The sequence below is a fragment of the Salvelinus namaycush genome, chromosome 8 (assembly GCF_016432855.1).
Source record: "Salvelinus namaycush isolate Seneca chromosome 8, SaNama_1.0, whole genome shotgun sequence".
NCBI lineage: Eukaryota > Metazoa > Chordata > Actinopteri > Salmoniformes > Salmonidae > Salvelinus > Salvelinus namaycush.
Window position 1 is genome coordinate 1,371,561 of NC_052314.1, and position 61,495 is coordinate 1,433,055.

The 61,495-nt window shown below is 43.5% G+C and overlaps 3 protein-coding genes and 1 pseudogene across 6 annotated transcripts; all 4 read left to right on the top strand.

The window, feature by feature from the left end:
* Positions 1 to 3,000: 3,000 nt before the first annotated feature.
* LOC120052271 (hemogen-like) lies at positions 3,001 to 5,957 on the top strand. Of its 2 annotated transcripts, none has more exons than XM_038999088.1 (4): positions 3,001 to 3,133; positions 4,100 to 4,190; positions 4,777 to 5,255; positions 5,428 to 5,957. In XM_038999088.1, exons 1-4 carry the CDS (start codon positions 3,070 to 3,072, stop codon positions 5,541 to 5,543), a joined length of 750 nt encoding a protein of 249 aa, XP_038855016.1. In that variant the 5' UTR covers positions 3,001 to 3,069; the 3' UTR covers positions 5,544 to 5,957. The 2 variants fall into 2 exon arrangements, with proteins under 2 accessions (XP_038855016.1, XP_038855017.1); XM_038999089.1 differs by having other exon boundaries at positions 4,100 to 4,178.
* Positions 5,958 to 6,288: 331 nt separating this feature from the next.
* LOC120052266 (tRNA (adenine(37)-N6)-methyltransferase-like) lies at positions 6,289 to 11,884 on the top strand. 2 transcript variants are annotated; one of them, XM_038999082.1, is made up of 6 exons: positions 6,289 to 6,529; positions 6,646 to 6,817; positions 7,128 to 7,302; positions 7,576 to 7,733; positions 8,042 to 8,716; positions 10,412 to 11,884. In XM_038999082.1, exons 2-6 carry the CDS (start codon positions 6,712 to 6,714, stop codon positions 10,660 to 10,662), a joined length of 1,365 nt encoding a protein of 454 aa, XP_038855010.1. In that variant the 5' UTR covers positions 6,289 to 6,529; positions 6,646 to 6,711; the 3' UTR covers positions 10,663 to 11,884. The 2 variants fall into 2 exon arrangements, with proteins under 2 accessions (XP_038855010.1, XP_038855009.1); XM_038999081.1 differs by having other exon boundaries at positions 6,672 to 6,817; positions 10,412 to 11,883.
* Positions 11,885 to 20,192: 8,308 nt separating this feature from the next.
* LOC120052268 (acidic leucine-rich nuclear phosphoprotein 32 family member B-like) lies at positions 20,193 to 36,726 on the top strand. Of its 2 annotated transcripts, none has more exons than XM_038999083.1 (7): positions 20,193 to 20,618; positions 28,779 to 28,928; positions 33,916 to 34,038; positions 34,271 to 34,442; positions 36,157 to 36,230; positions 36,311 to 36,347; positions 36,450 to 36,726. In XM_038999083.1, exons 1-7 carry the CDS (start codon positions 20,223 to 20,225, stop codon positions 36,605 to 36,607), a joined length of 1,110 nt encoding a protein of 369 aa, XP_038855011.1. In that variant the 5' UTR covers positions 20,193 to 20,222; the 3' UTR covers positions 36,608 to 36,726. The 2 variants fall into 2 exon arrangements, with proteins under 2 accessions (XP_038855011.1, XP_038855012.1); XM_038999084.1 differs by having other exon boundaries at positions 36,453 to 36,726.
* Positions 36,727 to 42,824: 6,098 nt separating this feature from the next.
* LOC120052267 lies at positions 42,825 to 53,375 on the top strand (annotated as a pseudogene).
* Positions 53,376 to 61,495: the final 8,120 nt, after the last annotated feature.

Sequence of the window (61,495 nt, forward strand, 5' to 3'; positions counted from 1 at the left end):
TACGTATGCTCAATAAACATTACACCCTATTTAATGTGTGTACACTTATTTCATTTATCAATAATCAGCATCTCAAGCAATATGAAGATGCCCGACAATCTCATACAATTTGCCCTTTTATTAGAACCGGTAGGTAGAGTGCGTTTATTTGGTTTACAGTGAAGCGAGCATTGTATATGCACACCATGATGGGGTACTTCTCCCTTACGCTTCCTGCATAGAGACGCAAGATCCCTGAAGCAGAAGAACACACCAGTGTGCCTCCCGCTACCACCAAAGAGCACCTTCTCTCTGTCAGAACAAGAAACACTTACACCTATGGCAATTATGAACCAGCAACAAATTACCTTAGTGAAAATTGATATTCATCAACAAGCCAATTTATTTATTTACTTTTATTTTTCAATGAAAGAGTCTCTTGCATCTCTAAGTGCATCTTTACAAAAGCCTTTCGTAGGATCTAGTCAGGTCACCAACGTGTGTCCTATTCAAGACTAACGGTACCTATACAACTACTATGCTTGAGATAGCTATGTGTTTCTATTTTGGTGTGGATTTTAATTATTATGGTGGTAACATTTGTAAAATTGTAATCACAGCTTTTAAATCACAATATGTAAAACATGAAAACAGCAGTTTTGTATCTTGGATATGAATGCAACTATGGAAGTTGCTAAAATAAATACCATTACAGGCCCTACTGTACTATGCTGTATATTTCAACCATGTTTTGAACATGGTAATCGGTAATAGAAAGTATTTACCAGGAGAGGGCACTGCAATGTCTTTGTACAACCTCCTCAAACTGATGAGGTTATCATGCATTATGGGTGTGTGTGGGTGACTTCTCTCTTCTCTGACTGTATCTGCTTATCTAATCGATTGCTTAGAAATATGTGCAAGCCTTTAAAGGGGCAATCAGCAGTGGAAACAATAACAGAGTGTTTTTTCGCTGCCCCTGTTTTAGTAAACGGCTGAGGGAGAAATGTAACCACTCTCAATTCATAGACAGAGGTATGGATGCAAGGACTGACCAGCCATGAAATCAAAATTATAATTTTAAACATGTTTTGAGGCTACTTAGTTTACAAACATTGGAGTAAAAAAAGCTTATATTTTGGGTTCTGATGGGGTAGGATAGTTGAACTAAGCTCATGAGGCATTTATAAATTATATTCTTCAAGAATCAATGGGTACATATCATTAATTTATACATCCAAAAATGGATGTAGCAAGTGCAGATTGCCACTTAAAGAGACAGAAGGGGGTACATTATTGTGAACCGGCTGAGTATAATATCTATGGAATTGTTAGTGTGTTAGTTGCTTTGATTTTGACAGCAGGATCCCAGCAAACTGATTTTCCTCAACATGCATTTTTCAAGGTAGTTTTGTGTATGTGTGTGTGTCCTCATTTGTTGCACATTGAGTAACTTTTTTGGTTGATCTACTATTGCTTTGCATGTTCTGCATAAGTGTCATTGTCAAACTCCCCTCCAAAGCTGAAGATGAAAATAGAGGAGGTGTCACATATCTGGTAGTCCATAGATTATTTGTAGGGCAGTACTCTTTGTGGCCTTGCATTGGAAGTTGCTAGTCTCCCATAATTAACTGTTTAGGCTATGGTTTACTTAGTATTTTCAATGGCTAACAAAGTACTTGGCCGTCTACTAAGTTGATGTAAAATTATTGTTTGAGAAAAATTCTATTTGACACTAAGTACAGTAATCAAGTATAGGGCCTCTTAGTAGCACTGTGCCTGACTGAAGACTGATAGGCAGTTGAGTCTTATTTGCTCTTAGTGAAGCAGTGGCTTCCAGAGAGGCTCACTGGCTCAGACACAGCAAGCCGAGGCTTCAATGTGCAGGGAGAAGATTGAGAACACGCCCAGAGAAAGAGCAGCTCCCTTGCGATGAGATAAGATGGTTATGCCTCCACTCTACTGTAGAAGACCCTGAGGCGCAGGGTAGGGGTGCTACTTTTGCCGCCAGATTCAAAACAAAACATGTCGGTATTTCAAGGTTTTGTGTCTATGTTCTTCCTTTGTGAGAAAGAAAAAACAACAGCCATAAAGTTATCTTTTTGTCAGACTAGATAGTATTCAGTGAATGGATTGGAGGACATTGTGTTTACTTTCCAACTTATAGGAATGTATACTGTAGTTCCAGTGAATCTGGTATATAGGATACATTTTCTCCGCACTGTAGTTTTCGAAAGAGAAAAATACATGGCCTAAAGTATGTAGACTATGTATTCAGTGTTTGACTTGGGCAGGAGCTCCCCAGAGCTGAGTATCGGCACCTCAAATGTTCTACTGCTTGAGCTCCTGTTCCTCTTAAAGAATATTAGCTCAAAAGTATTGTGGAACTTCTGCACCTAAATATAAACAGTACCGTCACCCAAAGTGAGTACCGGCGGCACCTCTTTCAGTCCAAGTCAAACACTGTATCTATGTAGGGCCGGTGTGGAGCCTTCCGGAATGTGTGCATGTCTATGGCTATACCCTTCTAACGAGTTGCACACAGTCTATCCCAGAAGCGTTGACTCACAGCTAGCTAGCCTACCTACACTGTCTGCCTCAGTCCCTCTGGGCTTTATTTCCTCTTGTTGAACCCTACTGTGCTCCTTCTCATATCACTCACTGGATATTGCATAACACCGAGGGAGAAATTGCCTGAATTCAGTCATTCTCTCTCCGGAGCACCAGTGACACACTCCACACCTTTTATTTATACTGTGCTGCTCGCTATTCTCAGACACACACATCTGTATAGGTAGCCCCATGACAACTCTCTCTCTCTCTCGCACACACACACACACATATACACACACACACAGCCAGCAACATGGCCTGCTTTTTTATGCCCGTTTTGTGCCAACTCCTCCACCTTTACAAATACGATAAGAGCTGAGCCATAAGAACTCTTCCAGGGCTATGGTAATGGTTAACCAGATAATGATTTTTGGGGGGCGGGACTTGCAAACAGACATCATTTTTTCTCAACGTTTTTACCCCTCTCTGCTCGCTTGCCCCTCTCAACAAGTTACATTCATTTCTACAGGAGGCAAAATGGAGGGGACGTTCGATAAAGAGAAACCAGAGTTGGAATATAAAAATCCCAATGATCACCAAGGTAAATGACCTCTGAACATGGTCTCTATTCTGTGTTTTATATTGAAATATCCAATTATTTCTCAGATGTACCACTGTTCTCTGGAAAAGGTTACTATCTTAGTCCTAGTATTAGTATGTCATAGTGTCCTTTTATTTGTTAACATTGGCTCTATTCATGCATATTCCTGCCAATGTATTTTGCTGCAAACTGGGTCACAAAGGACTTACTGATGGTTGATCTGTCCAAACAGATGTACCACTAAGATGATTGCAACTCAATAGGAACATGTATTTGGAAGACAATTTTACTGTAGATGTTCTCTGTCTGTGTCCAGACATAAGTCTGTTTGTGTCTCATACTGTATGTTTGCAGTCCCAGACACCATGTACTAACATGTACTAATCATCCTATACAATACTGTTTTCAATTCAACTTTTTCTTTCAAAAGCAGCTCAAACAATGTAAAAATGAACTATAGCCATTGAATTCTACCGTGCAAATATAGAGTGAGTTATAGGGAAATCATGCATGCTCTAGAATGCCCTTCAAGCCAATCAGAATGGAGTATTCAACAATGCCATGGTATAATATGTACTATCATCCTATACTTTGGTATGCTGATGGTTTATACAACTGCTGCTACATAGCTGCATTGGTTTTGCAGTCAATTTCTGACACAAATCATACAACAGCATAAACTACTGGAGCATTCAAATATGGAGAGAGTTTTGTTACCACAGCATAAACCAATAATTGATCAAGTACAGAGAGGACAGTGAACAAAATCATAATGAAACAAAGTGCCTAAGTAACCCAATTTTTATTGAACCATTGTCAGTTTATTACGATATTTACTAAATGTGTCTTACACTCTGACTATTGATGTAATAGAATTCAAATGAGGAATGAGAGTGAAGTGTCCTGTCTGTTGTTGGTAGCTGACTGACTGACTGGCTGACTGGTGTATGTTGGTCGGTGTTACAGGTGGGATCCAGCGGCGGCTAAGAGACAGAGACCTTCTCAAGAAAAGAAAGGCAGAGGCCGAGGAGAAGGCGATTAACCAGTGGGTTTATGGGTAAATGTAGACATTAAGAAGAGGTGCAGAACTAGTAATGGAAGAGGAAGAGGCTTAGATTTGAACCACTAATGACGGTTTTGTGCTTCAGCCGACAAATGTGTTTAACTAGAAACTTGAGTGGACTATGTGGGCTTCAATACAGCTGCCAAGCCCTTTGTCCTTATTGGCTTACTCTAGTGCTTGCTTACGTGCTTAAATAAGTTTGGCTGAAAAGCCACTTAACATGACTTTATGTTTTTGTATGTTTAAAGAATGTAAGACCAGAAAATAGTAATAGATGTGTTGTACATGCATAAATAAAGTTGTGTACATGAAACAATATATTTGATAATGATCGTATTTGGCTGCCTATCGGTCTTCCAGCCCATATTGTCCAATATGAAGCAAGAGGAAACCGAAGGTTGCTTAGGCGTTTCCAACTATTGGCACCACACATTTAGATCAAGGACTTTGCACTATCAACAATGCATGAATGAATATCGCCAAGCTTATCAACGTAATCAGCTGCAAAGTGTAAACATTCCAGTTGCGGGGAAGTGTATAATGACGACCCACGACTACATTTCTATTTGTGTGACATCAGGGTAGAGAGCAGGAGGAAGAGAGCGAGGGGAAGAGAGGAGAAGAGTAGCTCGGGAAGACGGGGAAGGCCGAGGAAGACTGATCCAACACCGGAGCTCCCGGCTTCCCAGGAAGTGCCAGAACAGGAGGCTGTCATTGTAAAGGTGGTGTCCAAACCAGTGGAAGTCACCCCTGCCCCTACCTTGATCTCACTATCCCCATTCCTTCCGGTGGACCCTAGCCCGCCAGAATCACTACCGGCGTATGTTCCCCCCGTCCCAGCCCCTATCCCTATCCTTGCCCCTGCTCCTGTGCCTGTTGTTGCCCCTTCTCCAATGTATAACCCTGTTACTGCCCCTGCACCATCCCTGTTGGAGACCCTGTACACAGAAGGCAGTGACCAGGGTAGTGACACCCTGGACCAGGTGCTGATTGAGGACTTGGGTCCTGATGAGAAGGAAGACATCCCTCCATCTCAAAACAACCGGGGCACTGATCAAGGTACTAATGGCATCAATTAATTGATGTCTCTTTGCAGTCATGTACTTGACTTCTGAATATACTGAAGTGGCTGGCCAATGAGCTCATTGGGATGTTATCTAGCTGTGAGGGATATGATCTTGTCACATATAGTATAATCAGAAATGTTAAACTAACCACCTTTCTGTCATAGGTTCAAGTGAGGAGCCGTCTGTCAATGTGCCTGAACAGAATAGAGTGTTCTCTACGTTCCCCAGGTTCTACACTGGTGCTCCTTCACAAGATCATCCACCAAGAAACTTATTCTGAAATCCACTCAGATCTGGCCTCTGATAACACACAGAAAGATTACATGCATAGTAATCTATTCTGTCAACATGTGCATTTGAGAGGTGATGCAGTTTTGCCTTACTGGTTAACTCATAGAGTATGGATACGAAATGTTATGTACAACGAAATGCATGAATTCCAGCTTTAAACCTACCCATGGATTTATTTATTTTTGCTTCATGAATGGTGTCTAAATTTGTTATGTTGCAAGAACTGCACTGTCTGTATTTAATAAATGATTTGTACAAGCTAAATATGGCAGCATTTGAAAATACATTTGTATTTAATCATTTCTGGTAACTGTGTTTTCTAATTGTGATTTTTTTTTTTATACCAATGGTTTATTTGAGATAAGCGCTATGATAATAAAGGTGTGATGCTTTGTTGATAATATGACTGTCTCCTTGTTATGATCATCTACAAAACAAGAACAAGTCTCAGTTCCTCAATACTACCCTCTGCTGTCCTTTTACAGTAGTGAAACTCTCGAAGGAGTCATTATATATATTCAATATTACAGTACACATGTTGTTTTGACATTTCTCTAAACTGACAACCATGAAAAATAGTTATTTCTACGAGTTTCATCCATAACTCTCCAACAGGACAAGAGTTTGATGTTTTGCTTCACAATTTACATAATCATTTGCGCATGCTTGCTACAGCAGTCAGTCACCGCTTTCCATTAGTAAGTTGTTGGTTGGCCAGCTAGAAATGACGACACACATGTGCGGAAGCATTTCAGCAGAGATGTGTACTTTTGTTAGGCAGCATAAACAATCTCTGATATTTTACAACATTATCAGATGTTATTGTATGAATTCTGATTATTTAATCTAATCAATGACAAACTAGCAAAGCAATCAAGACACTATCAAAATGTCTGCCACTTGCAACTGTACCGAGCATGTCAACAAACTCAACCAGCAGATATCTGTCATGCGAAAAGAAATCAAGAATCTCAGGTATGAAATTAATGCATAATGTAAAGCATGGCATCTTGAAAAAAAAAACATCTAGCTAAGTCGTTATTCGTATTACATACTGACTATATGCTGCTGACCATAATGTGTCAACACGGGTATTAAAATGTTCCCCCCCACCCAGGCAATTGTTGGACAGTGCTGTTCGTTCTCATCGAAAACACATGACATCTCTCCAGTCTGCTTTGACACACATTGGCCAGAGTCGATCTCCAAAGAGTCAGCCGGGGTCACAGGCAGAACTAGAGACACAGAATTCACTTGAGAAAGGTAGCTGGCTAAGGCACTCGATTTCTCGCTTATATCCCTCTCATATCTTCCCCGCATAACTTGTCTTGATCATTGTTTAGCTTTATCTGACTGGCACTTAATTAGAACTTCTATTCAATATAGAATCAATATAGAAATATCGCACACAAAGGATCTTCCGCTTATCAGACTTGCTTCCAATGAGAATAATTTTCTATGAGAATGACATGATCTATAGCTTGCATTTCTATCTGAAATATGTTTGGTCTGGCACAAAGCTAGATAATGGACCTTTAATCATTGTTTGAAAATGCCAATTTCTCCTTCACAGGGACCATCCAGACAGTCCCCATAGGTTACATCAGCTCCTGTTTCTCAGTGAAGAATGGCACCCCCAGACAGCCAACCATATGTGGGCCCTCCAGGGCCACCCTTCAGATCCAGCAGAGTGTCTTCAACAACCCTGAACACTCACTGGTCGGCCTGGACAACTACTCTCATGTCTGGTACGTACTAGAGACTGGGATAGGGAGCCAAACTTAGTAGAGGGGGTAGCTAGCTAAACTTAAGGCTGTTTAAGAAGGTAGCAATGTCAGTACTACATAAAACAATCTGTATTTTTTGCAAAGACAGTTCTCTCATTAGCTAAACGTATCAAGGATGTCACAATCATTTTCTTAGTCATGAACTGTTTTGATCAACTTACATCCCAATATTCCCAATTTGTCTACACTTGTACAATAAATACATTAGCCTGCTTTCACTCATTCCATTTCCAGGGTCATCTTCCTGTTCCATAAGAACGGCCACCTGAGTTATAAGGCTAAGGTGAAGCCACCCAGACTGAACGGCCAGAGGGTTGGGGTGTACTCCACACGTAGCCCCCACCGGCCCAACGCCCTGGGTCTGACCCTGGCCAAGCTGGACAGAGTCACAGGTTAGTATCAGTTGCCAAAAACAGCTCGAATTGCTTTGCTTTTCTGCGCAGTGTGACGGTGCTCCGTCTAAAGGTGCGTCCCCAAATATATAATCCCCAGAATGTTGCAGAGTCTCATTTCAGATTGAGCAGTACATTGTGTGTGTGAGAGAGTGAGTTTGTGGGTGTGTCCGACATTATTGCAGGTATGCTTAGCCTTATTGTCCCCATAATTGCTAAGCCATAGGCACACTATTGTTCAGTGTCGAACTGCCTGCTATGTGGATTGGTGTATTTTATGAAATAAACAGTTCACTTTCTACTTTAAGGTGACACACTTCATCTGAGTGAGATAGACATGATCGCAGGCACCCCTGTCCTCGATATCAAACCCTACATCTCTGACTATGACTCCCCACACAGTAGACTGGACATTGACACGGATACTTATGACTCTGGCGTCCAACCTGAGAGCGCCAGTGTACCATCGGAAGAGGGGACCACCAGTGTACCATCAGAAGAGGGGACCACCAGTGTGGAGAAGCTGCATTCAGACTCAGTTGCTTCGTTCTCCTGTACTGTTGATCCCCAGTTGGACTTGGGGGTTGAGAGACGGGATAGTCATAGCGCAGACCCTAGAATACTCTACTCAAAAGACAAATCCAAAGTTCACATCCTCCATCCAGGCGATGCCTCCAGCTTTTCTGCTCCGAAAGCCTTGGGCAAAGACCTCACCACTGTGCTGGGGGAGCTCAACGCCTACATCAGCGAGGGACATGACCGCCTCACCCTGGGGAGCTCTGTAGGAAAGTCTCAGGCTTCAGATGGCCCTAAAGCCAAGCCATTGGAGCCAGTGGAGGATAGTGCTAGGCCCTGCTATGGGGAAGAGGCCTACAGCACCATCGCTGGCTGGATCAGGGAGCCTCCTGTGACCAGTCTGGAGGTGCGCTTCACCCCCCATGCAGAGAGAGAGCTGGAGGAGTTCCTTGCGCCCATCAATACAGGTAAGCCTATGCATTGGGAAAGTATTCAGACCCCTTGACTTTTTCCATATTTTGTTACATTACAGCCTTATTCTAAAATGGATTACATTTTACATTTTTTTAAATCCTCAAACTACCCCATAATGACAAAGCGAAAACAGGTATATTTTTTTTGCAAATGTATATATATTTTTTTAAATGGCTTATTTCCATAAATATTCAGACTTTGCTATGAGACTCGAAATTGAGCTCAGGTGCATCCTGTTTCCATTTATCATCCTTGAGATGTTTCTACAACTTGATTGGAGTCCACCTGTGGTAAATTCAATTGATTGGACATGATTTGGAAAGGCACACACCTTTCTATATAAGGTCCCACAGTTGACAATGCATGTCAGGGCTTGTCCGTAGAGCTCCGACACATGATTGTGTCGAGGCACGGACCTGGGGAAGGGTACCAAAACATTTCTGCAGCATTGAAGGTCTCCAAGAACACAGTGGCCTCAATCATTCTTAAATGGAAGAAGTTTGGAACCACCAAGACTTCCTAGATCTGGCCGCTCGGCAAAACTGAGCAATCGGGGGAGAAGAACCTTGGTCAGGTGGGTGACCAAGAACCCGATGGCCACTCTGACAGACTTCCAGAGTTCCTCTGTGGAGATGGGAGAACCTTCCAGAAGGACAACCATCTCTGCAGCACTCCACCAATTAGGCCTTTATGGTAGAGTGGCCAGACGGAAGCCCCTCCTTTATAAAAGGCACATGATAGCCCGCTTGGAGTTTGCCAAAAGGCACCTAAAGGACTCTCAGACCATGAGAAACAAGATTCTCTGGTCTGATGAAACCAAGATTGAACTCTTTGGCCTGAATGCCAAGCGTCATGTCTGGAGGAAACCTGGCACCATCCCTACGGTGAAGCATGGTGGTGGCAGCATGCTGTGGGGATGTTTTTCAGCGGCAGGGACTGGGAGAGAGATCCTTGATGAAAACCTGCTCAGGGCCTCAGACTGGGGCGAAGGTTCACCTTCCAACAGGAAAATGACCCTAAGCACACAGCCAAGACAACACAGGAGTAGCTTTGGGACAAGTCTCTGATAGGCCCTGCCAGAGCCCGGACTTGAACCCGATCAAACATCTCTGGAGAGACCTGAAAATAGCTGTGCAGCGACGCTCCCCATCCAACCTGACAGAGCTTGAGAGGATTTGCAGAGAAGAATGGGATAGACTCCCCAAATACAGGTGTGCCAAGATTGTAGCGTCATAGCCAAGAAGAATCAAGACTGTAATCACTGCCAAAGGTGCTTCAACAAAGTACTGATTAAAGGGTCTGAATACTTATGTAAATGTCATACACAATTCAATCCATTTTTATAATAAGGCTGTAACGTAACAAAATGTGGAAAAAGTCAAGGGGTCGGAAGTACTTTCCGAATTCACTGTAATTCTCCCCGAGCTGAGGTTGACTTGAGAGCATTATTGCTTTTTAAAAGGACTGAGTTGTGCATTCATCCACCAGAGAGCTCCATTATGGCGGCAATTGTTTTTGCAGCGGGTTTGTATAGATAGCATTGCATCTCATGCCTAAACTATCCTACCAAACTAAAGTCAACGGTATTAAAAAAAAGTACTGTTTCTCCGTCATCCATTTTGCCATAATCGTTAAAGTAGATCTATGTTCACTGGCTTCTTCCTCTATGAATGTCCCCGTTTCTCTAGAATCCCGTGACCGACCCAGGTTCCGGTTCCTGCGTGGTCCAAAAGAGGCTGCGGCCGCCATCAGAGGGATCCTATCTGCTGACCCCAGGTCAGTGTATCGGAGGAGCCGCTGTAAGGACAGACTCTTCTTCTTCACCTTGGACACGGCAGACATCACCTGCTGGTTTGGACAGGGCTTCGCTGAGGTGCTCCGGGTCAGACTCGTGGCCGTTGGAAAAGAACTGGCCGTTGGAAAAGAACTGGCCAGCTGAATGGTTCAGGTTCTATATGATCCTAATGGTTCTGGTTCTATGGATTGATTTTGGAATCAGCTCTCAAGAATTGTTTTACAGGTGAATCTGAGAAAATATGAATATTTAACTAAATAAATGCAATGTTATAAACAACTGTTATTAAAACATGGATTTTTTCATTTTTCCTCTGGAGATAGAGTGCTTGTTAATGGTTGGTTATACCATATAATCGTACCACTTTATTTGACTAAGTAAGTTACATTATAGAGTATATATCCCAAGCACCTCTAGGCTGGGAGAGGGCACCTCAGTACACTGCAGTGCACACTATCACTTATCAGATGGAATCTTTACGGTTGAGTTCTGTTTAGTAATGGTAGTGAACACGCCTTTACTATCTAAGTTAGATTGTTGCACAGTTTTAATATCGACTCCGCAATGATAGGATATGGATTCCAAAATTGCTTCCAGTATTTCCCTTGACCTTTGTCAACCTCTCAGTTTTAGTAATCCAATGTCCAGTACAAAGTCTTTTAAATTCAGGGATTTATATTGGGAACTTAATTGCCCTCTGTCTATATCCAGTGTGACAAGTCTGTGGGATTGGTCAACTTGTCATTGTTGGATGGAGTGGGCCTTCCATTGCCTGGCATAGATTTACTACTAGAACCACTCCCCTTTCCAATAGCAACAGCAAATCACTTTCACACCACTACTTTGTATTCTTGTGAGTGTGTGTGTGAGAGAGAGTTGGAGGCTCGGAGTCACACACACAGTGGGTATTTTCGTTTGAGGAGACACTGTTTTTAGGGTCAGCAAATTACAACTAATTAATAGTGTGTTGTTAAATTGGATGTAGAGTTCCCTGAACAGAGAGAAAACAACAACGCCTTCAGCAGTTGATTTGAATTGCCTAATGGGACCACTGAATCCCCACCTGGCTATGTTAAAGGCTGACTTCATCCTCCAAGCACTGGACTATGACTATGTCGACAAGCACGATCACATGGTGCTGTGGTACGCGGCTCAGGTAGGTAACGGTCCTATCAATGACCTGCTGTGTCTGTATTAAAACGTTAATTCTAATCATCGAGTGGGACAGATGCATTGAGGTGAGGATTAGATGCAGATGAGACCTGACATCTCCCTAAAAGTTTGTTTTTGTATACAACTTGTCTTGGAATGTTTCAATGTTTTGTATTTTGTATGAAAATCAAACAAATACTGTCTTTTGAATAAAATTACTAAAATCAAATTTGGCCTTTACTGTGACTTCCATTGAATTTTGTCTTTGTGAACATGCAGCATCTGAAACGTTTGAAAATAATACCGTACACTAAACAAACACAACAGCAGGTGGCAGTAATTGGTAAAAGGTGACCCATAGATTTACGTGAAGGCGTTGGATTTGACGTTTACGGTTTATAACCAATAGCAGCGAACCTTCTCACGTTTGAATGAAGAAGTGGTGGTTTACGTTTACTCCTGCATCAGGTTTGTTTACTTAATTCAAAAACATTTTCTTTAGCAAATATTTTAAGTATCTGTTCATAATAACCATATGAAATAGCTCAGACTTTTTTTTTACAGCGCTTTGTAGCCGAATAATTTAAATAGGGTCACGTTTCATAACGTTAGCCAGTAACTCTAGCTACTGTAGCTAACTAGCTGACGGCAATTTACCAAACGTTACACAAATGTCCCCGTGAAGTTCAAATTCTGTTTTATCTCTGTCCTTCCACAGTGAATAATATACCCAATGGTATGGGTATTAGCTCATTTAAGTCAATGTAATGGTAACGTTATCTTCCGTAGCCCGTTAACTAGTTACATACTGTACATCGGGGTGTATTAATTCCGGCGATTCTGTTGCAAAACGTTTCTTAAACGGAACGAAACGGGGCGGGACCTACCTGAATTTGTCCAATAGAAACTCTCGTTTTAGTTGTCAACGAAACTTGTTGCCAATTAGTGGTGGAAGATTACACCCCAGGAGTGAGTTCTTTAGTAAATAAGGATTTGTCCTTAACCTTTTACCTAGGCAAGTCAGTTAAGTCAATAAAATAAAAAATACATTGCAGAACGTTTCGTCTGTTGCAAAATGTTCTACAAGGGAAACCATTTACTCCAAACCAAAAACATTTTTCCACAAAAATGAGTTTCTATTGGGGAAATGTAGGTAGGTCCCACCCCCATTTCGCTCAGTTTGCTGATGGAATCTGACTAATGAATAAACCCCAGCACTTTTGTCTAAAAGCTAGCTAGCCAAGCAAGTTGGTAACATGTCTGATATGGCTCCAACAATAATACCAGGTTGTTTGTATTCTGACAGTAGCCCAGCCACTTAAGCTATCATCATCATGTTCACGAGAAGATTACTACCATTGTGCCCTCCAAGCTCATCACTAAGCTAAGGACCCTAAGACTGAACACCTCCCTCTGCAACTGGATCCTGGACTTCCTGACTGGCTGGCCCCAGAGGGTGAGGGTAAGAATCAAAACATCCACCACACTGACCCTCAACACGTGGGCTCCTCAGGAGTACGTGCATAGTCCCCTCCTATACTCCCTGTTCACCCGATACTACGTAACTGCGCACAACTCCCAACACCAATATTAAGTTTGCCGACGACACGACGGTGGGAGGCCTGATCACTGACGTCGATGAGACAGCCTATAGCAGGAATGGGCAACTGATGGGGGTGGGGGCCACAAAACAACAGAACTCATAAGGGGCTGCAGTGGCTTGTGGGTCAGCTACTTTTCTGCAATTCTACTTATTTTGCCATAGGGTGGAGCCAAATGTTTGCAGTTTTTAATATGATAACTGATGATCAATGGGCCCCAGTCGGTAATTCGACCTTGCTTACTACAAGTTTAGATAGCTGGCCGCTAGACTAACTTACCAATCTAAAAATGCTTTGCTGACATGGGCTAATTAAGTGACTGCTGATGCACAACCACATTTAGAAATTGCACCTTATTTATTCTATTCTAACTCTCAACAGTAAATTGAGACAAACTTTTTTTTTTTTTTTATTGGTCCGCGGGCCTACAAAAGTTGACCATCCCTGGCCTATAGGGAGGAGGTCAGAGACCTGGCAGTGTGGTGCCAGGACAACAACCTCTTCCCCCAATGTCAGCAAGACAAAGGAGCTGATCGTGGACTACAGGAAACGGAGGGCCGAGCAAGTCCTCATCCACATCAACAGGGCTGTAATGGAGCTGGTCGAGAGCTCAAGTTCCTCGGTGTCCACATCACTTAAAGCCAATTTATGCCTACTCCGTATTTGCGATCCGGAGGGTTTGACATAATTGCGGAGCCTCCGGAGGCCAAATCAAGCTCTGTACCATATTTACATTTACATTTAAGTCATTTAGCAGACGCTCTTATCCAGAGCGACTTACAAATTGGTGCATTCACCTTATGATATCCAGTGGAACAACCACTTTACAATAGTGCATCTAACTCTTTTAAGGGGGAGGGGGGGGTTAGAAGGATTACTTTATCCTATCCTAGGTATTCCTTAAAGAGGTGGGGTTTCAGGTGTCTCCGGAAGGTGGTGATTGACTCCGCTGACCTGGCGTCGTGAGGGAGTTTGTTCCACCATTGGGGTGCCAGAGCAGCGAACAGTTTTGACTGGGCTGAGCGGGAACTGTACTTCCTCAGAGGTAGGGAGGCGAGCAGGCCAGAGGTGGATGAACGCAGTGCCCTTGTTTGGGTGTAGGGCCTGATCAGAGCCTGGAGGTACGGAGGTGCCGTTCCCCTCACAGCTCCGTAGGCAAGCACCATGGTCTTGTAGCGGATGCGAGCTTCAACTGGAAGCCAGTGGAGAGAGCGGAGGAGCGGGGTGACGTGAGAGAACTTGGGAAGGTTGAACACCAGACGGGCTGCGGCGTTCTGGATGAGTTGTAGGGGTTTAATAGCACAGGCAGGGAGCCCAGCCAACAGCGAGTTGCAGTAATCCAGACGGGAGATGACAAGTGCCTGGATTAGGACCTGCGCCGCTTCCTGTGTGAGGCAGGGTCGTACTCTGCGAATGTTGTAGAGCATGAACCTACAGGAACGGGTCACCGCCTTGATGTGAGTTGAGAACGACAGGGTGTTGTCCAGGATCACGCCAAGGTTCTTAGCACTCTGGGAGGAGGACACAATGGAGTTGTCAACCGTGATGGCGAGATCATGGAACGGGCAGTCCTTCCCCGGGAGGAAGAGCAGCTCCGTCTTGCCGAGGTTCAGCTTGAGGTGGTGATCCGTCATCCACACTGATATGTCTGCCAGACATGCAGAGATGCGATTCGCCACCTGGTTATCAGAGGGGGGAAAGGAGAAGATTAATTGTGTGTCGTCTGCATAGCAATGATAGGAGAGACCATGTGAGGATATGACAGAGCCAAGTGACTTGGTGTATAGCGAGAATAGGAGAGGGCCTAGAACAGAGCCCTGGGGGACACCAGTGGTGAGAGCACGTGGTGCAGAGACAGATTCTCGCCACGCCACCTGGTAGGAGCGACCTGTCAGGTAGGACGCAATCCAAGCGTGGGCCGCGCCGGAGATGCCCAGCTCGGAGAGGGTGGAGAGGAGGATCTGATGGTTCACAGTATCAAAGGCAGCCGATAGGTCTAGAAGGATGAGAGCAGAGGAGAGAGAGTTAGCTTTAGCAGTGCGGAGCGCCTCCGTGACACAGAGAAGAGCAGTCTCAGTTGAATGACTAGTCTTGAAACCTGACTGATTTGGATCAAGAAGGTCATTCTGAGAGAGATAGCAGGAGAGCTGGCCAAGGACGGCACGTTCAAGAGTTTTGGAGAGAAAAGAAAGAAGGGATACTGGTCTGTAGTTGTTGACATCGGAGGGATCGAGTGTAGGTTTTTTCAGAAGGGGTGCAACTCTCGCTCTCTTGAAGACGGAAGGGACGTAGCCAGCGGTCAAGGATGAGTTGATGAGCGAGGTGAGGTAAGGGAGAAGGTCTCCGGAAATGGTCTGGAGAAGAGAGGAGGGGATAGGGTCAAGCGGGCAGGTTGTTGGGCGGCCGGCCGTCACAAGACGCGAGATTTCATCTGGAGAGAGAGGGGAGAAAGAGGTCAAAGCACAGGGTAGGGCAGTGTGAGCAGAACCAGCGGTGTCGTTTGACTTAGCAAACGAGGATCGGATGTCGTCGACCTTCTTTTCAAAATGGTTGACGAAGTCATCTGCAGAGAGGGAGGAGGGGGGAGGAGGGGGAGGAGGATTCAGGAGGGAGGAGAAGGTGGCAAAGAGCTTCCTAGGGTTAGAGGCAGATGCTTGGAATTTAGAGTGGTAGAAAGTGGCTTTAGCAGCAGAGACAGAAGAGGAGAATGTAGAGAGGAGGGAGTGAAAGGATGCCAGGTCCGCAGGGAGGCGAGTTTTCCTCCATTTCCGCTCGGCTGCCCGGAGCCCTGTTCTGTGAGCTCGCAGTGAGTCGTCGAGCCACGGAGCAGGAGGGGAGGACCGAGCCGGCCTGGAGGATAGGGGACATAGAGAGTCAAAGGATGCAGAAAGGGAGGAGAGGAGGGTTGAGGAGGCAGAATCAGGAGATAGGTTGGAGAAGGTTTGAGCAGAGGGAAGAGATGATAGGATGGAAGAGGAGAGAGTAGCGGGGGAGAGAGAGCGAAGGTTGGGACGGCGCGATACCATCCGAGTAGTGGCAGTGTGGGAAGTGTTGGATGAGAGCGAGAGGGAAAAGGATACAAGGTAGTGGTCGGAGACTTGGAGGGGAGTTGCAGTGAGATTAGTGGAAGAACAGCATCTAGTAAAGATGAGGTCAAGCGTATTGCCTGCCTTGTGAGTAGGGGGGGAAGGTGAGAGGGTGAGGTCAAAAGAGGAGAGGAGTGGAAAGAAGGAGGCAGAGAGGAATGAGTCAAAGGTAGACGTGGGGAGGTTAAAGTCACCCAGAACTGTGAGAGGTGAGCCATCCTCAGGAAAGGAACTTATCAGGGCGTCAAGCTCATCGATGAACTCTCCAAGGGAACCTGGAGGGCGATAAATGATAAGGATGTTAAGCTTGAAAGGGCTGGTAACTGTGACAGCATGGAATTCAAAGGAGGCGATAGACAGATGGGTCAGGGGAGAAAGAGAGAATGTCCACTTGGGAGAGATGAGGATCCCAGTGCCACCACCCCGCTGACCAGAAGCTCTCGGGGTGTGCGAGAACACGTGGGCAGACGAGGAGAGAGCAGTAGGAGTAGCAGTGTTATCAGTGGTAATCCATGTTTCCGTCAGTGCCAAGAAGTCGAGGGACTGGAGGGACGCATAGGCTGAGATGAACTCTGCCTTGTTGGCCGCAGATCGGCAGTTCCAGAGGCTGCCGGAGACCTGGAACTCCACGTGGGTCGTGCGCGCTGGGACCACCAGGTTAGAGTAGCGGCGGCCACGCGGTGTGAAGCGTTTGTATGGTCTGTGCAGAGAGGAGAGAAGAGGGATAGACAGACACATAGTTGACAGGCTACAGAAGAGGCTAAGCTAATGCAAAGGAGATTAGAATGACAAGTGGACTACACGTCTCGAATGTTCAGAAAGTTAAGCTTACGTTGCAAAAAAAAATAAATAAATAAATAAATAAATCTTATTGACTAAAATGATATAGTACTGCTGGCTGGTGAAGTAGGCTGGCTAGCAGTGGCTGCGTTGTTGACTTTGTTTGAAAGTGTAGCTGGCTAGGTAACCTCTAACTGGCTAGGTAACCTCGACAATTTCTCTAAATTTCTCTAAACTACACAATTATCTTGGATACAAGAACAGCAAAGACAACTATGTAGCTAGCTAACACTACGCAATCAAGTCGTTCCGTTGTAATGTAAGTTTCTACAGTGCTGCTATTCGGTAGAAGTTGGCTAGCTAGCAGTGTTAGCTAGCAGTGTTGACTAGGTAGGAGAACGGCAGCGCGGCGGACGAAAATAGCTGGCTAGCTAACCGATAATTACTCAAAACTACACAATTATCTTAGATACAAAGATAGCAAAGACAACTATGTAGCTAGCTAACACTACACTAATCAAGTCGTTCCGTTGTAATGTAATCGTTTCTACAGTGCTGCTATTCGGTGGCTAGCTGGCTAGCTAGCAGTGTTGACTACGTTACGTTACGTTAGGACGAAAATAGCTGGCTAGCGAACCTCAATAACTACACAATTATCTTTGATACAAAGACGGCTATGTAGCTAGCTAAGATCAAACAAATCAAACCGTTGTACTGTAATGAAAATGAAAATGAAATGGTAATACTACCTGTGGAGCGAAGCGGAATGCGGAATGCGACTACTCGCTCCAACCCGGAAGTCTTCCTTGTCCATATCGCCTTGCATCTCCCAAATGTTGTAACAATGCCTAAGGCTCTGTATAGCTCCGCATTGACATGATTGGTTGATGGTAGGTGGTGGCGGGAGGTGCTGTATAAACAGAAACTCACTTCCTTGACAACTTGTTTCACAAGAGCTCTGCTCTATGAAGCACAAGAAGTATGAACGCCCTGACTTCTGCGGAGGCCGCATGGCAGTAAATACTGTACGGCCACTGCAGATGTCCGATTGACCATGCAGAGCCTTTAAAGATCTATCATGGTCCAAACACGCCAACACAGTTGTGTAGAGGGCACGACAATGCCTCTTCCCGCTCAGGAGGCTGAAAAGATTTGGCAAAGGCCTTCAGATCCTTAAAAGGTTATACAGCAGCACAATTGAGAGCAGCTCACTGCCATCCAGGACGTCTATACTAGGCGGTCTCAGAGAAAGGCCCCCAAAAATGTCAGACTCCTGCCTCCCAAGTCAGACTGTTCTTTCGGCTACCACACGGCAAGTGGTACCGATAGACCAAGTCTGGAACCAGCAGGACCCTGAACAGCTTCTACCCCCAAGCCATAAGACTGCTAAATAGTTAGTTAAACCTCTTAAGGATCCGCCCCTTTTTTTAAATTTTCGCCTCTAACTGCCTATAGCTCAGGCCTTGAAGCAAGGATATGCATATTCTTGGTACCATTTGAAAGGAAACACTTTGAAGTTTGTGGAAATGTGAAAGGAATGTAGGAGAATATAACACAATAGATCTGGTAAAAGATCATTCAAAATTCAAAAGGCACTCGCACATCTGAGCAATCTTTTTTGCAGGTGCATGGTAACAGTTGAACAGGATGAAGGAAAAAGGAAACCGCACACTGCTCTTGATAATATCACTGATCTTTAATAAGCTTACCTATCGGCCTCACGGCCTTCGTCAGAGCTTTTCGTGAGTAACAAAAAAAATAGCACCCTTATGTAGACCTAGCCCCACCCACATCCGTTCCACGCATCGAAAGGGGTTGAGGCGAAGGAAAAACAAATAAGTGCTACCAAATATAACAATATGCATTTCATAAATATTTGAATAAAGTGTGTAAATAAGACGTATTAAACACGTCTGTAAAACCACAATGAGGACATAGACCTACCGAGCAAGTTTTCATTAATCACTGGGTACATCGTACGAAAAACAGTAATCTTAAATAAGAGCATAGTTCATGTTCAAATTCACAACATAACATACATAGGCAAAAGATAATACAAAGGAAAAAACCAACCGTTCTTTTGTATTTTATTTGTACCATCTTTGAAATGCAAGAAAAAGGCCATAATGTATTATTCCAGCCCAGGTTCAATATACATTTTGGTCACTAGATGGCAGCAGTGCATGTGCAAAGTTTTAGCCTGATCCAATGAACCATTGCATTTCTGTTCAAATTTTGTATCAAGACTGCCCAAATATGGCAAATTTGTTTGTTAATAACTTTTTATGTTCAAAATTGTACACTCTCCTGCTACAATAGTATTGTATTATTTCACTGTAATAGCTACTGTAAATTGGACAGTGCAGTTAGATTAACAAGAATTTAAGCTTTCTGCCAATATCAGATATGTCTATGTCCTGGGAAATGTTCTTGTTACTTACAACCTCATGCTAATCGCATTAGCCTACGTTAGCTCAACTGTCCAGTGGAAGGGACACCTTCCAACTGACTTGCCTAGTTAAATAAATACAGATAAATACATTCTAAAGTATAATTTCACCAGGTCGTCTAAGTCAGGCATTTCAACAGTGGCACGCACAGCATTCTCCCTCAAAATGTGTGACATTGTGTTGTGTGACAACTGCACATTTTAGTGGCCTTTTATTGTCCCCAGCACAAGGTGCAATGATCATGCTATTTAATCATCTTCTTGTTATGCCACACCTGTCAGGTGGATGGATTATCTTGACAAAGGATAAATTGCTCACTAACAGAGACATAAACAAATTTGAGCACACTATTTGAGAGAAATATGCATTTTGTGCATATGGAACATTTCTGGACTCTTGAATTTCAGCTCATGAAACATGGGACCAACACTTTCCATGTTGTGTTTTATATTTTTGTAAAGTGTCATTTGTTTCTCTTCACTTGGCCCTAATACTCTCCCGACCGTAGATTGTTACATACACCACCCCATTTCCGAAAATGGATTGCTCCTACAGACAGTGAGTCACGTGGCGGTGGCTTGCTTTATAAAGCAGACAGACGGGTATCCAGCTTAACTATTCGATGTAACGTTAGAATGGGTAAAAAGAGAGATCTAAGGGACTTTGAGCGTGGTATGATCGTCGGTTCCAGGCGCGCAGGGTCCAGTATATCACAAACGGCCGCCCTCCTGGGCTTTTCACGCACTACCGTGTCTGTGGTTTACCGAGAATGGCGCGACAAACAAAAAACATCCAGTCAGCGCCAGTCTAGTGGGCGTAAACAGCTCGTTGATAAGAGGGGTCGAAGGAGATTGGAAAGAATCGTGCAAACTAACAGGCGGGCTACAATTAGACAAATAACGGCGCAGTACAACAGTGGTGTGCAAAACTGCATCTCTGAATGCACAACTCGTCGATCCTTGTCACGGATGGGCTATTGCAGCAGACGGCGGGCACATGAGGAGTGGAAAAACACCGCCTGTGTAGATAAGGTAAAGGAGTCAATGGAACACACTGCGTTCCAACATTGACCAGATTTTCGCACATTCAACAAATCTGATCTAACAAAGTGGATATTCGTCAAATCAGGTCCGATTTTGATATATTTGGCTGTTTTCGCTGTATAACATTTAAAAGTTGTCCCTTTTCAGACTTAGAACTTAGCATTTAGCAGTCACTTCTAACTCCCGTTCATATAAACTGGTTAGCCTAGCTAGCATACAGAAATCGGTGGTAGTCAGTCGGTTTTAACTAATTACGTTGATTGGTGACGATGACATGAATGTATTGGGGTTGACATCATAAGTATTATACTCCGATTTTACCTCAACAACAAACAATAGCCTTAAGTTCGATTGACCTCTTTACCGCATCTGTTGTTGGGAGCGGTCAGCGAATGTTTGTTATTAAAGCATAGAAATGCTGTTTATCTTTTTCATTCTTCAGGCGTGATGTCATACGTTGGCCCCCTTTATTTATAGAAGGACCCAATGTAATAGTCTGGTGGCCATTTTATTAATTGTTCAGTAGTCTTATGGCTTGGGGTAGATGCTGTAAAGGAGCCTTTTGGTCCTAGACTTGGTGCTCCGGTACAGCTTGCCGTGCAGTAGCAGAAAAAAGTCTGACTTTGGTGACTGGAGTCTGACAATTTTATGGGCTTCCCACTGACACGGCTTATTTTCCCAACAGTTTCCCGTGTGTATCAAGAATGATCCAGCCAACTTCACACAACTGTGGGAAGCATTGAAGTCAACAAGGGCCAGCGTCCCTGGGGCGCTTTCGACACCTTGTAGAGTACATGCCACTACAAAATTGAGACTGTTCTGAGGGCAAAAGGGGGGGTGCAACTGAATATTAGGAAGGTGTTCCTAATGTTTGGTAAACTCTGTGTATATTATGGAATATGAGATGAAACTAACCCAGTAATTTCTTGTATTGGCAAACTAGTTGAGTTAGCTCAATTAAAATCATAGACATTCAAATATTGTATATGATCAAATCAAACTTTATTTGTCACATGTGCCGAATACAACAAGTGTAGACCTTATCGTGAAATGCTTACTTACAAGCCCTTAACCAACAGTGCAGTTCAAGAAGAGTTAAGAAAATATTTACCAAATAGACTAAAGTAAAAAAAATAATAAACACAATAAGAACAACAAGGCTATATACAGGTGGTACCAGTACCGAGTCAGTGTGCAGGTGTACAGGTTAGTTGAGGTAATTTGTACATGTAGGTAGGGGTGGAGTGACTATGCATAGATAATAAACAACGAGTAGCAGCAGTGTACAAAAGGGAGGAGGGGTGGTCAATGTAAATAGTCCGGTGGCAATTTTATTAATTGTTCAGAAGTCTTATGGCTTGGGGGTAGAAGCTGTTGAGGAGCCTTTTGGTCCTAGACTGGTGCCTCTGGTGCCGTGCGGTAGCAGAGAAAACAGTCTCTACCTTGGGTGACTGAAGTCTGACAATTTTATGGGCTTTCCTCTGACACCGCCTATTATATAGGTCCTGGATGGCAGGAAGCTTGGCTCCAGTGATGTACTGGGGCCATACGCACTACCCTCTGTAGCGCCTTACGGTCAGATGCCGAGCAGTTGCCATACCAGGCGGTGATGCAACCGGTCAGGATGCTCTCGATGGTGCAGAACCTTTTGAGGATCTGAGGACCCGTGAGCTGTAGAACCTTTTCAAGATCTGGGGACCCATGCCAAATCTTTTGTCTCCTGAGGGGGAAAAGGTTTTGTTTTGCCCTCTTCACGACTGTCTTGGTATGTTTGGACCATGATAGTTCATTGGTGACGTGGACACCAAGGAACTAGGAACTCTCAACCCTCACCACTACAGCCCCGTCAATGTTAATGGGGGCCTGTTCAGCTCGCCTTTTCCTGTAGTCCACGATCAGCTCCTTTGTCTTGCTCACATTGAGGGAGAGGTTGTTGTCCTGGCACCACACTGACAGTTTTCTGACCACCTCCCTATAGGCCGTCTCATCGTTGTCAGTAATCAGGCCTACCACTGTTGTCGTCAGCAAACTTAATGATGGTTTTGGAGTCGTGTTTGGCCACGCAGTCGTGGTTGAACAGGGAGTACAGGAGGGGACTAAGTACACACCCCTGAGGGGCCCCAGTGTTAAGGATCAGTGTGGCAGACGTGTTGTTGCCTACTCTTACCACCTGGGGGCTGCCCGTCAGGAAGTCCAGGATCCAGTTGCAGAGAGAGTTGTTTAGTCCCAGAGTCCTTAGCTTAGTGATGAGCTTTTTTTATTTATTTTTATTTCACCTTTTTTTAACCAGTTAGGCTAGTTGAGAACAAGTTCTCATTTACAACTGCGACCTGGCCAAGATAAAGCAAAGCAGAGCGACACAAACAACAACACAGAGTTAAACATGGACTAAACAAACGTACAGTCAATATCACAATTGAAAAAGTCTAAATACAGTGTGTGCAAATGGCGTAAGGAGGTAAAGCAATAAATATGCCATAGTAGCAAAGTAATTACAATTTAGTAAATGAACACTGAAGGGATAGATGTGCAGATGATGATGTGCAACTAGAGATACTGGTGTGCAAAAAAGTTAATAAAAACAATATGGGGATGAGGTAGGTAGTTGGATGGGCCATTTACAGATGGGCTGTGTACAGATGGGCTGTGTACAGCTGCAGCGATCGGTAAGCTGCTCAGATAGCTCATGCTTGAAGTTAGTGAGGGAGATATGTCTCCAACTTCAGCGATTTTTGCAATTTGTTCCAGTCATTGGCAGCAGAGAACTGGAAGGAAAGGCGTCCAAAGAGGTGTTTGCTTTGGGGATGACCAGTGAGCTAAGGCAGAGCTTTACCTAGCAAAGACTTATAGATGGCCTGGAGCCAGTGGGTCTGGCGACGAATATGTAGCGAGGGCCAGCCGACGAGAGCATACAGGTCGCAGTGTTGTTTGAGTGGTATATGGGGCTTTGGTGACAAAACGGATGGCACTGTGATAGACTGCATACAGTTTGTTGAGTAGAGTGTTGGAGGCTGTTTTGTAAATGACATCGTCGAGGATCGGTAGGATAGTCCGTTTGGCAGAGTGAGTGAAGGATGCTTTGTTGCGAAATAGGAAGCTGATTCTAGATTTTATTTTGGTTTGGCGATGCTTACTATGAGTCCGGAAGGAGAGTTTACAGTCTAACCAGACACCTAGGTATTTATAGTTGTTCACATATTCTAAATCGGAACCATCCAGAGTAGTGATGCTAGTCGGGCGGGCGGGTGCGGGCAGCGATCGGTTGAAGAGCATGCATTTAGTTTCATTTGCATTTAAGAGCAGTTGGAGGCCACGGAAGGAGTGTTGTATGGCATTGAAGCTCGTTTGGAGGTTTGTTAACACAGTATCCAAAGAAGGGCCAGATGTATACAGAATGCTGTCGTCTGCGTAGAGGTGGATCAAGGAATCACCCGCAGCAAGAGTGACATCGTTGATATATACAGAGAAAAGGGTCGGCCCGAGAATTGAACCCTGTGGCACCCCCATAGAGACTGCCAGAGGACCGGACAGGAAGTCCGGACAAGAGGCCCTCCGATTTGACATACTGAACTCTGTCAGAGAAGTAGTTGGTTAACCAGGCGAGGCAGTCATTTGAGAAACCGAGGCTATTGAGTCTGCCGATAAGAATACGGTGATTGACAGAGTCGAAAGCCTTGGCCAGGTGGATGAAGACAACTGCACAGTACTGTCTTTTATCGATGGAGGTTATGATATTGTTTAGTACCTTGAGCGTGGCTGAGGTGCACCCGTGACCAGCTCGGAAACCGGATTGCACAGCGGAGAAGGTACGGTGCGATTCGAAATGGTCAGTGATCTGTTTAACTTGGCTTTAGAAAGGCAGGGCAGGATGGATATAGGTCTGTAACAGTTTGGGTCTAGCGTGTCACCACCTTTGAAGAGGGTGATGACGTGGTAGCTTTCCAATCTTTAGGAATCTTAGACCATACGAAAGAGAGGTTGAACAGACTGGTAATAGGGGTTGCAACAATGGCGGCAGATAATTTTAGAAAGAGAGGGCCCAGATTGTCTAGCCCAGCTGATTTGTACAGGTCCAGGTTTTGCAGCTCACTCAGAAATTTGCTATCTGTATTTGTGTGAAGGAGAAGCTGGAGAGACTTGGGCAAGTAGTTGCGGGGGTGTGGAGCGGTTGGCCGGGGTTTGGGTAGCCAGGAGGAAAGTATGGCCAGCCGTAGAGAAATGCTAATTGAAATTCTCAATTATCGTGGATTTTTTGGTGGTGACAGTGTTTCCTATCCTCATTGCAGTGGGCAGCTGGGTTGAGGTGCTCTTATTCTCCATGGACTTTAGTGTCCCAAAACCTTTTGGAGTTAGAGCTACAGGATGCAAATTTCTGTTAGGAAAGTAAAGGCTAGCTTTTTCAAACTGACTGCGTGTATTGGTTCCTGACTTCCCTGAAAAGTTGCATATCGCGGGGACTATTCGATGCTAGTGCAGTCCGCCACAGGATGTTTTTGTGCTGGTCAAGGGCAGTCAGGTCTGGAGTGAACCAAGGGCTATATCTGTTCTTAGTTCTACATTTTTTGAAAGGGGCATGCTTATTTAAGATGATGAGGAAATTACTTTTAAAGAACGACCAGGGATCCTCTACTGACGGGATGAGGTCAATATCCTTCCAGGATACCCGGGCCAGGTCGATTAGAAAGGCCTGCTCGCAGAAGTGTTTTAGGGAGAGTTTGACAGTGATGAGGGGTGGTCGTTTGACCGTGGACCGATAGCGGATGCAGGCAATGAGGCAGTGATCACTGAGATCCTGATTGAAAACAGCAGAGGTGTATTTGGAGGACAAGTTGGTCAGGATAATATCTGAGGTTGCCCATGTTTACGGATTTAGGGTTGTACCTGGTGGGTTCCTTGATAATTTGTGTGAGATTTAGGGCATCTAGTTTAGATTGTAAGGACTGCCGGGGTGTTAAGCATATCCCAGTTTAGGTCACCTAACAGAATGAACTCTGAAGATAGATTGGGGGGCAATCAATTCTCATATGGTGTCCAGGGCACAGCTGGGAGCTGAGGGGGGTCTATAACAGGTGGCAACAGTGAGAGACTTATTTCTGGAGAGATTTTTTTTTTTTAATTAGAAGCTCTAACTGTTTGGGCATAGACCTGGAAAGTATGACAGAACTTTTCAGGCTATCTCTGCAGTAGATTGCAACTCCTCCCCCTTTGGCAGTTCTATCTTGACGGAAAATGTTGTAGTTGGGAATGGAAATCTCAGAATTTTTGGTGCCCTTCCTAAGCCAGGATTTAGACACGGCAAGGACATCAGGGTTGGCGTACTGTGCTAAAACAAACTTAGGGAGGAGGCTTCTGATGTTAACATGCATGAAACCAAGGCTTTTACGGTTACAGAAGTCAACAAATGAGAGCGCCTGGGGACACAGTGCCCGGGTTAACCTCTACATCACCCGAGGAACAGAGGAGGAGTAGGATGAGGGTACAGCTAAAGGCTATCAAAACTGGTCTTCTAGTGCGTTGGGGACAGAGAATAAATGGAGCAGATTTCTGGGTGTGGTAGGATCAATTCAGGGCATAATGTACAGACAAGGGTATGGTAGGGTGCAGGTACAGTGGAGGTAAACCGTGGCATTGAGTGACGATAAGAGAGGTTCCATCTCTGGACGCACTAGTTATGCTGGATGAGATCACCGCATGTGTGGGAGATGGGATAAAAGAGGTATCTGTGGCATGATGAGTGGGACTAGGGGCTCCGCAGTAAACTAAAACAATGATAACTATCCTAACAACAGTATACAAGGCATATTGACATTAGAGAGACATAAATCGAGGCATAAAGCAATCACAGGTTTTGATTGCGAGAGCTAGCTAAGACAACAATGGGTAAGACAACAACAGTTAATCAGCTAAGACAACAACAGGTAAAATGGTGATGAATGGGCAGAGAGGGTCAGTTAACTACACACAGGGCCCGAGTTCAAGGCCGGAGCCGACAGATAAACAAAATAAACAGCTTAGTGGGCACTATGGTGTTTAAAGGCTGATCTGTAGTCAATGAACAGCATTCTCACATAGGTGTTCCTTTTGTTCAGGTGGGAAAGGGCAGTGTGGATTGAGTTTCCGTCATCTGTGGATCTGTTGGGGCTGTAAGCGAATTGGAGTGGGTCTAGGGTGTCCGTGAGGATGCTGTTGATGTGAGCCATGACCTGCCTTTCAAAGCACTTCATGGCTACCGCCTTGAGTGCTACAGGGCGGTAATCATTTAGGCAGGTTACCTTCGCTTCCTTGGGCACAGGGACTATGGGGGTCTGCTTGAAACATGTAGGTATTACAGACTGTGTCAGGGAAAGGTTGAAAATGTCAGTGAAGACATTTGACAGTTGGTCCACGCATGCTTTGAGTATACATCCTGGTAATCTGTCTGGCCCAGCGGCTTTGTGAATGTTGACCTGTTTAAAGGTTTTGTTTACTTTGGCTACGAGAGCGTTATCACACAGTCACCCAAAACAGCTGGAGCTCTCGTTCATGCTTCAGTGTTGCTTGCTTCGAAGCGAGGCATATTTGACAATGGGTTATAATTATTATAATTTTTTATCGAATCATGGCTTTGTTAATCAGAATACGATGTGATCAGATCTTTTTCTAAAGTGCTTAGATGTTTCTTTGCAGCAAGACTATTTCTGACGCATTTCATGACATCCAAATGCAATCAGTTATGTGGAATCTCAATCCCTAAAGAGGGTTTAACCGAACCTCTGCCTGGGAGAAATGTGCTTCCTCATATGATGCGTGCTGCTACCGAACCAAAACAAAAGTGTGAATAAAGTCAATACAATTTGCCTCACTTTTTTGAAGGAAGTTACTGGGTATAAACATATCACATCAAACAATTCATTGGCGACACAATGTTTAGAAGAGGTTCAGAGATCGGAGCATTTATTCCTATCATGCGTATTCTATGTGAAACCATAATGTGCAGTGCATGTGCATACGCAAATTCTACAGCCCGTATAGCTTGACCGAGGAATTTTGTTTGCAGGATACCTTGACCACATTATCCTTGTTTTACTCATTTCCGTTCTGAATATTTCCTTCAATGTTGTTTACAAAACACTGATATAATGTAACAAACTGCCCTATCAGTCGTGCGCTCGATTGCTAAGCAATCCATTTCCTCCAATAGATTTGAAGGTAATAATATCATTTTCTGGGTATATTTGCAATTTTTCCTGTTGCTGTGGGGTAGGTTGTCAGGCTTCTCTTGCAGCTCATCTGCTTAAGGGCAATGGCTAGCCTGTAGCGAGCTTGCTAACAAAAAGCATTGCATGTGTCATTAGTGACTGAACAGCGGGCAAGTGAAGGTAGAACTGTATTGTGCGGTTCTTCCTCGTGGCAGCTGGTTTAAAGAAACAACCGCGGTGCCTCGACATAAAACATCATGCAACCAAATACCTTTATTGATGACTCCACTCGACAGCCTTATCAATGTTTCACTTTGTTAGTGTGCAAATCATGATCTTTGATATTCAACGTTTTTTCATCATTACGTTTATATTCAATTATTTATATTTTTAATTCCATAAAGTTATTCTTGCCAACCGGTTTTCGACAACACTTTGGTATATAGCTAGAGCGGCAGGTAGGCTAGCGATTAGCGTGGCCCATGCTATCCAGGATCCTCGGGATGTCCCAACTCAGATGTTACCTCATTGAAGTTGACATTTTAAAATGGCTAAGGTTAGGTAAGGGTTAAGGTTTTGGGTAGGGATGTCCCAAGGATCCCAGATGACACTAACCGTTATTGTTGGGCCAATAACTCGAAAGGTCTCTAGTTCAAATCCCCAACGCGACAAGGTGTAACATCTGTGGTTGTACCCTAGAGGCACTTAACCCTAATTGCTCCAGGGTCGCCGTAGATAATTACAGACCCTGACAGAGACCCCACTCTCCGAGGGTGTCTTAGGACATTTGTAAAATAGAAATAAGCACTCAAATTATTATTTATCATGTATGCATAAAATAAAGTTTGCATTCTCAATTGAGTTTGTAGTGCAGCTGTAAACAATGCACGCATGCCTAAAAAAATAGAATCTTTGAATTTCATGGATTACAAATGTACACATTCCATTTTTTAATTTTTTATCCTTATAGGTACGGGAACTTGTCCTGGACAACAGCCGATCAAATGAAGGGAAAATCGAAGGCCTCACAGAAGAATTCGTCAATCTGGAATTCCTCAGTTTGATAAATGTTGGCTTATTCTCAGTTTCCAACCTTCCCCGACTTGGGAAACTCAAAAAGGTAATATTTTGCTTCATTTTATACAAGCACTCACTCACTCAAAAGTTTTAGAACACCTACTCATTCAACATTTTTTTCTATATTTTTACTATTTTCTACATTGTAGAATAATAGTGAAGACATCAAAACTATGAAATAACACATGGATATACATTAACCAAAAAAAGTGTTAAACAAATCAAAATGGATTTTCATCCATATCGGGTGAACTGTTTTAGAAATTACATTACTTGTACAGTCGGCCCATTTTAGGGGACCAAAAGTATTGGGACATTCACTTATATACTGTACCTTCCGAAAGTATTCACACCCCTTGACTTATTCCACATGTTGTTGTGTTACAACCTGAATTTAAAATGGATTAAATTTAGATTGTTTTGTCACAGACCTACAGACAATACCCCCTAATGTCAAAGTGGAATTATGTTTTTAGATATGTTTACAAATTAATGGCTGTGATAGGATAACTGAAGATGGATCAACATTGTAGTTACTCCACAATACTAACCTAATTGACAGAGTTAAAATAAGGAAGCCTGTACAGAATACAAATATTCCAAAACATACATCCTGTTTGCAATAAGGCACTAAAGTAAAACTGCAAAAAATGTTGCAAAGCAATAAACTTTGTCCTGAATAAAAACTATAGGATTTATCCAAACATAACACATTACTGAGTACCTCTCCATATTTTTAAGCATGGTGGTGGCTGCATCATGTAATGGGAACGCTTGTAATAGTTAAGGACTAGTACATTTTTCAGTATAAAAAAAGAAACGATGTGCTAAGCACAGGGAAAATCTGGTTCAATCTGCTTTCCACCAGACACTGGGAGATTAATTAATCTTTAGCTGGACAATAACCTAAAACACAAGGCCTAATCTACACTGAAGTTGCTTACCAAGATGACACTGAATGTTCCTCAGTGGCCGAGTTACAGTTTTGACTTAAATCTACTTTAAAATCTAGGGCAAGACGTGAAAAATGGTTGTCTAGCAATGATCAACAAATAATTTGACAGAGCTTGAAAAATTTGGAAAACAATAATGGGCAAATGTTGCACAATCCAAGTGTGGAAAGGTCTTAGACTTACCCAGATAAACTCAGTTGTAACCACTGCCAAAGGCGCTTCTACAAAGTATTGACTCAGAGGTGTGAATACTTATGTAAATGAGAGATTACTGTATATAATTGAATACATTTGCAAAAACTTCTAAACATGTTTTCATTTTGTATTTATTTGATTTTGAATTCAGGCTGGAACATAACAAAATGTGGAATAAGTCTTGGAGTATAAATACTTTCTGAAGGCACTATATGTGTATTAAAGTAGTAAAAAGTTAATTATTTGGTCCCATATTCATAGCATGCAGTGACTAAATCAGGGTTCTGACTCTATAAATTTGTTGGATACGTTTGCTGTTTGTTTTGGTTGTTTCACATTATTTTGTGCCCAATATAAATGAATGGTTTGTCATTTTGTAGTCAGTTTTTTTGTAAATACGAATATCATGTTTCTTGGCCATGTTCTGTTATAATCTCCACCCGGCACAGCCAGAAGAGGACTGGCCACCCCTCATAGCCTCCCTTCTAGGGAGTTTTTCCTAGCCACTGTACTTCTACACCTGCATTGCTTGCTGTTTGGGGTTTTAGGCTTGGTTTCTGTACATCACTTTGTGACATCAGCTGATGTAAGAAGGGCTTTATAAATACATTTTATTGATTATTTTGATTGATGTTTCTAAACTTATTTTAATGTGGATGCTACTAGGGCTGTCCCCATAAAAATATATTGGTCAAACGAGAGTCGTCCTGTTCTTTCGACCAATCGATTGGTCAATGTTTAAACTTCTTTATCCATAATTGACATAGACACCCTATGTGCCTATGTATTTTATGTGCCTATGTATTTGAATAAAACCAACTACATATGCACTGAGCTTGTCTGACGCTTTAAGCACACTGTTTGATTAAATAATTAAGCCACACAAATGACTCGGAGCCCGACGGTCACACAGTGTTAAAAAAAAGACAGGGAGTGCCTGTGTGACTGGTGCATGTTGTCTCGCTCACCTCCCTACTGCAGCAAAAGGCACCACAGCAAGTGTTTATTGCACTGTCCCTGCTAAAGCTGCATAGGAGCAAGCCTTGTGTGAGTATTACGTGTGCCAAACAGTTGCTTTAACATTACAAAAAAAAATGTCTGACCATTTGGAACAGTGTAAACAACACTAAGTGTTGTACCAGAGTCTTATCTAACAAAAAATGATATATAGCCTTTATTACAGCAGACTGAAAACAGTTGCATGCATTAGTGAATTGCGGTTTATTTATTGTTTAGGTTAATTATTCAAAGCTTCCTTTTATTTAATTTTAAAACTAAAATGCTTGATTGCATTTTAAAGTCTGAATGTTTCGTATGCTGTGTGATGGCAGGAATGATTGATTGATTGGATTGATACAGTAGCCTATATATTGAAATATAGGCCTAAGTTACGGTATTAACTTAACAGGACGCACTCTTAGGCCTACAGCTCTATGGTGGTTATACAAGGATACTATACTATGCCTACAAATGATAACGATCATAATTGTAATAATAAGAAAAAGGAGGGTATAGGAGTGAGAGCTGCGTGCATATTAGGTGTGACAAAGGGGTGCTGTTAGATTACCATATAATTTTCCTGCCTGTTTGGAACAGTGTAAACAACCAAATTATAAGTAATACCAGTCTGTTCTAACGAATAAAAAATGTAAGGCTTTATTACAGCATAGCAAAGATTTAAAAACTGCTAAATTCAGTCTGGTATGAGAACGGTAGCCCCCATCTGCAAAAGCAGGGTGTCTTTTTTACACAACGTTTAAAGCAAACATCTTACAAGGTAAGCTTCGATTTGTTCCTGTGTTTGAGCTATAGGTACATGGCATGGGAGGTATGAAATTAATCATTGGGTTGGTTGGAACAAATCTAGCCTATAGCCAATGTTATCTGATGTATGACTTAATGGCAACATCGAAGTGGCGCCGACAGAGATGGTCGCCTCGCTTTGCGTTCTTAGGAAACTATGCAGTATTTTTGTTTTTTTATGTATTATTTCTTACATTATTACCCCAGGAAATCTTAAGTCTTATTACATACAGCCGGGAAGAACTATTGGATATAAGAGCAACGTCAACTTACCAACATTACGACCAGGAATATGACTTTCCCGAAGTGGATCCTCTGTTTGGACCACCATCCAGGACAATGGATCTAATCCCAGTAGCTGACCCAAAATGGTGCCACAGAAGGGGCAGACAGAGCAGCCTCCTGGTCAGGCTCCGTAGACGTGCACATCGCTCCCGAGTATACTACTTGCCAATGTCCAGTCTCTTGACAACAAGGGAAACAATCCGAGCAAGGGTTGCCTTCCAGAGAGACATCAGAGATTGTAACAGTCTGTTTCATGTAAACATGGGTCTCTCGGGATATGCTGTCGGAATCGGTTCAACCACCGGGCTTCTCCATGCATAGCGCCGACAGAGATAAACACCTCTCTGGGTAGAGGAAGGGGCGTGGGTGTATGCTTTATGATTAACGACTCATGGGGTAATCATAACAACATACAGGAACTCAAGTCCTTCTGCTCACCCGACCTAGAATTCCTTACAATCAAATGCCGGCCATATTACCTCCCAAGAGAATTCTCGTCAGTTAGTCACAGCTGTGTACATTCCCCCTCAAGCGAACACCAAGACGGCCCTCAATGAGCTTCACTGGACTCTATGTAAACTGGAAACTATATATCCAGAGGCTGCATTTATTGTAGCTGGGGATTTTAACAAAGCACATTTGAGAACAGGGCTACCTAAATTCTGTCAGCATATTGATTGCACGACACGCAGGGCTGATACTCTCGACAAACTTCCACGATGCATACAAAGCCCTCCCCCGCCCTCCCTTCGGCAAAAAACAGTAGGTTACTCTGGCTGGAATTGTTACTCTTGTCAACCGCAGACAGCGACCATATCCAACACAGGATTTTTATAAAATATTAGTTAGTTGTAAAATATTAGATTTTAGTGTTGCACCATTTATTTTTGCATAATATAACCATATACAATTTCAGTATCACATGCCTTACAGTGATGTGATGGACAGTGCCATCCCTGTGGCCTCCACAATGGATTAGTTCACTGAGAGAAGTGTGAATCAGATAAGTGTTTTGTGTACCATGCGACTGCTCTACAAAATAAATCTTGGTTGATCAACAACCTGTCGACCAAATAATCGACCAGTCGACTAAATGGGGTCAGCCCTAGATACTACCATGATTATGGATAATCCTGAATGAGCCATGAATAATGTTGAGAGAGAGTTGGATGCAGAAATGTCATAGCCCCCCCCCCCAAAAATGCTAACCTCCCGGTATTGTAATGGTGAGAGGTTAGCATGTCTTGGGGGTATGCTATTTGTACATCTAACTTTCTCATCATTATTCACAATTTATTCAGGATTATCCGTAATCATGGTTGCATCCACATTAATGTAGACCTGTTTAGACTTAATCTGTTCTTGTGTACAATAAAAGTGACTCAAATGACACCATTTGTCATTACCATTCATTTATATTGGGAACAAAATAACCTGAAACAACCAAAACAAACAGCAAATGCATCCAACAAATTTGTGGAGACACGAGTTTGATGTAGTCATTGCGTGCTATGAATATGGGACCAAATACTCAACTTTTTAACTACTTTAACACACAAGTGAATTTGTCCCAATACTTTTGGTCCCCTAAAATGGGAGAACTATGTACAAAAAGTGCTGTAATTTCTAAAATGCTCACTTGAAAATACTCTCAAATTTAAAATTGACAGTCTTCACTTTAACCACAGTCGTTGTATCATTTCAAATCCAAAGTGCTGGAGTACAGTCAAAACAAGAAATGTCACTGGCAAAACACTTTTGGAGCTCACTGTATATCTTCACATTATGTTGCAGTTGGAACTCGGTGACAACAGAATCTCTGGTGGCCTTGACATGCTAGCAGAGAAACTCCCCAACCTCACACATCTAAATCTAAGTGGGAACAAACTGAAAGACATCAGCACATTGGAACCTTTGGTAGGTACACCAAACTCCCGGTAGAGCACAATACAGTGCGACACCATCTCATTGTCTCAGGCTATGCCTCAAATGACACTATTCCCCATATAGAGTTTTGACCATAGACCTAGTTGGCAGTGTGATGTTTGTTTCCCTATATGGCTGTGGTCAAAATTAGTTTGCTAGCCTATATGGGGAAAAGGCAGTGTTGTTCACCCCCTAATTACCCTACACCCATTTGGTCCCACAGAAAAAGCTGGGCAGCCTGAAGTGTCTGGACTTGTTCAACTGTGAGGTGACCAACCTGAACGACTACAGGGAGAGTGTGTTCAAGCTGCTCCCTCAGCTTACCTACCTGGACGGGTACGACGTGGAGGACCGAGAGGCATCTGACGTGGATGGGGTGGACGACGATGATGAGGGTTGGCAACCATTTTGTTTTTTTCCATGTTTTGAGGAAGTATAAGAAAATGAAAATGCAGTTGTGAGTTGAGAATGTGGGTCTTCTGTAGCTCAGTTGGTAGAATGTGGAGCTTGCAATGGCATAATAGTGGGTTTGATTTCCGGGACCACCCATATGTAAAATGTATGCACACAACACTGCAAGCAACTTTGGCTAAAAGCATCTGCTAAATGGTATATCATTATACACTGAACAAAAATAAACGCAACATGCACCAATTTCTTATATGTTACTGAGTTAGTTCATATAAGGAAATCAGCCATTGAAATAAATTCATTAGGCCCTAATCTATGGATTTCACATGACTGGGAATACAGATATGCATCTGTTGGTTACAGATACCTTAATGGTAGGGTCGTAGATCTGAAAACCAGTCAGTATCTGGTGTGATCTACATTTGCGTCATGCAGCGTGACACATCCTTTGGATAGAGTTGATCAGGCTGTTGATTGTGGTCTGAGGAATGTTGTCCCACTCATCTTCAATGGCTGTGCGAAGTTGCTGGATATTGGCGGGAACTGGAACACGCTGTCGTACAAGTTGATCCAGAGCATCCCAAACATGCTCAATGGGTGACATGTCTGAGAATGCAGGCCATGGAAGAACTGGGACATTTTCAGCTTCCAGGAATTGTGTACAGATCCTTACAAGGGGTCCTGCATTATCATGCTGAAAGACGAGGCAATGGCGGCAGATAAATGGCATGACAATGGGCCTCAGGATCTCATCGTGGTATCTCTGTGCATTCAAATTGCCATTGATAAAATGCAATAGTGTTCATTATCCGTACCTTATGCCTGCCCATACCATAACCCCACCGCCACCATGGGCCACTAATGTTCACAACGTTGACATCCGCATTCCGCTCGTCCACACAACACAATACACAAAGTTGAGCATTTGCCCACTGAAGATGGTTACGACGCCGAACTGCAGTCAGGTCAAAACCCTGGTGAGGACGACAAACACGCAGATGAGCTTCCCTGATATGGTTTTTGACAGTTTGTGCATAAATTCTTCATTTGTGCAAACCCACAGTGCCATTAGCTGTCCGGGTGGCTAGTCTCAGACGATCCCGCAGGTGAAGAAGCCAGATGTGGAGGTCATGGCTGGCTTGGTTACACGGTCTGCGGTTGTGAGGCCAGTTGAACGTACTGTCAAATTCTCTAAAATGACGGAGGTGGCTTATGGTAGAGCAATGAACATTCAATTATCTGGCAACAGCTCTGGTGGACATTTCAGCAATCAGCACTCAAATTGCATGCTTCCTCAACTTGTGGTATTGTGTTGTGACAACTGCACATTTTATTGGCCTTTTATTCTCCCCAGCACAATGTGCACCTATGTAATGATCATGCTGTTTAATCAGCTTCTTGACATGCCACACCTGTCAGGTGGTTGGATTATCTCGGCAAAAGAGATGCTCACTAACAGGGATGTAAACAAATTTGACAAATACACTTTTTGTGCGAATGGAAAAATGATTGGATCTTTTATTTCAGCTCATGAAACATGGGACCTACACTTTATATGTGTTTTATATATATATTTTTTTTCAGTACATGTTAGAAACCATGTTAGTACATCGTGGATATTGTCATGCAAGGGGATTCTATTGTTGGGTTTTTCGACAGTGGATGTGATGTATTTCTTTGCTCTTTTTTTTTTTTTAGGAGGAGCAAAGGATGAGGATGGAGAAGAGGAAGACTTTGACGAGGAGGATGATGAAGTCAGCGGTGACAAAGAGGTAAAGCCCCTTTTTGGTTTGTTTATGACCCAAAAGATCAACGGGGGATATGGTTTGAAAGCACTGTCCTATCTCCCCAGGAAGAAGACCTTGGTATTGATGATGAGGATGACAATGGTATGTCATTCTTGTACTTTTTGTCACAAGTTTATGTTAAAAAGTTAAACTTTTTGATACTTTACGAAGTATAATATTATAACCCTTTCCCATTTCCCCCAGAAGTTGAGGCTGTCCAAGGAGAGAAGAGAAAGCAAGAGCCTGACGACAATGATGATTATGAACAAAAAAAGAAAGGCAATCAAGTTACCAACCCCTTCCCTCTCCGCCCTGACACCCACCCACACCCTGCCTACTCCACGTCTCTCCCCCAGCTTTGAGCCCCCGTGTGGGGAAAGACTGTACCGGACAGGTGGTTCAAGTGGAGCTGCCTCCGCCCCATGGAACCGAGAGCCATCCTCAAGGAGCGCACCACACCGCATTCCACTTTTTTACTGTCAACTCCCCCTTTATGTATACCTGTGTGAGGACTTTGGTACTGTATCTAGTTTTGGGTCTGTGCTTTTTAATATTTTGTTGGATGAATTATGAAGAGAAAGTTGTTGTTGGGTTTATTTCTTCCCTCTTCATCTTTTCTGGTACTTATTTTTTTTTCTCCAATAAAATGTATTGCTATAGCAACTGTGTGAAGAGCGAGCTAAGATTCAGTGTGGCCGCCTGTTGCACAAATCAAGGTTGTAGCTACAAGTGCCTGTCGCTCAACTCCTGCAGAGTGCAATGGGTTGCCTCAGTGGGAAAAGTCTAGAACACTCATCACACAATATGCAGCAAATACCTCAATGGATACTTCAGTCACTCCATGAGATGACATGTTGCAGCTTATTTTATTTTGAATGTGAGGGAAGGTAAAAAGACGGCAATACGAACACATGAAATCAAAGTTTATTCGTCACATGCTTTGTATACAGGCGTAGACTAACAGTGAAAAGCTTACTTACAGGCCCTTCCCAACAATGCGATGGTGCTGTAGGCCTGGCACTTTCCTACAGAGCTTCCCAGGGCTAGGTGGTCATCTACCTGGCTGATGTAGGCCTTGAGCTCCCCCAGCACAGGGGTGAGGTCTTTGCCTGGGTATTTAGGAGCATAAGAGCTGAAGGCATCGCCTGGACGGAGGATGTGAACTTTGGATTTTAATTTTGAGTGGAATATTCTGTGGTCTGTGCTATGACTATCCCGTCTCTCAACCCCCAAGTCCAACTGGGGATCAACAGTACAGGAGAAAGAAGCTACTGAGTCAATGCAGCTTCTCCACACTGGTGGTCCCCTCTTCTGATGGTACACTGGTGCTCCCCTCTTCTGATGGTACACTGGTGCTCCCCTCTTCTGATGGTACACTGGTGCTCCCCTCTTCTGATGGTACACTGGTGCTCCCCTCTTCTGATGGTACACTGGTGCTCCCCTCTTCTGATGGTACACTGGTGCTCTCAGGTTAGACGCCACAGTCATAAGTATCTGTGTCAATGTCCACTCTACTGTGTGGGGAGTCATAGAGATGTAGGGTGCCTGTGATCGTATCACAGAGAAAGATCTGAATAGATTAAATAGATCTGAATTTATACATCTGATTTACGTTGTAAGATATCAGTGATTGTTTATACCGCCTAACAAAAGTACACATGGGCAAATGTCATAGGTTTCTGCGCATGTGTCGTAATTTCTAGCTTGCCAACCAGCAACTTACTAACTGCCAACCAGACAGCCTGCCAGGCCTTATGCCACATTCAAGTGCTGGTCGGAACTAGGAATGCTAACTGGTTGAACGTAGCATGTGTATAACTAAAACCAATTAGCAAGTCTGATATTTCCGATTTGCACATGAATGGGGCATCACTGCCAATTTATTTTGCTTGCTGGCATTAGTGCAGTGTTTAACCAATTCGCAGCCTCCTAGTCGGTTGCACACACACACGGTTCAATTGCAAAGTTGTCTCAATCATTTAACTTCTACATCGGTGTTGTAGGAGGTCGTTTCCACTGCATTACACAGGCGGAATGGTTTATTTTATATTGACCTTGGTAGCCATGTTTGTTGCTAGCATAAATGCTCAAATGGGGGCGCCCTTTATTACAGTGCACTTTTATATATCCACCAGCAATAATACATTTTGTTTTTACAGCATGTCCAACTATATTTGATTTTTTTCCTTCTTTTTCTGATTCAGTAGGGACCCAGATATTTAGCTAGCTAGCTACGCAAACAAATGTTTCACTAGTTCGAGTCATCCACATCTTGTAGGCTATAGCTACCTAGCCATAATGTAAAGTTTTATATTTAAGCAGCAATAAGGCACCTCGGGGGTTTGTGATATGGCCAATATACCACGGCTAAGGGCTGTTCTTATACATGACGCAACGTGGAGTGCCTGGATACAGCCCTTAGCTGTGGTATATTGGCCATATATCACAAACCCCCAAGGTGCCTTATTGCCAATTTTATAAAGGGAAAAGGGGGATACCTAGTCAGTTGTACAACAATGCCTTCAACTGAAATGTGTGTTCTGCATTTAAGGGGGCTGCCTTAATCGACATCCACGTCTTCGGGGCCTGAGGAACAGTGGGTTAACTGCCTTGCTCAGGGGTAGAACGACAGATTTTTACCTTGTCAGCTCAGGGATTCGATCCAGCAACCTTTCGGTTACTGGCCCAATGCTCTAACCAATAAACTGGTTACCAATTAAATGAGAGCAGTAAAAATACATGTTTTGTCATAGCCATGGTATATCAGACTGTATACCAAATGTATCAGCCAATCAGCATTCAGGGCTCGAACCACCCAGTTTATAATACTAGTTTGCTAACAGTCCATTGAAGTTATTGAGGGGCCATTGCCAGATACAATGTGGCAGATCATCTTCTACTCACCTAGCCTCACATCTCGACAAATGTTATATTGTTCAATTTGATATTCATAAACTAATTTATTTTCTGGCAAGTTAAAGTTGATTTGTTACATACTCTGGTCAGTTTTAGGTAGACCCAATGATGTATATAAACCCTGGATTGCTGATGCTATTTATTGGTCATTGAGGCTTTGAAGCCATTTTGGCACCCCATAGTAGGAGCAGTCCTCCATAGGAATGAATGGGATTCTGCAGTATTTCAATTATGTTTCAAGGGGGGGTCAAAATCAAAAGTAACAGTCAGTATCTGGTGTGGCCACCAGCTGCATTAAGTACTACAGTGCTTCTCCTCATGGACCACCAGATTTGCCAATTCTTGCTGTGAGATGTTACCCCACTCTTCCACCAAAGCACCTGCAAGTTCCCGGTCATTTCTGGGGGGAATGGCCCTAGCCCTCACCCTCCGATCCAACAGGTCTCAGACGTGCTCAATTGGATTGAGATCCAGGCTCTTCGCTGGCCATGGCAGAACACTGACATTCCTGTCTTGCAGGAAATCACGCACAGAACGAGCAGTATGGCTGGTGGCATTGTCATGCTGGAGGGTCATGTCAGGATGAGCCTGCAGGAAGGGTACCACATGAGGGAGGAGGATGTCTTCCCTGTAACTCACAGCGTTGAGATTGCCTGCAATGACAACAAGCTCAGTCTGATGATGCTGTGACACACCGCCCCAGACCATGATGGACCCTCCACCTCAAAATCGATCCCGCTCCAGAGTACAGGCCTCGGTGTAACGCTCATTCCTTCGACGATAAACGTGAATCCGACCATCACCCCTGGTGAGACAGAACCGCAATTCGTCAGCCAAGAGCACTTTTTGCCAGTCCTGTCTGGTCCAGCGACGGTGGGTTTGTGCCCATAGGCAACTTTGTTGACGGTGATGTCTGGTGAGGACCTGCCTTACAACAGGCCTACAAGCCCTCATTCCAGCCTCTCTCAGCCCATTACGGACATTCTGAGCACTGATGGAGAGATTGTGCGTTCCTGGTGTAACTCGGGCAGTTGTTGTTGCCATCCTGTACCTGTCACGCAGGTGTGATGTTCGGATGTACCGATCCTGTGCAGGTGTTGTTACATGTGGTCTGCCACTGCGAGGATGATCAGCTGTCCATCCTGTCTCCCTGTAGCGCTGTCTTAGGCATCTCACAGTACGGACATTGCAATTTATTGCCCTGGCCACATCTGCAGTCCTCATGCCTCCTTGCACCATGCCTAAGGCACGTTCACGCAGATGAGCAGGGACCCTGGGCATCTTTCTTTTGGTGTTTTTCAGAGTCAGTAGAAGTTTTCATAACTGTGACCTTAATTGCCTACCGTCTATAAGCTGTTAGTGTCTTAACGACGTTCCAGGTGCATGTTCATTAATTGTTTATGGTTCAAGCACGGAAACAGTGTTTAAACCCTTTACAATGAAGATCTGTGAAGTTATTTGGATTTTTACGAATTATCTTTGAAAGACAGGGTCCTGAAAAAGAGACGTTTCTTTTTTTTCTGAGTTTATTTTAACTTCTCTAGGGTAGGTGAGACGCTAACGTCCCACCAGGCCAACATCCGGTGAAACTGCAGAGAGCTAACATTTTAAATACACCCTTCGTTGTATTAAACATTCTTGTAAATACATGTATCTTACATCATTTAAAAGATGAACGTCTTATTAATCCAGCCGTTGTGTCAGATTTCAAAAAGGTTTACTGCAAAAGCAAACATGCGATTTTCTGAGGACGGCGCCCAACCAAGCATTAGCGTCACGAAAGTCAGAAATAACAATAAAATAAATTGCTTACCATTGAAGATCTTCCTCTGGTGGCAATGCCAAGTGTCCTAACTACACAGTGAATGTTCGTTTTGTTTGATAAAATCAATTTTTATAGCCTAACACGAAACATTTGTAAACCGGTTGCGTTGCGATTTCCCTCTCATTCAACTTTGGACGAAGTGTTCGTGGTAATTACACACACTAAACAAACGTTTATCCAGTCATGGTTGGTTTCATTGCAATCCTGGTTGTTACTAACACAACCATACATGGTTCTTATCCCGGGATGTATTGACCGAAACAAACCGATTTGAAGACACCAATCAATGACCTCATTGCGCACCAATGGTAGGACCGGTCTATCGTTGATTGACTGTATTTTGGCCCAATGATCACTGATTATCTTGAAATCTAGCTTGGAAGATAGCCAATGAGCTGAGGTAAACGGCAATATGTAATGGTTATACGTTCGAAGACCAGGCTTTGTCGTAAACTCTGGCGTAAAAGAGGTTCATTCGCCATTGCAAATCCTACTTGACGGAGTCACGAGTGTTACGCATAGCAGTACATATTCAATAGCATTTTCAACAAGTTTATATATTTAAATTATGGCGAATAAATCAGGAAAAGCCAAAACAAAGTCTAGTATACAGATTTAACCCAAATTATAGAGGAAATTGATAGAGACAGCCCCCCATCTCACAGCTAGCCTTCAGGGAGCTGCTCATCCAGGAGCTTGCTAGCTACAGCAAGTCCACTGCAGCACCTTCTGCTCCAACCAGTGGTGTTCACCTGCCCAGATTCATCTCTGCAGGCATGAATGTGCCTCAGGGCAAAAAGGGCACAGCAGGGAGACGTCGTTGTGCCCTTTGTCACAGGAAATGCCCCATCACCTGCACCACCTGTTCAGTAAGCCTCTGCTTTACAGCAGAAAGAGACTGATATGGGCCATGGCACCAGCAGCACAATATTGTGTAGAGGACTGAGGGTCTTCACAATATTGTAAATAGAAAATGTGTAAATAGTTACCCTTGTTTGTTTATTTTTTTTTTTCATATATATTTATTTTTTGGGGGTGTGTTAGAATAGCATTTATGTATTTTGTATATAGTTCTTTCCTTCAAAATGTATCACTGTACCAATTCGGCCACTTGGGTACATTTGTGTGGGACACCTGGGTGACTTCCTGCTCAATGTCATGTAGCTCGCTCATTTTTGAAGTTCTGTCTAAAACTTTGCTCAGCTATTGTTGCCATCTTATGTTCTTCATTCATTCATCCACAGCATCCTATCTGTATGTTTGGCTGTTCTTGGTCATTTGAAAGATGATGCAGCAACAATAAAAAAAAAAAGAAAACGTATGTTTATTTCCTTGTATTTTCTTCTACCAGATCTATTGTGTTATATTCTCCTACATTCAATTCACATTTCCACAACATTCAGAGTGTTTCCTTTCAAATGATACCAAGAATATGCATATCCTTGCTTCTGGGCCTGAGCTACAGGCAGTTAGATTAGGGTATGTCTTTAGGTGGAAATTGAGAAGGGGGGGTACCCCAAAGAAGTTAAGGAACATTATATTTTTTTATGCTTAGCTCATATAATTTAAAAGTATGCATTAAGTTGTCTGTAATAGAATACACTTGTCAAAAACGAATGTAGACAAATGCTTTTCTATAGCTTCTAAAATACTATGTTTCACAATTGAGTGCCAAGATGGCTGCGTGGTGGCTTCAATACAGTAACCCACTCCAGGGGTTAAACACATCATTTGGTACACCACCCCATTCCCGAAAATGGATTGCTCCTACAGACAGTCACGTGGCCATGGCTTGCTATATAAAGCATGCAGACAGGCGTCAAGTTATACTGTTCGATTGAACATAAGAATGGGCAAAAAGAGTGACTTAAGGGACTTTGAGCGTGGTATGATTGTCGGTGCCAGACGCGCCGGATCCAGTATATCACAAACGGCCGCACTCTTGGGCTTTTCACGCACGACCGTGTCTGTGGTTTACAGAGAATGGCGCGACAAACAAAAAACATCGAGTCAGCGACAGTCCAGTGGGCGTAAACAGCTCGTTGATAAGAGAGGTCGAAGGAGATTGGAAAGAATCGTGCAAACTAACAGGCGGGCCACAATTAGACAAATAACAGCGCAGTACAACAGTGGTGTGCAGAACAGTATCTCGGAACGCACAACTCGTCGATCCTTGTCACGGATGGGCTATTGCAGCAAACGCCGGGCAAACGAAGAGTGGAAAAACATCGCTTGTGTAGATACGGTAAAGGAGTCAATGGAATGCAGACCGTTCCATTGATTAGATAGGTCAGATTTGTTGAATGTGCGCCAAACAAAGTGGATGTATCAAATAAGGGATTATCTATGTGTTGTCACAGGCCCACAATGTGGTTACTTAAATCCGATTGATATGTTTGGCTGTTTTCGCTGCATAATGTTTAGAAGTTGCCCCTTTTAAGGTTCAGAAGAAGTGACTGCTAAATACTAACTCCCGTTCATATAGCTAAACTTGTTAGGTAGCATACAGAAATCGGTGGTAGTCAGTCGTTTTTTAACTGTAATACAGTTGATTGGGGACGATGACATGTGTTGATGTTGACATCCATATAAGCGTTCTACTCCGATTTTTACCTTAACGTTGTGTAAAATAAATTCCCTAAATGTAAACTAATTTCGTTGGGGCAATGAAAAAATTCGGAATCTTTCCTCCACAGCCCTTTCCCATATGCGTTTCCATGGCAATTCCATTGTTTTGGTCGAGTTCGATCGATTTCTTTACTGCATCTGTTGCGAGCGGTCAACGAATGTTTATTCCCAGCCAGATTATTCCTCACAACTACCACGAAGGAAAACAACAAATGTACTGAAACTGGCCAACAAGCTCCACGTTCAGTGTCGATATTTTGTACATTGTGTTAATAATTTGACATTTATAATGTATAGGAAAGACAATTAACATGTTGGTCGCCGTCTTGTGAAATACCCGGCCTGAATGACATGAGACCGAGCAAAAGGCGTTCGGTGTGTGGGTTGCTAAAACTCCGTTCGACCCTCTCGCTTTTCATGCATACATTAATACAAGTATTCAACATTGAATGCATTTTATTAATTGATATTTTTACGTTATTACTGCGAGTAAACAGTCATTCTTCTTTGGAGCGTTTAGATCACTGCATCTCAGGAATCGCCATGTTGTCATTCTGTCGGCTTTGAAGCTCTAGAGGAAGGACCTCCATCTTTGTTTTACTAATTTCCAATAGTGTGCAACTGCAGCCTGCAATTCAGGGCGTTGTTGCATGCGGGCATTCCTGCATCTTTAGGGGCGCCCCCTCCCCTCCTGCATCTGTAGGAACGCCTCCGATAAGTCCATTGGTTCCTGCATGAATGCACCCCTCGAACACAACATCTTCATGCTTGTGTGACACCTTTTGAATGTGGATCAAAAGGGAAATAAATGTTTCACCCTCTCCTGCTGTGTACCGGAGTCCTCTTTGCCTGCTAGCGGGACACTGTCTAGTGTTCGCTAGCACCGCAGTCGGGAGGCTGGGGTGACACTGCTAGCTTGTTAGTTAGCTAGCTAGCACACATTCGCCCCCCACATACCGGAGAAAACCATGCCTGACAGGCGGGTGCGAAGGACACTGTTTACCGGTCGCCCCCCACCTCCCGCTAGCACAACAGGTGGGAGGCTGGGGCGACACCATGTGCTAACTAGCTAGCTTGCTAGTCAGCGACACTGTTAGCTAACACACTGCGTCGCCCCCGTCTGCTGTGTACCAGAGTCCTCTTTGCTAGCTAGCGGGACACTGTACCGGTCGCTCCCACTAGCACAGCAGTCGGGAAGCTGGGGCAACACTGTGCTAGCATGCTAGTTAGCAACACTGTGGGCTAGCTTGTTAGTTAGCTAGCTAGCACACTGTCGCCCCCACGTACCGGAGAAAACCATGCCTGACAAGCGGGGGCGAAGGACACTGTCTAACGGTCGCCCCCACAACAGGTGGGAGGCTGGGGCGACACCATGTGCTAACTAGCTAGCTTGCTAGTCAGTGACACTGTTAGCTAGCTAACACACGTCATTGCCCCCGCCTGCTGTGTACCGGCGTCAGTCTCAGGACGAGCTGGCTAAGCTAGCACAGTGTCCTCCGCTGCCGCCGTCGTTAACAGAACTGCGGGAAAACAGTGCCCGACAGGTGGGGGCGAAGGACACTACTGGTAAAGATTTTTTATAACTAACCCAAGAGCACAGAAGGCTGCTACGGGGAGAACGACTCATAAAGGCCGGAAACCACGTGTTTGATGTATTTGACCATGGTTGCCCTTAGTTTGAAGATGTAATCCGGACACAGGTGTTTTCTCCATCTCCTTAGCTATCATTCTCTAATTCCACTGATTAAAACTTGGTCCTCCAGAAAGTGGAGAGCAACATTTATGCAGTTCCACTACGCAATATATTTGTAAAAAAGCCGCACTAGACAGGATTACCTACACATACTGACCAGCTCAAATGGACAGAAGCGTGCTATATGGCAGACCAATCCGAACTCATCTCTCGGCATGTTCAGCCCACTCATTATCTCAGCCAATCATGGCTAGCAGGAAGGTTGCTGTCTTTCTGCGGCTAAACCAACTAGGCTCGGTATTTAACAATTTTATATTTATTTACAGAAGGCATACAAGTTTTATTGAGGCACATGAAAGTTATGTTCCAGAAGACATTTTTGCCAAAAAACGCATTTTGATTTAAAAATAATTATATTCAAATGGCTCTCCTGTGAAATAGTGACCCGTGACATACACCTATTTTTTTCTGAAACGAGTCACATTTGATACCATTCCACTCCAGTCATTAACACGAGCCCATTCTCCCCAATTAAGGTGTCACCAACCTCCTGTGCCCAAGATAGACCAGAGCCTGTCATTTCCAATGGGAGCAAATGAATCATAGTTGGCAGAACAACCAAGGAGATGGGCAGAGCATGCACGAGCTAGTGAGATCCTATTGGCACGTTCTAGCATTTATTGCATATTTTTCATATGGAACACCTACAATTTTTTTTACTTTGGCAAAGGGTAAGGTCTACAAAACTCTTGTCTGTTACAGATTCTAGTTTTGGAAACGCAATACTGTATGGAGATCAAATGTTTAATAGATGAGAAAATTAGCAGAATGTCGGCCCAAACTCCATCTTCTCCCATTGCCGGCCACTGGGCTTCCCCTCATCACCATATTTAGTATTGAGTGACCAGATGCTAACCAGACACCATCCAGATGCTTCACATTCATACAACTGGTGAAATATCTGGCTGATTGTTCTGTGCTACTGGTGTGTACCATCTATAACAAAGAGGAAGTGAGGCCTAATTTGGCTGAAAATCTTTCTCCCGCCAGCAAGTGGGGTTGTTTCGCCAACCAAGCAAGGAGTTTTTGTATGGCGGTCAATGAGTTTTGAATTTGGTCAACAAAAATGTATGGCCTATTTGCTACATGAGGTAGAGAACCACACGACTTTACCAAGTTTGTATTTTTATCTGTTTTAAAACAGAAACGGAAAAAAAGTTCCAAAATAAAAATAAATCTGCAACGGGATTTTACATTTAAAGGGGCCATTATTATTTATTTGATCTAATATACGTTTCATAATGTTCAAGTTAAGTGTACTGATATAGGTCACGTGACATCCAGCAACCTTCGGAAAGTATTCAGACCCCTTGACTTGTCCACATTTTGTTACCCCATAATGACAAAGTGAAAATGGTTGTTTAAAAAAAAACAAATACCTTATTTACATATGTATTCAGACCCTTTGCTATGAGACTCAATTGAGCTCAGGTGCATCTTGTTTCCATTTATCATCCTTGAGATGCTTCTACAGCTTGATTGGAGTCCACCTGTGGGAAATTCAATTGATTGGACATTATTTGGAAAGGCACACACCTGTCTATTTTAAGGTACCACAGTACACATCAGAGCAAAAACCAAGCTATGAGGTTGAAGGAATTGTCTGTAGAGCTCTGAGACAGATTGTGTCGAGGCACAGATCTGGGGAAGGGTACCAAAAAATGTCTGCATCATTGAACAGATCTGGGGAAGGGTACCAAAAAATGTCTGCATCATTGAAGGCACACCAAGAACACAGTGTCCTCCATCATTCTTAAATGGAAGAAGTTTGGAACCACCAAGACTCTTCCTAGAGCTGGCCGCCCGGCCAGACTGAGCAATCGGGGGAGAAGGGCCTTGGTCAGGGAGGTGACCAAGAACCTGATGCCTACTCTGACAGAGCTCCAGAATTCCTCTGTGGAGATGGTTGTCCTTCTGGAAGGTTCTCCCATCTCTGTAGCATTTCACCAATCAGGTCTTTATGCCAGAGTGGGCAGATGAAAGCCACTCCTCAGTAAGGCACATGACAGCCCACTTGGAGTTTGCCAAAAGGCACCTAAAGGACTCTCAGACCATGAAAAACAAGATTCTCTGGTCTGATGAAACCAAGATTGAACTCTTTGGCCTGAATGCCAAGCGTCACGTCTGGAGGAAACCTGGCACCATTACTACGGTGAAGCATGGTGGTGGCAGAATCATGCTGTGGGGATGTTTTTCAGCAGCAGGGTCTGGGAGACTAGTCAGGATCAAAGATGAATGGAGCAAAGTACAGAGAGATCCTTGATGAAAACCTGCTCCAGAGCGCTCACGACCTCAGACTGGGGCGACGGTTCACCTTCCAACAAGACAACGACCCTAAGCACACAGCCAAGACAACACAGGAGTAGCTTTGGGACAAGTCTCTGAATGTCCTTGATTGGCCCAGCCACACCCCGGACATGAACCCGAGCAAACATCTCTGGAGAGACCTGAAAATAGCTGTGCAGCCATCCAACCTGATAGCGCTTAAGAGGCTCTGCAGAGAAGAATGGGATAAACTCCCCAAATACAGGTTGTAGCTTGTAGCATCATACCTAAGAAGACTTGAGGCTGTAATCACTGCCAAAGGTGCTTCAACAAAGTACTGAGTAAAGGGTCTGAATACTTATGTAAATGTGATTTTTTAAAATACATTTGCAATATTCTAAACCTGGTTTTGTGTGTAGATTGGGGGGGGGGTCACTTTAGAATAAGGCTGTAACCTACCAATGTGTAGAAATTCAAGGGGTCTAAATACTTTCCGACGGCACTATATCGGAGATGGCTATGCATTAGGCTAATAGCATAGTATCTCTCCATTGAATACAGGCGGATGTCAACAACCCTCATCGAATATTCAAAAAAGTTTAATGAGATGTATTCACCAATCCAAAGACAAGACAGGACAGGCATGAGCTAGACAGCCCGCCGTGCCGCTTTTGTGGACAACGACTCCCATTGTTATGATGGACAGACATGTATCTTGTCAGTATATCCATAATAGTTGGCTATAGCTAGCTAGTCTTCTTCTGGGGGGGTTATCGGTGGTTGGCATCCAACGTTATGGTGCATTATGTACTGCACTGGAGCGCCCCTGTCTTCCACCTATGTACTGGAGTCGTAGCTTAAAAAAGGACCAATAGAAGTATAAGGAGAGGTTCCTGTAGGAACACCCTGATTTGCGGGCTGCAGTTGCAACCTAATTTCTAACAAACTGTCTTATCAGTTGTTCGCTCGATGGCTAGTCAATCAATTTAGAGTATATTTGCAATCCTTTCCATTGCTGTAGGGTAGGTAATGGCGGGCAGTCAGGCTTCTCTTTGCAGGTCCTCAACTGCACGGCAGCGCTTAAAAGGGCAATGGCTAGCCTGTAGCGAGCTTGCTAACAAAAAGCATTGCATGTGTCATTAGTGACTGAACAGCGGGCAAGTGAAGGTAGAACTGTATTGTGCGATTCTTCCTCGTGGCAGCTGGTTTAAAGAAACAACCGCGGTGCCTCGACATAAAACATCATGCAACCAAATACCTTTATTGATGACTCCACTCGACAGCCTTATCAATGTTTCACTTTGTTAGTGTGCAAATCATGATCGTTTGACATTAAACGTTAACATTCTTAAACCTTTTTGTTGCACAACGACTGTCCCTGACTATTAAATGTGAACTCTGCTCTTTAAACAATTAAATGTAACATTTTGTAGCTACGAACTGAGTTGCAAGTATTCATACAGTATTCATACAGAAGTCAGGAAAACTGTCAGAGGAATAATCATTGCGGTCCATATTTTGTGTATTGACCTTTTTCATCCTGAAGTTTAGATTAAAAGCTTTTTGTTTTTATCCATGAAAAATATTGATGCAGCAAGTTACTGTTGCCAACATGTGACTATTCTAAACAGGTTTCCCACAACTTTTATATAAATGCATAAAATATTTTTCATAATATGGGTGCATTATCCATTGAGTGTTTAATGCATCTGTAAACAACACATGCATGTGTTTTTTTTCTTTGAATTACATGGATTACAATTTAACTAATTATTTTATCCTTATAGGTACGAGAACTTGTCCTGGACAACAGCCGATCAAATGAAGGGAAAATCAAAGGCCTCACAGAAGAATTTGTCAATCTGGAATTCCTCAGTTTGATAAATGTTGGCCTAATCTCAGTCTCCAACCTTCCCAAACTTGAGAAACTCAAAAAGGTAATGTTTTGTTTCTCCATTTTTAACACAAGCTTACACTTACAGTAACATTTGTGTTGACTCCTTTTGAAAAATACCTTAAATTCTGCTGGTGGAGGGTATAGAAAGAGCCATTGTTCGTCCCTAATGGCACCCTATTCCCTATATAGTGCACTTTTGAGGGCCCTGGTCTAAAATAGTGCTCTATGTAAGGAATAGGATTCCATTTGGGACATAGTCATTATTTTCTGAAAGACTGTTACTTGCTTTGGTGTTTTTGGACAGAAGTGACTGTATCTTCACATTATGTTGCAGTTGGAACTCAGTGACAACAGAATCTCTGGTGGCCTTGACGTGCTAGCAGAGAAACTCCCCAACCTCACACATCTAAATCTAAGTGGGAACAAACTGAAAGACATCAGCACGTTGGAACCTTTGGTAGGTACACCAAACTCCCGGTAGAGCACAATACAGTGCAACACCATCTCATTGGCTCAGACTATGCCTCAAATTGAATTTCCCCATATAGAGTTTTGACCAATTTGGTCCCACAGAAAAAGCTGGACAGCCTGAAGTCTCTGGACCTGTTCAACTGTGAGGTGACCAACCTGAACGACTACAGGGAGAGTGTGTTCAAGCTGCTCCCTCAGCTTACCTACCTGGACGGGTACGACGCGGAGGACCGGGAGGCGACCGACTCGGACGGAGAGGTGGACGATGACGACGATGAGGGTGGGCAGTCATTTAGTTTGTGTTTTGAGGGAATACAAGGAAATGTAAGTGCAGATGTGCGTTGAATGGAGGGTCTTCTGTAGCTCAGTTGGTAGAGCATGGCACTTGCAACGCCAGGATAGTGGGTTCGATTCCCGGGACCACCCGTACTTAAATGTATGCTCGCATAACTATAAAACATCTGCTAAATGGAATATTTATATATTGCAATCCATATGTGTTTTGTCATGGAAGGCAATTCTGTTGTGTATTTGTAGGGTTTGTCGGCATTTCTCTGATGACTGACAATGGAGGTGGTGTATTTGTTTTTTAGGAGAGGATGAGGACGTAGAGGAGGAAGACTTTGACGAGGAGGATGATGACTATGAAGAGGAGGGAGTAGTAGTAGGAGAGGATGATGAGATCAGCGGAGTTAAGGAGGTAAAGCCAGTTTTGGTTTATTTGTGACCCAATAGTTTAAAAAGATCAACAGATCAATATGGTTTGAGAGCTCTGTGGATGCTGACCTGCTCTGTCACTTCTCTCCAGGAGGAAGATCTCGGCATTGATGGTGAAGTTGACGAAGATGGTATGTCATTCATACTTTGTCACAAGCTCACTTTTGGATACTTTACTAAGTACAGTAGCATATAGTATAGGGATGCACGATATATCGGTGAACATATCTAGTTAACGTCAATGTGCAAAACCGATGTCAAAGCTGACATGCATACCTATAAAGTAGGTACATGAGCTAATAACGCCACGTAAAAATGTTGCGCTACACGTGCAACACAGCATTCCCAACCTTGCCCACAATGTCTGCTGTGTGGATCGAGTAGTCAACAAGTCGAGCAGTCATTTGAAAGAATAAGAAAATTTAAACGAGACAACTCAAAGGCAAAATCCATTAAAGCCAAGATAATGGAATTCATTGCCCCTGACAATCAACCGTTCTCTGACGTGGGTGATGTTGGCTTTCGCCGACTGGTCGAGCACTGGTACACACTACCAAGTGCGCTATTTTTCAGATGTTGCCCTACCGGAGTTACACAGTAATAGAGTTACGACATACATACTATGGAACGTCGTTTGGGTCTTTGCGTGTCAAAAATGATACAGTAGCACTGTCAAAGCTGTACAAAAGTCTGCAAACACTGGCCACAAATGATGTTTACTATACCGCGTTGGTAATAAAGCGTCATTTGTTTGACCGCATCTTCTGGGGTAGCTAGCTTTAGGTAGCACCAATACAACCAGCTTGAAAAACAATGACCAGTAGAAACTGCAGTCATTTTCATTATTCTTAGCAATGATTTAGGAATCCTTGTAAGTAGTAGCTAGGTAGCCACTTGTTGTTCACCTATTGAAATTGAACTTCAGTGCATGAAAATAAATAGCTAGCCAGCTACTTAACCCTGTTGCCCAAAGCTAACGTTATAAGCAGCCAGCTAACTTCATCTGGCTAGTGAGGCTCGGCCGGACCGGGTTATGTGTCGTGAAGCTAGCCACAATAAGGATTAGGCACAATAGTGGAATTTGCGGTTTGCCTTCAAAATAAGTGTCATTGACAGTGATGCAAATTAATACAAATAGTAGAATTATGCCAAACTTTTATTTGAAAGGCTAACCGCAAAGTCCGCTGTGGCTAATCCTTATTGTGGCTAGCTTCACATAGATGGGTCCGACCACCATTAATAAAATAATAACTGTCTTATAAATTAGGGTTATTTTAGATGATGACACTATGCTACTGAAACAGATGTGGTTTTGCTATGTTTTTGGGGGAAAACATTGTTTGCATCCATGAGCTAGCTAGCTTCTTTTTTTATGACCAGCACTGTGCGAGACAACTTTACCAGCATCATGGCATACGTATCGATGAATCGTTGTGACATATGAAATAGGAATGATGGTGTACATAAATTAATGAATGTGTTAAATTATTGTGACGTACAGTCATATTCAGGTCCTGAGTCAACAAGCTTATTTGACACGTCAAATGGTGTGACCAATCAGGACCTGAATATGACTCCATGTCCTAATAATTTAACGCGTTCATAATTTTTTTACGTAGTTATTACACTATCACTTGTATTTCATGTCACAACAATTCATCGATGTATCTTTTTTTGCCGCGCAAAGACCCAAACGGCGTTCCATAGAAATCCTGGTTGAGAATGAAACGACTGAACAAAGGAACGAAACAGCAAGTAAGTGAAATAAATACGTTTTTATGATGTTTTACTGGTAATGGGAACATGCGTAAGTGCCATCAAAATAACTTTTTGGTCAGTTTGTGTGTAACCTTTATTTAACTAGGCAAGTCAGTTAAGAACAAATTCTTATTTACAATGACTGCCTACCACGGCCAAACCTGGACGATGCTGGGCCAATTGTGCACCGCCCTATGGGACTCCCAATCACGGCCGGATGTGATACAGCCTGGATTTGAACCAGGGACTGTAGTGACGCCTCTTGCACTGAGATGCAGTGCCTTAGACCGCTGCGTCCATGTGTGTGTGTTAACTATTTAACTGTACGAGAATGCTTAAAAGTCTGCTAAAATTTTAAATATTGGTTATCGGTATCAGGTTTTTTGGCAAGGAAAATGTTGCATATCGGTATCGGCCAAAAATGTCATGTCGGTGCATCACTAGTATAGTATAATGACCCTTTCCCATTTCACCCAGAGATCAAGGCTGTCAAAGGAGAGAAGAGAATGCAAGAGCCTGACAACGATGATTATGAGGAAAAACCGACAGCCTATCAAGTTACCAACCCCTTCCCTCTCCACCCTGACACCCACCCTGCCTACGCGACGTCTCTCTCCCAGCTTTGAGCCCGTCTAGGGCAAGACTGTACCAGATGGTTGGTTCGAGTGGAGCTGCCTGTGCCCCATGGAATCGAGAGACATTCCCAAGGTTCTCAAGCAGCGCACTACTTCGCATTCCACAATTTCACTGTCAACTCCCCTTTATGTATACCTGTGTGAGAACTTCAGGATTGGTATTTCATTTTGGGTCTGCGCTTTTAATATTTTTGTTGGATGAATTATGAATACATTGTTAGGTTTATTTCTTACCCCTTTGTCTGCTTTATCTTTATTCCCCCCCCCCCCCAATAAAATTGCTATAGCAACTGTGCGACAAGCGAGCTGTGATTTTGTGTGGCCGCCTGTTGCACAAATCAAGGTTATAGCTACATTTTTTTTTAACTTTCTGTATGACCAAGCTTTGTAAATAAAATGTTTACGTTTTGCGCTAGTGACAAGTCTAGAACTCATATTCATATCACACAATATGCACCAAATACCTCAATGGATACTGCAGTCACTCCACGAGATGACATGTTGCAGCTTATTTTATTTTGAATGGGAGGGAAGGTAAAAAAAGACTGCAATAGGAACACGAGTTTCACTGCAACTCAAATTTTATTTGTCACATGCTTTGTAGAAAGGTGTAGACTAACAGTGAAATGCTTACTTGCAGGCCCTTCCCAACAATACAGAGAAAGGAAATAAAGTAAAGCGTGTAATAAAAATAATAGCAGATGTACAATGAATAACGATAGCATGGCTATATACAAGAGGTACCAGTACCAAGTCTGTGCAGGGGAACGAGGTAGATATGTACATATAACTAGGAATAAAGTGACAGTAGCGGCAGTGTGGTGAGTCATGGTTAGTGCAAAAAGGGTTATTGCAGATAGACGGGGTAGCTATTTGGTTATCTTCTGAAAAGTAGAATATGCAGAAATCGCACCGCCATTACCTGGTTGCTAAAATTCTAATAGTTTGCCTAATTTCAGTTTGTGCCTAAACTCTGGACCGCGAAGCCAGTTCCACTGCTTATTTTTCATTGTTCCCCTCTAATCAGGGACTGATTTAGTCCTGGGACACCAGGTGTGTGCAATTAATTATCAGGTAGAACAGAAATCCAGCAGGTGCCGGACCTCGGGGTAAGAGATGAATACTACTTGTGTAGAGAATCATTGTACCATCTGAACCGCTGTGAAATATATTCTCAATAACCAAAGAGTTTTTTCAGCTGTTTGTAGCAGGTGTACAAAACCGAAAGGAAAAGACCACTAAACTTAACAGGAAGCATAGAAATAGAACATATCTACTGCTTCTTAGACTTGCTTTCAATGAGCATGAAAGATCTATAACCCATATTTCTATGTGAATTTGGTCAGGTCACCCAAAAAGTTACGTTGTAGCTTTAAGAACAAATTCTTATTTACAATGATGCCCCCCCCTCCCGGTGTCTACCGCTACACCACTCGGGAGGCCATCATTTGAGAATGGGCCATAGTATAAGTATTAGGACCAGGAAGATGTTGTGCCACAGATTATTTTTATGTGGAACCATGGTTACATACACTACATGACCAAAAGTATGTGGACATCTGCTCGTCAAACATCTCATTCCAAAATCATGGGCATTAATATGGAGTTGGTCCCCCCTTTTTTTCACCCTTATTTAACCAGATAGGCTAGTCGAGAACAAGTTCTCATTTACAACTGCGACCTGGCCAAGATAAAGCAAAGCAGTGCAGCACAAACAACAACACAGAGTTACACATGGGATAAACAAACATACAGTCAATAATACAGTAGAAAAAAAGTCTATATACAGTGTGCAAATGAGGTAGGATACCAGAGATAAGGCAATAAATAGGCCATAGTGGCGAAATCATTTACAATATAGCAATTAAACACTGGAGTGATAGATGTGCAGAAGATGATTATTCAAGTAGAGGTACTGGGGTGCAAAGGAGCAAAAATAAATAAAATAGATAACAGTATGGGGATGAGGTAGTTGAATGGGCTATTTGCAGATAGGCTATGTACAGGTGCAGCGATCTGTGAGCTGCTCTGACAGCTGGTGCTTAAAGTTAGTGAGGGAGATATGAGTCTCCAGCTTCAGTGATTTTTTTGCAGTTCGTTCCAGTCATTGCCAGCAGAGAACTGGAAGGAAAGGCAGCCGAAGGAGGAATTGGCTTTGGGGGTGACCAGTGAAATATAACTGCTGGAGCGCGTGCTGCTATGGTGACCAGTGAGCTAAGGTGGTGCTTTACCTAGCAAAGACTTATAGATGACCTGGAGCCAGTGGGTTTGGCAACGAATATGAGGCGAGGGCCTGCCAATGAGAGTATACAGGTTGCAGTGGTGGGTAGAATATGGGGCTCTGGTGACAAAACAGATTGCACTGTGATAGATTGCATCCAATTTGCTGAGTAGAGTGTTGGAGGCTATTTTGTAAATGACATCACCGAAGTCAAGGATCGGTAGGATAGGTAGGATAGTCAGTTTTACGAGGGTATGTTTGGCAGCATGAGTGAAGGATGCTTTGTTGCGAAATAGGAAGCTGATTCTATATTTAATTTTGGATTGGCGATGCTTAATGTGAGTCTGGAAGGAGAGTTTACAGTTTAACCAGACACCTAGGTTTTCCACATATTCTAAGTCAGAACCGTCCAGAGTAGTGATGCTGGGCGGGAGGGCAGGTGTGGGCAGCGATCGGTTGAAGAGCATGAATTTAGTTTTATTTGCATTTAAGAGCAGTTGGAGGCCACGGAAGGAGAGTTGTATGGCATTGAAGCTCGTCTGGAGGTTAGTTAACACAGTGTCCACAGAAGGGTCAGAAGTATACAGAATGGTGTCGTCTGCGTAGAGGTGGATCAGAGAATCACCAGCAGCAAGAGCGACATCATTGATGTATACAGAGAAAAGAGTCAGCCCGAGGATTGAACCCTGTGGCACACCCATAGAGACTGCCAGAGGACCGGACAGGAAGTCCGGACAAGAGGCCCTCCGATTTGACATACTGAACTCTGTCAGAGAAGTAGTTGGTTAACCAGGCGAGGCAGTCATTTGAGAAACCGAGGCTATTGAGTCTGCCGATAAGAATGTGGTGATTGACAGAGTCGAAAGCCTTGGCCAGGTTGATGAATACAGCTGCACAGTATTGTCTCTTATCGATGGCGGTTATGATATCGTTTAGGACCTTGAGCGTGGCTGAGGTGCACCCATGACCAGCTCGGAAACCAGAGTGCATAGCGGAGAAGGTACGGTGGGATTTGAAATGGTTTGTGATTTGTTTGTTAACTTGGCTTTCGAAGACCTTAGAAAGGCAGGGTAGGATAGATATAGGTCTGTAGCAGTTTGGGTCTAGAGTGTCTCCCCCTTTGAAGAGGGGGATGACCACGGCAGCGTTACAATCTTTGGGGATCTCAGACGATACGAAAGAGAGGTTGAACAGGCTAGTAAATAGGGGTTGCAACAATTTCGGCAGATCATTTTAGAAAGAGAGGGTCCAGATTGTCTAGCCCGGCTGATTTGTAGGGGTCCAGATTTTGCAGCTCTTTCAGGACATCCGCTATCTGGATATGGGTGAAGGAGAAATGGGGGAGGCTTGAGCAAGTTGCTGTGGGGGGTGCAGGGCTGTTGACCGGGGTAGGGGTAGCCAGGTGGAAAGCATGGCCAGCTGTAGAAAAATGCTTATTGAAATTCTCAATTATCACGGATTTATCGGTGGTGACGGTGTTTCCTAGCCTCAGTGCAGTGGGTATCTGGGAGGAGGTGCTCTTATTCTCCATGGACTTTACAGTGTCCCAGAACTTTTTGGAGTTTGTGCTACAGGATGCAAATTTCTGTTTGAAAAAGCTAGCCTTTGCTTTCCTAACTGCCTGTGTATATTGATTCCTAACTTCCCTGAAAAGTTGCATATCGCGGGGGCTATTCGAAGCTAATGCAGTACGCCACAGGATGTTTTTGTGCTGGTCAAGGACAGTCAGGTCTGGAGTGAACCAGGGGCTATATCTGTTCCTGGTTCTACATTTTTTTGAATGGGGCATGCTTATTTACGATGGTGAGCGAAGCACTTTTTAAGAATAACCAAGCATCCTCTACTGACGGAATGAGGTCAATGTCCTTCCAGGATACCCGGGCCAGGTCGATTAGAAAGGCCTGCTTGCTGAAGTGTTTTAGGGAGCGTTTGACAGTGATAAGCGGTGGTCGTTTGACCGCAGACCCATTACGGACGCAGGCAATGAGGCAGTGATCGCTGAGATCCTGGTTGAAGACAGCAGAGGTGTATTTGGAGGGAAGGTTGGTTAGGATGATATCTATGAGGGTGCCAGTGTTTACGGATATGGGGTTGTACCTGGTAGGTTTATTGATAATTTGTGTGAGATTGAGGGCATCAAGTTTAGATTGTAGGACGGCCGGGTTGTTAAGCATGTCCCAGTTTAGGTCACCTAACAGCACGAGCTCTGAAGATAGATGGGGAGCAATCAATTCACATATGGTGTCCAGGGCACAGCTGGGTGCAGAAGGTGGTCTATAGCAAGCGGCAACGGTGAGAGACTTGTTTCTGGAAAGGTGGATTTTTAAAAGTAGGAGCTCAAATTGTTTGGGCACAGACCTGGATAGTAAGACAGAACTCTGCAGGCTATCTCTGCAGTAGATTGCAACTCCGCCCCCTTTGGCAGTTCTATCTTATCGGAAAATGTTAGTTAGGGATGGAAATTTCAGGGTTTTTGGTGGTTTTCCTAAGCCAGGATTCAGACACGGCTAGGACATCCGGGTTGGCAGAGTGTGCTAAGGCAGTGAATAAAACAAACTTAGGGAGGAGGCTTCTAATGTTAACATGCATGAAACAAAGGCTTATAGGGTTACATAAGTCAACAAATGAGAGCTTTGTATCTAGGCACTGCAGGGCCTGGATTAACCTCCACATCACCAGAGGAACAGAGGAGGAGTAGGATAAGGGTACGGCTAAGGGCTATAAGAACTGGTCGTCTAGTACGTTCGGAACAGAGAGTAAAAGGAGCAGGTTTCTGGGCACGGTAGAATAGATTCAAGGCATAATGTACAGACAAAGGTATGGTAGGATGTGAATACAGTGGAGGTAAACCTATGCACTGAGTGACGATGAGAGAGATAATGTCTCTCTCATAGGAACATAATTTAAACCAGGTGAGGTCACCGCATGTGTGGGAGGTGGAACTAAAGGGTTAACTAAGGCGTATTGAGCAGGGCTAGAGGCTCAACAGTGAAATAAGGCAATAATTACTAACCAAGACAGCAATGGACAAGGCATATTGACATTAGGGAGAGGCATGCGTAGCCGAGTGATCATAGGGGTCCAGTGAGTTTCTCGGGCCGGAGACACGGCGATTCAGGCACCTAGCGGGCCGCGGCTAGCAGAAGGGCCTTAGAGGGACGTCGCGACGGAAGAAAGTCTGTTGTAGCCCCCTCGTGCTGTTACGTCTGCAGACCAGTCGTCGTGGATCAGCAGGGCTCCGTGTGGTAAAAGTGTCCAAGCCAATTGGCAGAATAGGCATAGTGGCCAAAGAATTTGTCTGATGGGCCTCTTAAGCTAACTGTCCGATATGCTCTAGACAGCTACCGGGCCGCGGCTAGCGGGCTATCAGATGGGCATTCAGGGGATGTTGCGACGGAGGAGCCAGTTGATAAAACCCCTCGGGTGAATTAAGTCGGTAGTCCAGTCTTGATGGGTCGGCGGGGGTCCAGGTCGATTGGCAAAATAGGTATTGTAGCCCAAGGAGTGGCTGATGGACCTCTTCGGCTAGCCGGGAGATGGGCCTAGCAAGGCTAGCTCCAGGCTAATTGGTTCTTGCTTTGGGACAGACACATTAGCCAGGAGCGGCCACTCGGATAGCAGCTAGCTAGCTATAACAGCCGCCATTCTTCTGGGAAGGCTTTCCACTAGATTTTGGAACATTGCTGCTGTGACTTGCTTCCATTCAGCCACAAGAGCATTAGTGAGGTCGAGCACTGATGCTGGGCGATTAGGCCCGGCTCGCAGTCGGCATTCCAATTCATCCCAAAGGTGTCCGATAAGATTGAGGTCAGGGCTCTGTGCAGGCTAGTCAAGTTCTTCCACACCGACCTCGACAAATCATTTCTGTATGGACCTCGCTTTGTCTGCACGGGGAAACCCATGTCATGAAGCTCCTAACAAACAGTTATTGTGCTGACATTGCTTCCAGAGGCAGTTTGGAACTCGGTAGTGAGTGTTTCAACCGAGGTCAGATGATCTTTTACAAGCTACGCGCTTCAGCACTCGGTGGTCCCGTTCTGTAAGCTTACATGGCATACCACTTCACAGCTGAGCCGTTGGTGCTCCTAGACGTTTCCACTTCACATTAACAGCACTTACGGTTGACCGGGGCAGCTCTAGCAGGGAAGAAATTTTATGAACTGATAGTCTGTTGGAAAGGTGGCATCCTATGACGGTGCCACGCTGAGTCACTGAGCTCTTCAGTAAGGCCATTCTAATGACAATGTTTGTCTTTGGAGATTGCATGGCTGTGTGCTCGATTTTATACAGCTGTCAGCAACGGGTGTGGCTGAAAAGGCCGAATCCACTAATTTGAAGGGGTGTCCACATACTTTTGTATATATTGTGTACATACTGTAGGTAGAGAAGGGCGGGTTGTGTGTCAATCTAATACACTTGTTCAAACAGGTGTCATTGCGCACTCAAGCTTATCAATCTAATGATCTAATAACTCACAGACACACACACACCAAGTTACCCCTGGCAATTTCGGACTATAGACATCAAGGGTGTAACTTTGTGTTGCATATTGGGCGGTCAAGGTCAATGGGGTCCGGGGCATGCCCCCCTGTCATAACTTTTTAAAATAAATAGCTGTGAAATGGTTGTTTCTGGTGCATTTTGAAGGGAAAATACATCTAAAACTTTCCTGATAATTTGGTAAATATATCCCAATCACAACTGAAATAACAAAACATTTTGTATTACTTTAAACTGTTGGACTAACTCTAACAGTTCAGAAATGAACCATGCTTGGCAATTTGTTTGTAGAGCGATTGTGAGAAAGTCAGTTCTGGGGTGCGCTCAGTTCAACTGAACGTCTGCTACATTACATAATTGCTTGTACTGATCAACACGTTTCCCCAAAACGTTCTTCAATGTTCTTGAACAGACTTTGAGATCGCCTACGTTTGCTCCATGTGGCTCCGTGTGGCTTGAAGCAATGAGTGGCGTATTTGAAGGGCAGTTGTGCATTTTGAACCCACAACCGAACACCTCCACGTTTTTCAACTGGTCGTTCAGAGCAGCACTGTGTCCATGTAATTGAACATTGCATTACATTTTTACATATTGAACGCAGCCCTGGTGACTTTTCTACTCCAACATTTATGAAAATAAAATGATGGTGATACCATTCAAATATAATTTTCCCCTACAAAAATGAGCCTAACAACATATTGGTCCATTTTATCAGGCTGGTGTGTTATTTAGCAATAAGCATTATTGGTCACACTTTATTTGGATAGTCCAGAAAGTCCATCTGTGGTGCTCTATAGGTGGTCATACTATCAACAAACTATCTGTTGATAAGCAACTGCTTGCTAAGGTTACGGTTAGGGTAAAGATTAGGATAAGGGTTAAGGTTAGGGTTCGGGTTAATAGATAGTTACAGTGCTGGGGAAGCTACTCTGAACATATAGTTTAACCAAGCTACCAATTACTTCACTCTGGAAGAAGTTAAGTTGCACTAAAGTAACTCGCAAGAAAAATATAGTTCACTTAACTAAAGTTATTTTGAAACTAATAAATTATCATATCTAAATCTGAAACGTCATAGACTACAAATTGCAAGAACAGATCACTCTGTTAACAGAATGTATAATTTAGCATATTAAACACAAAAACGATGTTCCAAGTGAGAATTAGAAAGGGGTGATGCTGAATAAGAAAGGAAATCCGGTCCAGCTTTATTTGAAATGCATCTTATGAAAACTTCATAAAGCATTCATATAGGCTTTAGAAACACTACATACATGGGTCACAAATGATTTATAACTCTATGTCATGCTCTATTTCCAGTGTCCAGTTTATATTTGCAGTGTGTAGTTTAAGTTGTAAACTACACCGCTACATGGCATAACATGATTTGAATTTAATTCGACTACCACCAAGCTGATGCAAAATGTAGTTCAATTACTAGTTGAACTACATATAGTTTAATACTCCCCAACACTGGTTAGTTGAAATGTTACTGATAGTCTGAAGAGCATCTACAGATGGACTAGTCAAATAAAGTGTTACCGCATTATCACCTGTAACCCAACTGATGCAGCATAGTGGCTATAAATGAATAGGCTGAAGCATGCCCATCGGTATTTGTGCTTATCATTAGCTAGATCAGTGCTTCCCAAACGTTTTCAGTC

Excerpts from the sequence above, each read along its gene's own strand:
- LOC120052271 (XM_038999088.1), top strand. The coding sequence starts at position 3,070 with ATGGAGGGGACGTTCGATAAAGAGAAACCAGAGTTGGAATATAAAAAT. Across the intron at positions 4,191-4,776 it reads ATTAACCAGTGGGTTTATGG|GGTAGAGAGCAGGAGGAAGA; the intron begins GTAAATGTAGAC and ends GTGTGACATCAG. Across the intron at positions 5,256-5,427 it reads CAACCGGGGCACTGATCAAG|GTTCAAGTGAGGAGCCGTCT; the intron begins GTACTAATGGCA and ends TTTCTGTCATAG.
- LOC120052266 (XM_038999081.1), top strand. The coding sequence starts at position 6,444 with ATGTCTGCCACTTGCAACTGTACCGAGCATGTCAACAAACTCAACCAG. Across the intron at positions 6,818-7,127 it reads ACAGAATTCACTTGAGAAAG|GGACCATCCAGACAGTCCCC; the intron begins GTAGCTGGCTAA and ends TCTCCTTCACAG. Across the intron at positions 7,734-8,041 it reads CAAGCTGGACAGAGTCACAG|GTGACACACTTCATCTGAGT; the intron begins GTTAGTATCAGT and ends TTCTACTTTAAG.
- LOC120052268 (XM_038999083.1), top strand. The coding sequence starts at position 20,223 with ATGGGTAAAAAGAGAGATCTAAGGGACTTTGAGCGTGGTATGATCGTC. Across the intron at positions 28,929-33,915 it reads GACTTGGGAAACTCAAAAAG|TTGGAACTCGGTGACAACAG; the intron begins GTAATATTTTGC and ends ATTATGTTGCAG. Across the intron at positions 34,443-36,156 it reads GGTGGACGACGATGATGAGG|GAGGAGCAAAGGATGAGGAT; the intron begins GTTGGCAACCAT and ends TTTTTTTTTTAG.